At 45.5% G+C, this 62,167-nt stretch overlaps 4 protein-coding genes across 8 annotated transcripts in view; 2 read left to right on the top strand and 2 right to left on the bottom strand.

The window, feature by feature from the left end:
• The first annotated feature begins 204 nt into the window (after positions 1-204).
• nat16 (N-acetyltransferase 16) lies at positions 205-6,756 on the top strand. The gene is made up of 5 exons (XM_070930138.1): positions 205-242; positions 4,839-5,064; positions 5,535-5,759; positions 5,903-6,246; positions 6,528-6,756. Exons 2-5 carry the CDS (start codon positions 4,849-4,851, stop codon positions 6,754-6,756), a joined length of 1,014 nt encoding a protein of 337 aa, XP_070786239.1. The 5' UTR covers positions 205-242; positions 4,839-4,848.
• Positions 6,757-20,020: 13,264 nt separating this feature from the next.
• On the top strand, positions 20,021-29,351 carry acox3 (acyl-CoA oxidase 3, pristanoyl). Of its 4 annotated transcripts, XM_070929687.1 has the most exons (19): positions 20,021-20,098; positions 21,076-21,256; positions 21,385-21,482; positions 21,573-21,708; positions 21,936-22,010; positions 22,141-22,230; positions 22,453-22,596; positions 22,910-22,998; positions 23,784-23,880; positions 24,168-24,350; positions 24,424-24,546; positions 24,811-24,931; positions 25,029-25,151; positions 25,342-25,455; positions 25,744-25,859; positions 26,748-26,922; positions 27,024-27,091; positions 27,199-27,285; positions 28,570-29,351. In XM_070929687.1, exons 2-19 carry the CDS (start codon positions 21,131-21,133, stop codon positions 28,687-28,689), a joined length of 2,085 nt encoding a protein of 694 aa, XP_070785788.1. In that variant the 5' UTR covers positions 20,021-20,098; positions 21,076-21,130; the 3' UTR covers positions 28,690-29,351. The 4 variants fall into 4 exon arrangements, with proteins under 4 accessions (XP_070785788.1, XP_070785785.1, XP_070785786.1 ...); XM_070929684.1 differs by lacking the exon at positions 20,021-20,098 and having other exon boundaries at positions 21,082-21,256; positions 21,573-21,639; XM_070929685.1 differs by lacking the exons at positions 20,021-20,098; positions 27,199-27,285 and having other exon boundaries at positions 21,082-21,256.
• Positions 29,352-32,961: 3,610 nt separating this feature from the next.
• Positions 32,962-45,809, bottom strand: htra3b (HtrA serine peptidase 3b). 2 transcript variants are annotated; one of them, XM_070929541.1, is made up of 10 exons: positions 45,315-45,809; positions 41,134-41,233; positions 40,724-40,856; positions 40,143-40,232; positions 35,470-35,664; positions 35,286-35,318; positions 34,989-35,103; positions 34,851-34,908; positions 33,874-33,969; positions 32,962-33,774 (listed from the first exon to the last, which is right to left on the bottom strand). In XM_070929541.1, exons 1-10 carry the CDS (start codon positions 45,721-45,723, stop codon positions 33,606-33,608), a joined length of 1,398 nt encoding a protein of 465 aa, XP_070785642.1. In that variant the 5' UTR covers positions 45,724-45,809; the 3' UTR covers positions 32,962-33,605. The 2 variants fall into 2 exon arrangements, with proteins under 2 accessions (XP_070785642.1, XP_070785643.1); XM_070929542.1 differs by having other exon boundaries at positions 34,851-34,901; positions 34,985-35,103.
• A 7,541-nt stretch (positions 45,810-53,350) lies between these two features.
• Positions 53,351-62,167, bottom strand: part of LOC139306015 (SH3 domain and tetratricopeptide repeat-containing protein 1) — a 10,737-nt gene continuing 1,920 nt past the window's right edge. Inside the window, exons 3-19 of the mRNA XM_070929976.1 lie at positions 62,122-62,167; positions 61,750-61,855; positions 61,517-61,657; positions 60,888-61,086; positions 60,712-60,788; positions 59,875-60,070; positions 59,588-59,718; positions 59,107-59,145; positions 57,639-59,000; positions 56,657-56,797; positions 56,301-56,522; positions 56,047-56,227; positions 55,726-55,876; positions 55,505-55,627; positions 55,184-55,334; positions 54,112-54,308; positions 53,351-53,998 (exon numbers count right to left, since the gene is read on the bottom strand). Of these exons, the coding sequence (XP_070786077.1) occupies positions 53,744-53,998; positions 54,112-54,308; positions 55,184-55,334; positions 55,505-55,627; positions 55,726-55,876; positions 56,047-56,227; positions 56,301-56,522; positions 56,657-56,797; positions 57,639-59,000; positions 59,107-59,145; positions 59,588-59,718; positions 59,875-60,070; positions 60,712-60,788; positions 60,888-61,086; positions 61,517-61,657; positions 61,750-61,855; positions 62,122-62,167 (3,718 nt within the window). The 3' untranslated portion in view covers positions 53,351-53,743. The remainder of the gene's footprint in view (positions 53,999-54,111; positions 54,309-55,183; positions 55,335-55,504; positions 55,628-55,725; positions 55,877-56,046; positions 56,228-56,300; positions 56,523-56,656; positions 56,798-57,638; positions 59,001-59,106; positions 59,146-59,587; positions 59,719-59,874; positions 60,071-60,711; positions 60,789-60,887; positions 61,087-61,516; positions 61,658-61,749; positions 61,856-62,121) is intronic.

A 62,167-nucleotide genomic window follows, 5' to 3' on the forward strand; every position in this document is an offset into this window, starting at 1 on the left:
GATTTACCAACTAATCATTTTCTGGTGTGTCAATGGTTTGTTTCATGTGTAGGCCGGGCTGCGTGGGAAAAATGACATGGAGCCTGCTATCGCGCGACAGAGTGGTATGCTTATGTGTTTGCGTCAGCATGGAGCCTACTGGCATGAAGCACTGGAGCCAAGGATCTACCCGGGAGACATGAATGATTTTGGTGTCCATTGTTCTCACCACTTGACCAACAGGATAATCTACTGGAGACATGGTGTGTTCCTTTGAGTTTTGTATTATTGAGGTGCCTGAGAGGCCTGTTCTTTTCAGTATGATGCTCCTGTCTGTTCTGTGTGGGAAGTGTGTGTGTGGGGGGGGGGGGGTTGAAGCGTGTAGTTGAAGGGGAGCGTCAGGTTATTACAGAAATATGGGTATGCAACCAACCTCATTCGTAACCTCTGTCACTTCGACTGATGATACTCCCCACTGCTGCCATGTGAGCAAAATGCAGAATGCTTACCTTTTCGTAGTAGCCATGACATTTAAAACAACTCCGTTACGTTGGTTTCAATTCACCAACAAAGTCATGTGGGGGAGCGCCCCCCCCTTTTTTTGTGAGCGCCCTTTCGGTTCCCGAATTTTTCATTCCCGTCGTCCGAAGCTCCCCCACCTGGCGCGGCCATCGCTGAATTACCAGACCCCAATCCGCAGTGAGCATACTGGCATTTGCTTGCAGTGGCGCGTTTGATGGCGGTTCAGCAGTCTTTGCAAATGGGCCAAATTCCATTTTGTTTGGAGTACTCTGCCAGCCAAAGAGAGTAAGGAAGCAGGAGCATGAGAGAGTGAATAGGAGGGGGATGAATCAATGAGTGTGTGTGTGTGTGTGAGAGAGTGGGAGACAGAAACACAAAAACAAACCAGCATCGCTCTCATTGGCAGGAGCAGACGACCCAGCCAAGCCTGACACCTCATCTCAAAGCATCAAAGCATGATGGAAAAATACCAGTGTCCACAGTGTGTACGTGTGTGTGTGTGACCAGACAGTGTTTTCACTACAAATGCCCTTACAGCTCACATGGCCCATTGATAGATTGTTGGAACATGTCTAGCATTTCTGTGTTAGCCTCTACGAACCAACACACTCCCCCACGGGGCAGACCCTCCCCCTGCGATCCCCTCTCTGTTAATGGCGTCAAAAGTCAGCGCTTAAACCGACACAAACCAGACAGGTAACGAAAAAAAAGGGCTTATAATAACCAAGTACAGCCACAACAACAAAGTATAAGAATGGACAATTATGTCCCCGAGGTTGTGTCCACATTCCTTACGAAGGTTTTTAGGTTTTTTTTGGGGAGGGTCTTGGTTTATCAGTGGTGTCAGATTTTGCTAAGTGAAAGGACATGGATATATCAACTTCCATGGAGTCTTTTAGTGTCCCATAGACGCCGTGTTTATCCAGGAACACCAAGTACAGATGAAACACTGGGCATTTCTGTACTTTCGGGCATCCCCGTAAAGAGTTTAGCGAAGGAGTTCGTCAAGACAGTCGCACCCTCACCCCGCCTCCACCAGACACCTCTCAGCCCAAATTTGATGATGTGGTCCTTCCCATGCAAGTCTGACGTAAAGAGATTCCCGCATGACCTGTAGACGTGTCTCGTGTATTCACAAATGGGAGGAAAAAGCTGTGTTTGAAAATGTTAAAGATGCTAGATCTTGAAATAAATGTCACTTTTAAAACCCTTTCTTAATTTCGTCACTTTTTTGGGGTTGCGCGGTCTCCGGGTGCTGGACTCCAGGTGGAATCCGTCCTCCTTGCTTTGTTAGGAGCTTCCGGGTCTTGGTGTTTGGGCCGCCTTGCTATACAGATGGATATGCGGTGTTGACAGCTTGGGTCTCGTTCTTTCTGTTGATGTGGCGCTTCGGTACAGTCCTGCTCTTCCTCTAGGTCTTCCTTGCTTCATGACCATGGGATTGTAAAGTGTGAAGCTGCCCTGTGTGTCTTTGGCCGTCTGTTTGTTCAACTCCTTCAGTCCCCGTAATCCTCTCTCTTTTTGCAACCATCCATCCACAATTGAGCAGATATAATCCATCCAGAGGAGGAGGGTAATAGTAGTCCCATTCTTAAACTACTCCAAAGAACCAACTGGCAAGGTGCAGAAAGCAGCAGGGATAGTGTACCGCCTTGGTATGTGGAACACTTGATGGTCTCTTGAATAAGCGTTGTTTTCCTGGTTGTGTCTTTCCTTGCTGCTTCACAGATAGATAGATGATAGAGTGGATGAGGGTATGACCATGGTCGTGTTCTCTGAGTGAGTGCTGCGCATGTGATCGCTCTGATGTTGAGGTTCAGACAAGGTCACGTCTTGGAACGGCTGTAAGTTGCGTTGAAATTGAAGGCTTTCCCGTTGTCAATCCAGGCAGCGCTTCGACTGGCGTGCTTGGTCTTGCGCAGTCTTCAGCGAGTGCTTTGAGTCCCCTGGTTTTGTTTCATGCCCCCCTCTGAAAAGAAGCAGCTGGAGACCCCATATGCCGTGGCACTAGCTCATGGGGAGCATCCTCCCCGGGCCAACTGCAGAGGTAGCAGTGACCGTGACAGCTGTGCATGGGGGCAATCCAGCATTCAAAGTCCGGTTAAAACAGGGACAATTTGCAAGTATAAACTTTACCATTTACAAAAGTGCTCTCCGGGGGGGGGCAACTTTCAGTTCTTGACAGCTTTGAAACAAAAGTGATTGCGAGACCCATGCCCAGCCCTACCTATATGTTATTGTATGTTATCATATACGTATCCTATTTTGTTGTATCTTATTATATTGTATCGCTTCTCTTTTGTATGGCTTCTTATGTTATGTTGCACATTTTGTTTTTGCACAAGCTTGTTTTTTTTTATTTTTATATTTGATCACACTGTACAGCGTCATATGTCAATGCATTGTATCCCAACTCAATTAAATGAAAAAAAAAAAAAAAAAACCTTCATAAGAGCAACTTCGTGTTTGTGTTTCCTCGCAGCGCTTCTAGAATATTGTGTACCCACTCCAACAGCCCTCACCCCGTCCCACTACCTAACACAAAAAGTAGTATCTTTTGTATCGTGGTGTATCTCATCTGGACGAAGTAATAGTACTGTAGTGGCCTTTTTAGGCCTAACTGTTTGAAGAGACAATTTTGCCCATAGCTCCATTCCATCTTGTCTGTGTAATTCTGTGAATTCTATAGCCAAGTTATGTGCAGAGCCCAGTGTTGGTAATGTGGAGTGGGTATCAGAGGGTATTAGTGTGCGGATTAGGGGGTTTATTTAGGATTTATGGGAAAACACGTAGGTACCAAGATAGGTGCCAGTTTTCAACTCCCTGTGTCTGTTTTGTCCCATCTTTCTGCCTCCCATTCTCTTCAACCTCACCCGTGGTTTGTGCTCTCCGTTTGTCTCCCTCTGTCTTGCTTTTTTTTTTTTAAATGTCCCTCTGGTCCATTCGTGCACCTTCCCCTGCGCGTTTCTCTATACTGCTTTACGCCCGACCTGTTCCTTCATCTAATTCAGCTATCTGGGACTTCTCTCTCAGTCACCAGTGCTTGGTTCCCCCGTTGGTTGGTACTTTCACTGTCTTCCTGTTGGTTTAAAGCGCAGTAGGTGAGTTTATGGTGATGTTTTGTCCCCTGCTGTGTTTTTCTACTCCTGCTGGTTTTTCATCCATGTACCAATCTCATCCCTTTTTCCTTATATAAACGTTGGCTATTACAAAACTTTTAACCAAAAACTGGGGAGGTCTACTTACAATTGGCAATGCTTAATGACTTGATAAAACAGATAAATTATTGCTTAGGCTTCTGTATTAGATGCCCCTAGCCTTGGTCCTGTCTCATTCCTGGCTACTCAGTGTTCTCCTTCTGCCCCCCCCCCCCCCCCCCCCCCATATACAGAGCTGGTTGTGCAGCTCTGTATTAGTGATGAGTGTGTTGCCGATGCCAACGTTGTGGTGTGATGGCACGGTCGCAGCGATGGGTAACACCCTGTAAGTCTGTTATAGTATGTCACGGCATAGGCAGAGCGCTGTGATGTCATCATCATGCTGCTCCATAGTTGCTCAAGACCGATAGGACGCAGGCAGAACCGAGGGCTGTTGTAAAGTGGCCGTCAACTCATATCACAGTTGGCTGTGGTCAGGTCAGGTGTTGTTCGTGTCACCTGACCACGTCGAACTGTGATGCAGTGTCGCATTGGGAAGTCCTTTAAAAGGCGTGGACAGAGCCGACAGCAGCTACTTGATGGCAGCACAAGCAGGGTTGTTAGCCAGGGAAGTTATCCTTTAAGTACCAATATACTACATGGGGATGTGCCTTCCCCAAAAACACAAGTTCTGACTGTGCTTTACCACTGCTATTGCTCCATCATTGTATGTCCTTTCCTTTGTGCCTGTAGCCACTAATTGCTCTTTCCATCGTATCACTTTTTTGTGTCAGAGAAAGTACTGGATGTGTTACAATCGAGCACCAGGATGCTAGTTTTGTGTGGAATGGACGCAGCTGTTTTCTGTTGCCGGAGTAATTACGTCACGAACACAGTCACGAACAAACAGCTGTTATCCAAGCACGCATGCCTTTGGCTTGTTGTTGTTGTTGTTGTTGTTTTGGATCAAAAGATGTACACTCTGCATTTCTGCGCCACCCAGGTGCGGCACCTGTCATGAACTCCCAGGTTACCATGGTCAAAGACATGGTAAACTGCTTTTACTCCTGTGCTTTAAAGTAGGACCAGTTGAGTCATTTTGGACTGGTCATTTTTGACTGGTTGAGAGTGACATCCTGCTCTGAGACACTTGATAAATGCAATCTACAATGATCTCCCCTCCACTTTGTATCTCATCAGTTGTTTCAAGATGAAGATTGATACCAGCCTGACTATGCCCCAGCTTCCAGAGGCCCTGTCCCAGGCAGGCCTTCAGTTTTCTGTGGCCACTGAGGAGGACTTCGATGAGATCATGGCTATGAGCCAGGACATCTATGGAGGCCTTGACTACCTGCCCACTAGATACACCAGCTGGCTGCAGGAGACCAACCGCACAGTCATATTGGCTCGCAAACAGGGAAAAGTGGTAAGTTCGATGAAAATATGAAAATGTTTTAAAACGATGGGGTTAAGAAAAGGCAGAATTCTTGTGTTTTATAAGCAAAGTCACTGTAACATTTTGCTAAGTAATATGTCACTGCCAAACACTGCTGCAGGCACCCAATGTAGTACAAATAAAACCATATGCATGTCCACTGAGCCCTTAGGTCAACTGGCAGTTTCAACAGGAAGCGGATCCGTTATGCGATGCAATTCACTACAACAGCTACAAGGATGTATGGAGACTGTGTTAACGTTTGATCAGACCATATACTGTATAAAAGAAGTGGACGTTGCCATTGTGACGTCACTCATTGGTTTGTGGAATACAGACTCGCTAAAATAGGAATAGGAGATAGGAATTTTCAGGCTTGCTGCTCTGCTCCAGCTACGAGAGTGATGTACAGTTCCAAAAAGGACCATGTTAATGTGAACGTCTCCTGTGATGCCTTGCAGATTGCTCTGGAGTCGGTGTGTGTGATTGATGAGGGGGAGACAATGCTGGTGGAAGGTCTCCGTGTCGCCCCTCAGGAAAGGGGCAAGGGTGTGGCAGGAGTTCTGCTGCGCTTTTGCTCCGAGCTGGTCAAGTCCAAGTACCCAGAGGTCAAAGTAAGCCGCTTGACCCGTGATGATCAGCTTGGACCAAAAGACTTCCAGAAGTATCGCATCATAACCAAGCAGGTACCAGCAACGAAAGCAGACTATAGGTCCTTTCTTTGTTTTGGTCTATACTCACCGTCAATGGCTGTAATTAATGACCGAAATGTTTCACGTTTACTGTTGCAGTTCTTCATGAGCTCACGCGTTGGTTTTCGTCTCTACAGGGTATTCTGCTGGTGCGCTTCAGAGCTGAAGACCTCAAGCTCCGTCTGCAGGAGCTTGGTCTGGGTGGAGACATCCAATCGTCTTTGTCCACCTCCCCCTCCAACCCCCCTCCGGTGCATCTTGACCAAACAACTATCCACCGGCTGTATCTGACCACTGACCTGATGCAGGGGGTCCTTCCTAATGCCACCATTATTCAAGATTGGCAGCCATTCAAGCCTTTGCCGAGTAACATGGCCATCCTACTGAAGAAGGACATTGACTGGATGGTGGATGACGTGTCCAACCCTACTGTGGCCAGCCTCTGTACCTTCCCTTTCAGGGTGCCCATTGGAGACGACTGGTAACTGTCCTTTTTTTATTTATTCATAATGCCAAGCAGATGTTGCAAGTTAAGTCAGGGACAACTGTTGTCCCTAAGAAAGTGTAAAACAATGTGATGTGCACTGCTGTCTACCATAGCATCGTTTGATTGTACCAGTGGGGGGGGTGCCAGAATTGCAAATATATTAGAAACTACATACATACTACATACAAACTATATAGTGGCTTTAAGATACTCATAATATTTAAGTATTTAAGATTATTTTTCCTCAGTCAACTGGTCCACTTTTTTTTAACCAGGTATTACCTGAACATTGATATGTTCGGTAAAGACCTGGACCTGGTTCGGCAGCAGTTCTTGTGCCACCTGCAGCGCCACACCGCCACCCTAAAGGGTCACGTGATGTGCCAGATGTTCCTGGATCCACCTCTCTGGAAGCCCATGGCCGAATTCTGCCACAACACCTTGAGCGTGGAGCTGGTGAAGGAGTATACTGAGCAGTGCGTGGTGGAGTCAGATATCGTCTAGTTACAGAAGGTGGATGGGAAGGAGTAGAAGATGAAGGAGCCAGAAAGGAATGAAGACAAAGGTCTAGACAACAAGGAATGGACACAACACAATTACACGTAACAGAAAAACACAAACCTCTTTACTGAGAAAACAGAAACCAAGCAAACGAAATGTAGTTTCGACAAAACAAAACAACTTTCCTGAATGCAGTAAATTAGATTCAATAATACATAAACAAATACAGGGCGTGGGCATAAAATGATGAACATCATATAATCAGCTACAATAGGTCTGTGACAAATACTACATTTGTAAAGATTCTGATATTCAACTGGTGTCAGAGATGTGTTGATACAACTTTACGGTCGTTTTTAAGTACCATTTTTTAAGGCCATAGTTTTGAGGTGTACTTAATATTTTGTGATCCCAATATACATGCATACCTTTGAGTAGAGGTCTATGGAAACCATGGAAAACATAACCGAACTCAAAGTGTATCGATTTGTTTTGAAGAAAAGAAGAGACCTAATCCGAACGGGGTTTCAGGGGCGGTCAGCACTATGAAGGTGGTTTACAACTGGTCAACGGTGCAAGTGTTCACCAAAGCTGAGCTCGGCTTGAAAGCCACAGCAAATGAATCCAGCCAGGGTCCTGCAATTGCCGATTTTGGTCCAAAACATTGTCGTGTGACCAGAGGCTGCCCAATGCAACAGCGCTACAAACGATGGCCTCAAAAGTGACCATAGAGCTGAATCATCACCTTATTCAAATTGCAATTAAGTTTCATTACAATGGGAACTGGTGTTTTTCAATATTATGTCCACCTCCTGTATGCCGTATGACATGGAAAGGTGTAATAAGAGTGATGAGCTCGGGGAAGCTTTCTCACACCGGTAGCAGTGATGTAACCTAAAACCTAAAAACAGTCAACATGCAAATGCTATATGCTTAAAGTACCCTTAGGGCATCTCAAACCTTTCATCTCTATTTTTTTCTGTAAATATGAACCTTCTAAATATGTACACAAGCTGAGTTGGGTTACTAAATCTGCACAACTCTGAAGGCACTTTATTAAGACTACACGGACACGGTCGTGTCTACGTTAAATTGAAAAGGAGTAGTTCAGGATCAAATAGGGGTAATTTACAGATCCCGTCACCCTAATGTAAATGGGTGCATCTATTCACTAGTATTACCTTACTTAGGAACATCAACAACAAATCTCTGCAGAAACAACAAACAAAGTCTGTTAGTGAAATGAACATGCTCAGTCACAAAATGGCTGACAATTTATCCTTTGTTATGGTCAGGCTTATGTCTTAGCTTTTGTCTTTTTTTTTTTGTTTCAAATATTTGACTGTACATATATGTTACTAATTTAATACTCTCACTTAAATGCTGCAATAAAATTTTAACTGAAACGATTAACTTCTGAAGCTGTAAGTGAAATCTAGGCTTACTTTCGTAGATCGCTAGCATAACGCCAAACAAAATGCTAATGCTTGAAAATGTGTAACAGACTACTGCGCAGTTTACTACTGGCTTCAGCTAACGCAGGAAGAGGGAAAGGAAATAACTGTGTTCAAATTAACAGAAATATACTGTTAGATGCTTTAACCGTCACTAATATTAGCTGGCAAAAACCTTTTGGGAAAAATAGCACTCCCTGTGAGCGTGCGAGACCGGTGTTCAGAGAAGGTTCAGCCATTTTAGAGCAATCTAATCTCTGATTTATCGTCTAGACATGAACAGAACACTGTGGATTATACCATGGCCAGGGACAGTGCTAATATCTGCGTGACTGGCACTTGTCCACTAAAATCAGGACACCTCAAACATAGTTCCAGTCAACAGCTTATTTAGTAAGGTGTTGGTTCTCCGTGAGCCTCTAGAACAGCTTCAGTGCCCCCCCCCCCCCCCCCCCGCAACTGATGACAATTTAGGCTCAATTTTTCGGCCGCGCTAACCGCATGGCTCCGTGGATGGCAATGTCTTGACTATTTGACATTCATGGTTCCCAAGAGGGGACTTTTCATCGTGCCACCAGTAGGTCAAGGTTTTTACTGATCCAGTAAAATATGGACAACATTGAAATACAGAAATTTAGCACACGCATTCACGTTCCCCTCAAGGATCAATTGTAATAACCTGCCTTTTCATGTAGCACCGCCGTCAGGTCAATATCTCGGTTTGTCGAACTCTTCGGGTTTATGACCAAATAACCTGCAAAATTAACGACAATTCCCGTCAGCCTCAGTAACAACTTTTGTTCAACGCTGATTAGCAAATGTTAGCATGCTTAACTGAGATGGGAAACATTATTCCCTAATGCTAAACATCATCACTTTAACTGTTATTGTGAGCATGTTAGCACGCTGACATTAGCATTTAGCTAAAAAAATAAATAAATAAATAAATGGTGTGCCTAAGTACAGCCTAACAAAGCTGCAGACTTTGGTCTGTCCTTTGGTAAGTGGCCATGGCATAAGCACAACACCGGACACCGATGTGTCACCCGTATAGAAAATAATTAACTTGGTGGAGGAAATAACACCCATTCTTTGGCCTCCACCTACGTGTAGTCCGTCTTCTTGTGCTAGGATGCCTGTATTACCACCTCTACTCGAGGCATCACATCAGGCCCAAATTTCTATTTTAATTTCTCTAGTGACTAATTGCCACTGTGGCATTAAAATGACATCATGAGAGCATAGCACCACACACACACACACACACACACACACACACACTCTCTAAATCTCCCTTTAAATGCCCATATAGAGGGTGTGAAAAAGCACCGTTCATCTGAGCCAGATAGGAATATCTTTTTGGAGAAACATCTCAGTTTGTATAGTACAATTTTACCTCCCCGTTGCCTTGACCAGCTTTTATCTTGACTTTGACCACCTTCCTCTTCTGGTATGCAATTTTCTAGGTGTGAGGATGACTGGGCCTATTTTCTGACGAAAGATAAATGATGAGAAAGCATTTATTCCCTGATGGAAAAAAAAAGGAAATAAATCATTAAACAGGACAGACACTTTTTAAAATGATTCATTGAGTGGTCATAATCCTCAACATATTGCAGGGAGCATAACAACATAGGAGGACAACTATCTTTTTACTCTATTGTTTGTAACCAAAGAAAGTCACCACTCATCTAAACTGATGTCCTATTATTTGCTGCCAGGAGTGAAGTGAAGATATGGAAGGTTGGAAAGCCATGGGAGTCATTTTTTTATTTTATTTTATACAATTTGTTTCCTCGTGATCACAGAATATGTTTTGTGATCTATTTATGGAAGTATTTATAAAAAACGTTTTATCGTGATCACCAGGACCCGCCTTATCGTGTCAGTTGATATTGTGCGTTGGTAGCTCACACTCTGGTATACCCAAAAAAAAAGTAGCAATTACTCAGTTTACCACAAACTCGTGTCACACAGTGAATCCAGAGCCCTGGGCCGGTCGACTGCTTTGCCTGGTTGGTAATCCAACTTTAGGTCTACCGCAGCTGCAGTGAAAGGGTTAGAAAATGTGGTCATAGTGTTTCATAGTGTGCCCTTGGCAATGAATAAGCAGACTAGTCTCATTAAAGGTGCAGTAGGCAATATTGTTTAATTATAATTTTGGTTGGAATAACTCATTTTGACCATTGCATTCCGCTAACAATATTTAATTGAAATTCAAAATGTGTGTCTGTGAGCGCCTGCCCCCTTTGTATTTCGCTTTTTTTTTCGGTCTGAATCAAACAACCAATCAGGGTTAGCCGGCACATAACTGGCCAATCACAGCGTCTCTGTGCAAACAAAAGGGTCATCCGGGTTCTACGTGTCCCTCCCTTCCTCTCTGCTGGCTGATTGGCCACGTATGTGCTAGGTAACCCACATGATTGGTGGTTTGATTCAAACTGGGTTCAGTTTTTAAAAACAAAAAACGAAATACAAAGGGGCGAGAGATAGTTTTCCAGTGGTATGAAACAGTTGGTTTACGTCATAGTGACCTTTTGTTAGTTGATCATAGATCGTTCCCATCTACTTCTTTAGCCACATCCTCCAGCTAGTCTGGGGGATCTCAAGACATTCCCGGGTCTGATAGAACATGCATTCCCCGTCAGCATGTTCTTCGTCTTTCCTGTCCTGGAAACCCTCTAAAGTGAGGTGTTCAGGAGCAGTGGTTCTACTCTGAGTTCCTGACCCTGTCTTCAAGGGTGAGACCAGACACCCCGTGAAGACGACTCATTTGAGTCGCTTGTGTCCGCAATCTCATTTTCTTTAGCGATCATTTAGGGTTGGTAAATTAAGAGCTTTGCCTCGCCCCTGACAGTCCGGCACAGGGTCCACGTTACAGAATGATTGGTGCAGCAGTCATTTGCCTGTCGGTCTCGCATTCCGTCATATCCTCACTTGTGAACAATACCCCAAGATGCTTGAATTTCTTCGCCAATCTACCTGTCGACCCCACGTTGCATCTTACCCTCACTTGTAAACAAGACCCCAAGATACTTGAACTCAGGTTTCTTGCTGGCAGCTAATCACTCCCACCTCAGCGTTAGGACTCCACCGTTTTCCAGTAGAGTACCACGGCTTCAGACTTGGAGGTGCTAATCATAGTTTGAATTACCACAGGTGAATTTTGCTCGTCTTCGTCGAATGATCGCGAGAAGTCAGTTTGGGAAGGTTTTGTTGATTTTGTGATCACGAAAAAACAAAGCTTGTTAATTTCAAGACCAATCATCTTAACCCATGTGCTGTACTGCCTTCTGTATGGAGATGACGTCTAGGAAGGGAAAGGTTTTAAAAGCCTTCATCCAGTGATTTAGAAATGTACATAAGCAGCTCCCCCCATCCCACCTCCTAACCCACACCCACTCACTACTAGTTAGTATAGTAAATTCTAACCAGCTGAGCAGTCGTTGAAACATACTCTGCACAAAAAGCTGGATATTTTCCTCACAATCAAATACACCCGCTGTTAAGTTCCGCATAACCCAACCGTAGTGTAACATAGAAAGTAGGGGTATCCTTCAACAGATTCCGTTAGACATGCTCATTAACTTATTTTTTTTTGTTGTCTTGTCATAATAATATGTAATACGTGTAAATACTGTACGCTGTGCTGGAAAGCCACTGGAGCTTGTGTGATGCCCCAGAATGACGACTTAATGTTAACACTTGAATGGCCAAAAAGTTTATGATAGCCTCATTTTGAAGGGGGGTGGGAAAAAAAAAAAAATAGTTGCCAGTCGTGAATTTTTCTCTGAGAACCTGTCAACCCATCACTGATCACTTCGCTTTATAAAAAATAAAATCTCTATTTTCAGTGTTCACTCAATGCGCCCTGCTGCCACTTCCCTTTCCGCACCATTTCAGCATGCTCTTGTTTTTCTTGAGTCCCGACATTATCTGCTTCACGGCAGGTGAAGGTCGCGAGATTGCTGGCCACTTTCTTTGTCGTTTATTAAGGTTGGGAGGGGGCTTTTTTTTTTTTTTTTTTCTCTCCAAGGCTTTCTTTCCCATCTACAAATCAACAATCCATTGTAAAAAATGTGTTGTTTCTTTCATCCATCTAAAGGCCTCAGTATGCTTCAAATCAAGTCGGTTGTACAACATTTTGTCCAACAGTGTCTAAATGGCGGGGGGGGGTAAAAAGCCTGCCATCATAGCATCCTCTTGGAATCATCCCCTTTTCACCTCTTTTCGAGGGTTTCCTTGTTGTGTGTCTTTGTAGTCCGGATGTGATGACACAAGCGCTGTGTTTAAAGCATACTGAGGCCTTAAGGTTCAGTTTTGACCTGTAACCTTCAGAGTTTTTTTGTGCACCAAGGAACGTCTTTCTACCCCTCGAGTTGCTTGGCTCATGGCACCCTCAATAAACTGGCCTGGTCGATTGTAATGAATTGTGGGCTGCCATTTGGAGTTTCTGGCTGCTTCTCTCGGCTACTGTTTTTGCCATCAGTCTAAATGCTGCGGCCTCCAACTCTGTGAACCGAAAAAGTTCAACAAGACAAGCTAAATGAATTCATTCCTATTTTGAATTTTGTAGAAAATAAATAAAATCAAAAATAAATAAAATCTATGAAGCTTACCCAGTCATCATCACATGTGAAAGAAAGCATCTTTTGTCACGGCTTATCACCAGCACTTTGACATTCCAAGCAATTCCTCGTTGGCGGTCAAATGAATCTGGCAGAAGCAAGGTTTTGTTTCCGGGTTTCTTTGCCGTGCCAGTGATCCAAATTGTCCACCCCGCCCACAAGTCCTCAATGTCCACGCTTTCAAATGTCCGTGATTCTCCCCAACTCCGGTGCCAAAGGGCGGACGCCTTCGCAAATTGAAAAGAGCGCTCGGCCAGTGAGTTCTGCAGATTGAGGTCAATCCAACAGACGTGGCTTGATGGATTTTCAGAATTTCAGAAAGCCCGACAGAGTTCTCGGATGAACCCTTTTCAATACCACTTTCGCATAAGGGATGCGTGTTAATAAATCACTTATTAATATAGTTCAGCTATTACAACTAAAAACCATTTTTTAAAAAATCATACTTTACAAATGGTTTATACTCTATTTGTAACTAATCGCTTTGTTAATGTTAATTAAAAACGTTTTATGCCTTATAGGTCAGTAATAAGGACAACATTTGGGTTGCCAGATTGTGAAAAACCAATTTGGCGTGCAACTCTTCCAGCATACTATACTTTTCTGTTTAGAAGTAGCTCTTTAGCTCGCTGACCACCTCCTGGAAAGGAGGACTGCAGCGCATTAAACTCGGAGATGCTTTGAATATGTCGCTGTAGGAATTCGCAAACAGCAAAATTATGTCATTTCTCTCACCGCTTTTAAAAAACAACCCATCGCGGCCATTCCCTGATCTTGTGCCCCTACTGGCAGATTGACATCACTTCAGTCATTTCAGGTTTAGGCAGGGGAAACAACTTGGTTAGTGCGGTAACCCCTAACCCTATTTTTTCAAGGTTAGGCAGCCTGCGTCAAGAGAATTGGGGTTTTAAAAAAAAAACACTAACATTGACTGTAAGGGTTACAGCCTAACCCTAACCCTCACTTGGTCAATGAAAGTCCCTGCCAGGTAAACCTTGCAAGAGAGGACAGTCTCGCTGGAGGTGGACATTCACCAGCCTAACGGATTCTTCACAACCTGATAATCCAAAAGTCCTTTGCTTTAGTAAACATTAATAAGCTGTGCATTAGCTATTAACAAAATCATCAGTAGCAACTTGTAAAACGTGCCACGGCTGTCTAATACATTTCTAAAGGGTTTAAAGGGCATCAGGGAGACGAACACAGGGGATGTATTTGATAACGAGGAAAATACGAATAAAAGGTGAGACAAAAAGGTTCCCGAAACTTTAAAGATCAGGCTGTAGAGCCCGGTAGCTCCCCCGAATCTCATTAATCAGGGAGTCTCAGAATGCGTTTTCCGAGGTTTCTGGAGAGCTGGATGCCCACGCTTGCTTCAGACTTCTATATTATGGCGCGCAAACATACGTTATGTTCAGCAGACACGCTGGACTTTATGCACAGTGTTCCTTCACCGGACGTGTGGGTGCATTGTGTGCTTGAGGAAGACGTGCCAAATTCCATGACTGCGGAGCGTCTGTGTCGGTCAATTGGCTTATGGGGATTTACTAAAAAGCAGCAAATTCCTGGAGTTTTTAATTCCGGTTAAATGTCCGGCCGTTGAAAACGTATCTATGAGTTAAAAAAAAATTCTTCCCCCCCCCTTACACACTAGCCCCATAGCACACAAACAAAAGTCAAAGGTGATACCATCAGCGGTTGAACGCGACACTGAATTGAAGTTTTTTTTGGTTACTTATAGCACTTTGTCTAAAAAAAAAAAAAAAAAGAAGAAATGTGATGATTGTATACTTTGTATACAAGTGAATAAAATGCTAACACATTGTGCTGCAAGCCCTGTAGGTATTATAGGGTTAAGTGTTATATTAATGTATGTTTTATGAATTACTGTACAAGCCATTGAGTTAGAAGCAGCATGCACTTTAGTTGTCTATGGCAATAATAGGTAAGCTCCCATCTCCTGTAAAGTAGCATCCACTTCAGTGAAAAACCAATGTTCTTGTCGCGCATCTTGATGTCCAGAAAACAAATCATACAGTGTCATGTGAGATGAGCCTTTCTCTGTCGGGTCCTGACAATGTTCCTTTCAACGCTGAACCATTTCACAGACGACACGCAGAGCAGTTTTGCGCGTCGGTGTACAGTGGCATTGAAAATAAGACTATATTTTATTCTCAGAGAGAGAGAGAGAGAGAGAGAGAGACGACGACTATAAGAGTAACACAATGAGAGGTTGACATGGCTGTGTTCTGAAGGAGCAATGCAGGTTCGGGTTGGTTAAGCCAGGAGATTAAAAAGTAACCAAGTACATTTAGTATTCTAGTTTTTAAGTACTTTATGTGAGTAATTCCATTTTGTGAGACCTTATCCTTTTTACATTTCAGAAGGAAATATTGTCCTTTTTACTCCACGACATTAACCTTAACAGTTGTAGTAACTAGTTACTTTCAAGACTAACGTTGTTACATGCAAAATATAAATAAGATGCACTGCTAGGGTTTAAACTAGCCAGTGTGATGATAGAAATGTGTAGGTTTCAAAGATAATTTTATTTTAATATGCACTCAGTGATGCAAACCTTTATCTCTGTACATTAAATCTTTCTCTGTGCTTGATTTGTAGTGATTGCTTTATCATGGCTTGATTGGTAATGCCTTGAACCTCCACAAGGGGGTACATGAACAAACCTTCCTCATTTGTTGTACTTTAAGTAAAGACAAGTGACGAGTCTGTGTTTTCTTTCACGTTATTTTCCTCCTTTTTTTCCCCCCACATATTTGGAAATACCCCTATTTGCTTTCTTTCCAAGTGTGTTTCCTGAGAATCTTTATTAGTTTCATGCCTGTGCCTTCAAGAAATAGGTCAAACCTTTTGGAGAAATTGCATTCCCTTATTTGCTTAATTTCAGAGAGTTGCGTGAGGAGATGGCTATCAATGTCATGTCTGTGTGTTTATTACAGAGCTGGAGTCAGGACGTGGTTAGCCTAGCTTAGCATAAAGACTGGGCTCTGTCCAAAGTTAAAATACGCCTACTTACACCTCTAAAGCTCACCAATTTACAGGTTGTAACAAGGTTCATTTATGAGCTTTAGATCTGTATTTTTTTAACTCTGGAAAGCTATTCTCCCCAGCTTCCAGTCTTTATGCTAAGCTAGGCTAACCACATCCTGACTCTGTACTTAACACACAGACGTGAGAGCGATATCAATTTGAACACCTTACTCACAGAAAGAAGGTAAATAACTTTGTTTTCCAACATGCCGAACTATTCTTTTAAGGGTCTGGAGTCAGGACGTTTAGCCTAGCTTAGCATAAAGACCGGGGGTGAAAAAAACGATTCCGTGAATTCCACCAGCAGTATGTGGAGAAATGAGATATTTACAGTTTATCTCATTAGTCCTAATGCAACAGTAATCTAACAATGTGAAAACATGCACGAGTACTTGTACTTCTGATATTTTACTACATTTGACTTTGAATACTACTATACTTTTACTTATATGACCTTCGGATTGCAGTATTATTCCACTGTGGTACTGATAGCTTTACTTAAATAAAGGAGCAAAGTCCTTTTCCCACTACTGTTTAAGTCATTCTGTGCCTACCTATCACAGTTTTTATGATTATATTTTGATATGAAAGTATTTTGGTAGTGCTTGGATGGTTGTACAGTGGAATCCGTAGTAATAGAAAAATATTCTCAGAGGCATATCAATACATTTGGAGTTGTTTATTGCTGCTACAACTGTTGCAATATATTGAAATAAAAAAAGAGGAGATTTCAAGCACAACTGATCACGCTCGATGCTACAGGACATGTTTCCTCTGAAAGAGAAAAGATTAGAAATCGAATTAACTGTGGAAAAGTGAAGTGAAAGCATACTGTACCATCGCTGTGAAAGTCAGGGCTGGCACATTGTGGTGAACTACCTGCAGAAGATTTCCTGTTCATTCTTGGGTTTGGGTTTGTTTTGGCCACCACCTTGTACTTACTTCAGTTCTTTCTTTTCTAGGACTGTGGTTTTGCTGTAATCTGTGGATTTTTTTTTTTTTTTTTTGCGTTGGAACTTCTTTGAATGTCTTAAAGCCTTCATTATCAGAAGGAAGGCGTGGGAGAGGAGCTCTGTGTCGTGACTGGACCTGTTGTGTGCACTCCGCACTACAGATGAGTTCACGAGGACCTCCTGTCAGAGGACGCGAGCTGCCGTGGGAAAGAGGGAAAAATAGCAAAAGAAAGCAAAAAAATTTTTTTAAAAATACGGCTATTCGAGATCATGAGTTGCCAGAACAAACCAAGAAATCACGAAGGCAGCAATGTCACCAATCCCAATGGCAATCCCAATTGAAATCCCAATTGAAATCCCAATGGCTAGCCCAATGGCAATTTCAATGGCAATTTCAATGGCTATCTCAACGGCAACCCCAGTTGTTTTGGTCCCTGTTCTGTCAGTATCTCGCAAGAGGGCGCCATTGCACGATCCACTGATTTGATGCCAGTTGGTGACAGTTATGTGCCAAGAAATGTAGCAACGCACCAACAAAGCCAGTGAAGAAGAAAACCTGCTGGCGAGCAAACATGGATAGAAACAATGCAGATTTGATATTCTCCCCCCAAAAAAAAAAAATCAATGTTGCAAATGTTTTGTGATGCATGTTTATTAGACCTCAAGACCAAAAAAAAAACTCCACGGGGCATCTGGCTTATGCTTTGGTTACATATTACACATTTTACTTATTAGCAACTTAGCATCATTTTCAACCTGGGGTCCCTACGTTTACAAAGCTAATCCCTGATCCCTCTGTGTAAAGCTCTTATATAAATACACCCTTTATCTCTATGCTTTGTAAGTTTACATTCTTGGTTTTTCATTCCCCCAAAGAAACATGGGGGTGGGCTCCTGCTTAGGGTGGGATCTCTTATATCAATTTAATGCACTTTAATGTCCAACAGCAGGCAACAAAGTTTATTTCCAGGTAAGTGGTAACCGTCATGACACGGAGTACTGTTGTCTCTCTCTGTGGGGCCACTGCCCTGCCTGAGGAGGAGATCTTTGCCGTCCATCGGTGGGACATTTTGGACTTGGTGAGTATACAGCCCATGCAACTCTTGTTTTTTTTTTTTTCTAGAATATATTCCGATCATCTGAACCTGTCATCTAATCATTTACGATTCATCACCGATCATGTCTCATCTCGAGCTTCACTGGCGCGGCAGATCAGATCAGAGGATCTATATTGCCAAAGCAGTGCAGAAAATTGATTAGTCGCCTTTGCAGGATCCCCTCACTTCTGTGGTTCGTTGTTGTTCAGGGGATTGACAGGTGCCGGGCAGCCTTTTGTCTGGGTGAGTATAAAATCTATACAACTCTATACCAGCTTTTACTATGAATACTGTATTATGTCTAACATCTGTCTGTCTGTCTGCCTGTCTCTCTCTCTCTCTCTCTCGCTCCTACAGGCTACTTCGTCTACTGCACTTATGAAGCATCTGTGTTTCATTTTATGTCTTTTATGTACGACTTTTACTCTTTGCATTTTGATACATACAGTGAATTTAAGATGATATACTTAGGTTTTATTGCATCATTTTATACGTCGACTTCCAGCAGAGCTTTTTCTTTGACAGCTACTTGTACTTCTCCTTGAGTATGGGTACCGAGTACCCCACAGCCACCTCTGATCACCAGGGAGTCAGTCAAGAGCGACTGAGCACACTCGTCCTCTTGCACCTATGAGTGTGAGCATGCAGGAACAGCGCTTTGACCGTGGAGGAAACTACCTGAGGTGAGGGAAGAAGTAAATGAGAAGCAAATGCCAACCGGCTGTCACACCGAAGAGACATGAAGGGCCAAGGGTCATGCATCATACAGGCTGAAAATGGAACAGGGGGCGCATGCTGAAAACAAAGGTCACCGCAACTGACGGAGAACCGACAGTAGCCCGCGGCGACGGGACCGGAGCACGAAGGCGGCAACCGAGACACTTACACCAGCAGCTGTAACACCTGAATCAACAGTGAGAAATGAGTTTGTGAACAGCGTAGTAAGAGTTCCCATCAGATACTGGGAATAATGGCAGACTGTTTCAGGAAGTGTTGTGTTAAGTTCCTATTTCACCAGCAGGTGGTGGTGCTGCTGCAGCAGCACGGCCTGTGCAGTTTTGTGTGCTCTGCAGTTGCACAAGTGCTCTCACACACTGAGGCACATAATGTAACCGACCAGTCCCAAATGTTGCAGTATCAGGCACCAAACCAGATAACAAGGCCGCACACACACACACACACACACACACACACACACACACACACACACACACACACACACACACAACTCTTCTCCAAAACATGTCCGATCCATAAAGAAATCACAACAATAAATAGTGATGTCTTGCACAAAAATAATGTTCACACTTGATATGGTTATCAATTGAACGTGTGTTTGTTTTCATGCTTCTTCCTTTTGGGTGGATTCACAGAAGGTTTTTGAAAACAACACCGTACTAACAGAGATTGACGTGTCACTCACTTCACATAATTAACTCGACTAATATCTTAGCAAATTATTACATCCACAAAACCCTCCTTTTATGTGTTTTAAAACATATTTGACGATCAATTGAAATCTTAAAACTCAAAACTTAGAAATTGGCAAAAATGATTCGGTTATTTGCACATTTCGAATGTATAAAAGGTTTTTGTTCTTGTTGTTCTTCTTTCCTTTTCCTGCATTTTATCATTTGTTGTAAAATTGCATTTATATTTATATTTCTTTATACTGTGAAGTAGAACAAGTAACCCTGTATGCATTGAATATTTTCAATAAAGTTGAAGAAAAAAAAAAGAAAAAGAAAAGAAGCGTTTTTCACCTCAGACCTTCAGAATAAAAGCAAACACATATTGAAATGCTTTTAATGTACGGCGCGGCGATGCACAATTTAATCTTTATACCTACTGAATGGCAGCACATATTAATTAGATTAAAACAATGGATTAAAATAAAAAAAAATCACGCATCACTTGTTACTGTAGAGTCTAATCAGCTGGTGAAGTTTTCTTTTTTCATTCAATTGACATACGCGGAGAGGGCGCTCTTATCCTGAAGGGCACGGACAGGAAGTGTCAGCGTAGTTCCTGCTGGCGGAGTAAAACCTGGTGGCACCTCTCCGGCGCACCAGCCTGCGCGTATCCAACGGTGCGACGGCCCCCTCTCGACGACAGCCAACAACACCAACAGTTGACAGGAAAGTTGACCCTGGAGCTATAAAGTAAGACAAAACTACACAACACATTAACGACGCAACTACGCGGTTCACAAAGTCACTTCTTCTTCTGTCCTGGTGACGGTTTGACTACCTAGCTAGCTAGTAGCCACTTAACGTCTCCCTTTTTTTTTTCTCCACGTTAGCCGCCGAACAACACGGGCTGCGACGCTGGGGGGGCATGGCTGGGGGGCATGGCAGGGGGGCATGGCAGGGTTTAATAGCAGCCGCTTCATCCGAAGGGACGCATGATAACGGCAGGTGTAAACTACGTGGACCGCACAGTCACGCAAGAGGCGGGTGAAATGAGCCTTGAACTCTGCTCTGTACTGATAATGTAGCAAGCTGGAAATGTCGCTCATTCCAGTCCAGTGTCTCCTACCTTGTTGTTATGAAAGCAAGTTCAACAGGAGAGTCATTTGCACTAGCTACCTCTCTGAAGTGTGTGCGTGGGTCGTGAGCTAGACTACTAATACTGCATTGCTACAGATGGAACTTTTTGGCCCGTGAATAGCAGTTCCACCAGAGAGACTTTTTTTTTGGATACACTGAGGCTTCAAAAGAGGTCAAATTATCCAATAAGATTTCAGTATTTCAGTGTAGCAGAACCATCTCTGTTGTTCCTCTTCATATCCCATTAATCATGTTATGATGCCTCAGATTTATTTTGTGACCCCCCCCCCCCCCCCCCCAGATTGAGAGCCACTGGGCTGCACTACCCGACCGCATAGAAAGTCGTTAAAAGTGGCCCCACCCCAAACAGCTACAAGAGTAAAATGCTACTTAACCATTGTTGCACCAGTATTAAAAAAATCACTGCAATTCCTGCCGAAGGAGTACTTTTACTTTTGATACTTTAAGTACAATTTGCTGATAATACCTCCTGTGGGATCTTGAATTAAAGACCTTTTTTTTTTTTTTTAAATGTGAGTGTTTTTACATTGTTGGTCTGAACGGTTCTTCCCCTTTTTGTTTCTTCCCAGAGAGAGCAAAGCGCCTCGTGTCCCCCGCAGGAACCCCCTTCAGTCTGAACGCAAGATGATGGCTGACCATGACGTGGCTGACCTTCCCAGCGGCCCGCTGGACATCTACAGGAAAAAAGCCTCTTTCGACTGGAAGGAAATGCTCCTCTTCCTGGACGGAGAGGAAGTGCTGGCATTCAAGGTAGCTCTCTGTGGTTCGGACATATAGAATCAATGTATTTGTGATGTTCTAATCAGAGTATTTGCCCTGTGTCACGTTAACGTTCCTCTACATATCCCGTAAGTTTTCTCCTCTTTTCTGTGCTGCAGCGACATGTGTTCAAGACACTGGAGAACGATCCTCTGTTCGCCCGTCGGCCCGGTCAAGACATCCCCGTCGAGAAGATGAGAGAGCTGACCTTCCTCAGGTTGGTGACACGCGCAGAGAGTTTCAGCTTTCAGCTCGGTTGAGTCGCTTTGCCGCCAGCTATCGCTTCATGCGTCGTGTCCTTCCGCAGGGTGAAGCAGCTCTTCCGCTACGACTTCCTGACGAAAGACGAGTCGATGTCCAACCCCTGGAAGACTGTGGTCCTCAACGATTGTCTCGGCATGTATGACTGGGCCGTCGGGGCCAAGTACTTTCTCCACAGAGGGGTGAGTGTGGTCGGTTCTTTAAGCTCAGAGCGCCACTTAAAGGGCGACGTCTCAGAGCTGCTAGCATGGCTGCCGACTCTATGTGCCAACCTATGACCTGTTAAGTTGTCACTCTTTCACCCACCCCACACTTTTTATTTGTCGGTGTGTAATGACCGTCGCAGCGTCACATTTTAGCCGTTGTCCCGTTCCGGTGAAAAAGAGGCTGAAAACGTCTTCTCTTTCAGATGTTTGCAGCGACTGTTGCCAACTCGGGGTCGGGGAGACACAGCAGATATGTTGAAGACGCGGAAGACATGACGGTGAGAGTTCAACGCAGGCGGCCTCAACAATGCAATGCAATGATTTCTTTTTTATTTGATGACCATGATGCAGGTGTGATGTTGGCACTCTCCTGACCAAGGGTTTGCGACTGCATGTGTCTATTTGTAGACCTATGGGTGCTTTGCACTGACTGAGCTGAGCCACGGCAGCAACACCAGAGCCATGAGGACCACAGCGACATATGACCCCTCTTCCCAGGTCAGCACCATTTTCCAGTGGTTCTCAACTTATGTCTCCTTGAAACAAAGTTATGTCGTCTTGCAACCCCTCATCACAGGCGGAGGCCTGTTTTAAAACTTTTAGGGGGCTAAAGATTCACAAGGGGAAAGCACAAATTCGGAAAAACATCGTCCGTCTTTATGTACAGTCTGTGTCTTCACCGGATAAATCGAGTGAAAACAGTGACTTTGTTCTCTGCAGGAGTTTGTAATAAACTCTCCGGACTTTGAGGCCGCCAAGTTCTGGGTGGGGAACCTGGGTAAGACTGCGACCCACGCTGTGGTGTTCGCGCAGCTCCACACACCTGACCAGGTGTGCCACGGCCTGCACTCCTTCATCGTCCCGGTAAGACTTTTGACCTTCGACACCTGACCAAGTTCCAGCTGGTTACGTTGGCGGGTGCCGTTATCTGTCACGTCTGGAGTGCAGTGTGACAATGAACTCGTTCAAAACTGAAAAGGTAACATTTTCTGGAGCAGTCTTTGGAGCGTTTGAAACGTTTACAAGATAATCACTTTAAAAAGAACACTTTTTTTTTGCTCGTGAAATGTTCCCTAATAGTTGCAGTTGCAGTTCAAGTGTGAGGTATGAAAGCAGCTGAAATGTAATCACTGAAAGCAGGTGAACATCCAGCAAATCTGTAACCGCTGTGCTGCAGGTGAGAGATCCCAGAACCCTGCTGGCTCTGCCTGGTGTGCTGGTTGGAGACATGGGCAAGAAGCTGGGCCAGAATGGACTGGATAACGGGTAGGTGGCAGCAGAGGACGGCTCTGTACGCGTCAACATGCATGTTGCATTTAGAAATGTATACCGCAAGAAAACACAAGCCAATGCAGAAAAGGCGTTGCATGCTCGTGAGACAGTGGAAGTGAAATCCGGAGGGGGGGGGGGTGGGGGTCTTGCCATGGATCTTTAAGTGAATTAACAGTACATTGGAGGATCAAACTTGCATACTTATGTTTCTAGTTCAGGATAGCTCAAGATTTAACCATGTTAAAATTTGACGTGTTGTGGTTTCAACCGTCCTACATACACAACACAACAGAGGTTCTGGGGGTCCCGACCCTCATCGGGGGTCGCCAAAGCTCCACTGAGTGGATCGTGAATCTCTTTTCCTTGTGTGTGTGTGTATATACTCTGTAAAAAAAGGGGTCCCTTTTAAGGAAAAGGTTGGGAACCACTACGATACACCATACTCTGGTCATGGAAATGACCTTCAGTGCCTCAGTTGAGCCACTAGATGGAGCCAAATAGTCATATTCCTGACTCTAATGACCTGTGTAGAAACTGTATTGCAATTCAAGATTCAACATAATGGCTTCTAATGTTCTGACGATAGAGATGATGTGTCGTCTCTGGCACGCATGTAGGACTTTATTCATATATTTTAATAAAGTATCAGTGGACAAAGTGGGCGATGAATGTTTGATCCACTTATGAGATAGTGTGTGCAGTTGTTAACAGTATCAACAACACCCAGTGTCTTTGTAACCAAACATCTGACTGCTTACATGCCCCTTCCCCCCCGTCAGGTTTGCTTTGTTCCATAATGTGAGGATCCCTCGGGAGAATCTGCTGAATAAGACTGGAGATGTTACTCCTGACGGCCGCTACGTTACCCCATTCAAGGTCAGTAAGATTCACCACTGGTGGCCAAAGAAAACACAACACAGAGGCATTTAATGCACCACTTCCCGTTAAATTAAAGCTTAAACAGATTTAAAATGGGCTCTCAGGGGCCAGAGAGAGAGAGAGAGATGCTAATGACAACCAGGCCTGGAAAATTCCTCTGATACCCCATGAGAGGTGTAAATTGCAAGGACAGTCCAAAGTGTACCACAAAGCCGGCAGTTAGATTGCCATGGCAACCTGTGCTGCTCTTTAATTGGGTTTCTCACATCTCTCCTCTCCTCTAGGACCCCAATAAGCGCTTCGGGGCGTCTCTGGGCGCCCTGTCAGGCGGCAGGGTGTCCATCACCAGGATGGCTGTCGTCAACCTGAAGCTGGCTCTGACTGTGGCCGTCCGCTTCTCGGCCACCAGGAGACAGTTTGGACCCAAAGACACGGAGGAGATTCCTGTTTTGGAGTACCAGCTACAGGTCAGGGTGGATTTTGAAAGCAAAAGGCACCTCCTCAAAGTTGCAGGGCCACATCGTTTTTATGTCGTTTCAGCAATGGCGCCTGATCCCGTACCTGGCTGCAGCGTATGCCCTCGAACACTTCACCAAATCCATCTTCATGAACTTTGTCGAGTTCCAGATCGGTCAGATCATGAGGGACAAGAGTGACAGACAAGTGAGTAAAGACGGGGGTGCGTTTTATACATAAATATCAGAGAGACGAACCCTTGAACAAACGTCAGCGTGATACGAGCGACCTGAAATGGCCGAAACCAGCTTTTGGGGAAAAACTGTATTTTATGTGCACTTATGTGTAGTTTGGCCCATCCACTAACATGGAGGGGGCGGGGTCTATGACCACCTTCATAAACAGTCTATGGTCTACGCCCAGAGTCCTCGTACCGCAGGCAGTAGTCTTATATGTCCGTTGCTTGTCCAGGCAGAGATGGGCAGGGAGATCCATGCCATAGGCTGCGCCAGTAAACCACTGGGCTCGTGGACCGCTCAGAGGGGAATCCAGGAGTGCAGGGAGGCCTGTGGTGGACATGGATACCTGGCCAGTCAGTCTCAAACATACAGATACTCATATAAACACACACACACACACACACAATCAGAGACCTAACTGCCTCAGTTTTCTCTCTCTCTCTCTCGCAGTGAACCGGCTGGGTAATCTGCGCGATGACAACGATCCAAACTGCACATACGAAGGGGACAACAACGTCTTGCTGCAACAGACCAGCAACTACCTGCTCAGCTGGCTCCACGCCAAACAATGCGGTCAGTCCCCTGTGCGCTGGGGGATGGTCACGAGGTTTTGTCGTCGTCACTCACGGGGGGGAGTGAGGGCGAACTGAACTAGCAGAATACGCAGGATTCAGAAACACGACGGCGAATAGCATCGAGGGGTGAGCGCGGGAACCCGGGTTGATCTCCTGAAGTTTCAGCTGCTGGTGTGGTCTGGTTTCAGATGGCGCGCGGATCGAGTCTCCCCTTCACACCGTGGACTTCCTGGACGATTTCCACAAGATCCTGCAAAGCAAGTTCACAGCGGCGACGGCGGACGAGTGCGCGGACCCTGCAGGTATCCCCAAAGCTTCCCCAGGATAAAACTAGGATTCCCTGGAAAGAGCCAGTGATTTCACAGTCCGTTGAAATACAAACACCCTGTCCCAGATCAGTAGATTTTCTACTTTCTACCAATTGATTGGCAATTATACAGTATTCATTTTCAATTCAATTTATATAGCCCCAAATCATACCAAAAGCCCCCCCCCCCCCCCCCCCCCCCCCCATTGCCATTGTCCTGTATTGTGTAAGTGTGCTCTCTCAGTTCACCCTAGTGAGTGTCCTCCTTGTTTACCGTAATCAGTGCCGCTGGCAGCCTACAAGTGGCTGGTGTGTTTCCTGCTGCAAGAGAGCCAGAAGAGGCTGGACCAGCAGAGGGCCTTGGTAAAGGACGACTTTGAGGCTCGTAACAACAGCCAGGTAAGATGCACACACACACACACACACACACACACACACACACAGACACTGTGGCCTTTTGGGACCCTTTTTGTTCTCGTTTCGCAAACTGGCATTCAGGAGATGACAATTCGATGATAACACACCGCCACCAAGCAGCTGCTGTGCCCGATTCTGTCCCCCCCGAGGACCTGAACAAGCTTTTCAGAGGAACGGCTGAACGGTCTCCAATCCCGTGGTTTGTCACGGACGGTTTCACATAAGATTCACGTGGCCAGATGGAAAGCTGCGTTCAGTTTTTACATATTTCCGTGGATTATTTTGACCGGAAGCTGTAAATGATGGCCTGTTTCTGAGCACCGCCGCGTCTTCTCCCCCCCCCCCCCCCCCCCGCGTTGATGTGTCTGAGGCCGCTGAGAATCTCACTAAGCTTATAATTACGAGCGTGTTCTTGCACCCTCCCTTAGGGGTTTTGGCCAATAACCTCCACTTCTTCAGGTGCAAATCAGGGTCACGCCCAAGCAGCGTGAGTGTATCTCATCAGAACTGCTGAACAAAAGAGAGACGCCAGAGTCCTTGGCTGCCGTCATCTGGCTTGTGTTATTTATGTCGCTGACGCGGGCTGGAGGTTACAGTGTCAAGACGTGTGTGTGTGTGTGTGTTGTGGTTCCGGGAAATGCGTGTGTCACTGGCTTTGGTAATTGAAATTGGCTTGTTTTTGTGAGCATAAATATGACGCGCGCCTGCTAAATGATGCTCGTTGGAGCAGCTCAGCGGCCTCCAGAGAATTAGGCGCTCAGTGTGTCGTATCGCTTTTACAGTTACACACAAAGACCTTGGGCGTGTGTGTGTGTGTGTGTGTGTGTGTGTGTGTGTGTGTGTGTGTGTGTGTGTGTGTGTGTGTTTTAGGTGTACTACTGCCGTTCCCTGGCCATGGCCTACATCGAACACGACTGCCTCCAGAGGTTTCATGACCTGGCGACTGATCCGGACACTCCGGCTGGTCTCAGACCTCTCTTAAGCAAGCTGTGTGCCCTGTATGGGCTGTGGAGCCTCAGCAGCCACATGGCCACACTGTACCAGGGTATGTGCTGTACTCTTTATGTGCTGCGTGCATAAACCGAGATAAACACATTGCACCTTTTGTGTCGATATCTGCTGCAACCTCGTTTTGCTCCCGCACAGGTAACTACTGGAGCGGCGGGAAGCCCGCGGAGCTGGTCCAGATGACCATTCTCGCCCTCTGCACCCAGGTACAGAGAGCGTCTCCGTGTCTTTCTGTCGGTCTCGCTCCTCGAATGTCCACCCCCCCCCCCCCGCGCCCTGATCTGCTCTGTCTCTTTGTGTGTCTCTCCTCCAGCTGAAGGATGACGCGGTCGCCCTGGTGGACGTCCTCGCACCCACCGATTTCATTCTCAACTCGCCCATCGGCAGTGCTGATGGACAGGTAAAGACATGCCGACACTTAACTAGCCTCATTATACCTCGCAAGTGGCGGCTGTCATGTCATGCTGTTGACAGGCGACGGGGGGGGGGGGGGGGGCTCTTAGACATTATCATATGCGTATGTACATTTATTCTAATGGCTTTTGTAGGCTCAATAAGTAGATGAAGTATGGCATTAATTAGTCTACATATAAAAAGAAATAGACGAAATGTACAATAAATGACTGTATTCTAGGGAAGTTGGGGGGGGGGGATCTCTAGTTTTAGATAAATAAAATATTCTAATTAAATGATGAATTATTCTCAACGTTTAATGCCAAATGAGCTGATAATGAGTGTCAATTGTAAATAAGTTGTTGTTTGTCTGCACACAAACCAAACACTCATCACAGTGACTCAGTAATAAACCATATAGCCCCCCCCCCCCGCCCTCCGAGGCAGATTTTAGTCAGTCAGGTTAAGTCTCATTACTGGAACAGAAGAGCCTTGGCTGCCGTCTCCCCCTCTTCCAGGAAAAAAATCACACACACACACAGCGTTGTGTTAAGGGGAGGGGGGGGGGGGGTCATAAATTGTGTTTGGCAGTTGTTGATGATGACCCTCTCTGCGCTGTCTGAGAACTTCCCGTCTTTCATAAGAAAGCTAACAAACTAATGTGTGTCATGCCTGAGAAATGAAGACGTCGCGCAGACTGACTCTGTGTCAGCTTCAAGGGGCTGCTCTGTTTTATGCAGTATATTAAAGAAAGCTGCGAATACCGCCGACTTCCATTCTGTCTCGCCGTCGCTGCGTCCTGAACTCGGGCGCCGCCCTTGACGACCGCGATTGCTTTAAAGAAATACAAACAAGCCAAAGCGCTGTGAGCCCCTCTCCAGAATCTCCCATCAACCCAGGTGACCTGAAACACAACCACGTAAAACTAAGTTCCTACCAAAGTGAGGTTCGGAGCCACAGTTCACCAGATCTGTTTGGGTTGTTTGTCCGGAGTCGTTCGGCCACGAGTCTCTCTCTGCCTCCTCTCGCGGTTTGACGCAGACCCAGCATGTTTGATTTGATCGCAGGTTTTTGATGTTTGGTTGGACAGGAAGTGATGACGACGACGGTTTAGATCATTCGGGGTAGGAAACGCCTTCGTGTCGAAACATGGCACGAAGATGTCCGCCCCACTCCATAACCAGAGGGTCACAGGTTCAGTCAACGGGGGTGCGGGAGTAGAATGGGTTACAAGAAACAGAAGACTGGAAATGAACACCGACGACTCTCTCCTTGTTTCTCCTTCGTGCAGATTTACAAGAACCTGTGGTCAACGGTGATGCAGGGCAGCCGGGTGCTGGAGCGGCCGTCCTGGTGGAAAGACTTCTGCTCAGACAAGCCCGCGGTCGGGTCCCTCCGTCCAAAACTCTAGAGCCCAGACAAACGCTCAGCCACAACCCTGGACATGTTCCTGGAGTGTCCAAATTCTAGGTGTAAAAAATGTGTGTGCCTTAAAAAAAAAAAAGAAATCCTACTTACTTGCCAAATAACCCCATACAAACACTGCACCACAATTATTCTAAGGGTCCAAAGTCTTATATACAAGTGGTTAATATATAGGGACTAGTAAAGGAGTGATTCTGGGCTAAATCAAAAGCCCTGGAATCCCTTAGAACCCTCCAAATCCTGCACGCTTAGGAAGTCTGGATGAACTCAAGAACCCTTGAACCTCAGCGCAGTTAGACTGATGGACGCTGCCTCGTGCACAGTGAACACACCTAGAAACCTTGGACCTGCAAGATGCGATCGCAGACAAACCCGTCCAACTGAACTTAAATTGCAGGGATTCTGGCACAGCATGCCCTTGATAGAAGGGCCGCAAATTTCAAATAGTGAATAGACTATCTTAAGATTTTTAGATTTTTAGATTTCTTGTATTTCATCACTGACTGCTGTGAAATGTGCAATATGTGGGATGTAATGTTTTAAATGACGCTGAAAATGGTGTTGTACTGTAGATAATGTACAGTACCGTATAAACCCTGTAAAGATAATGACGTAATCACAGTGCCTTGATATATATATATATATATATACACGTACAAATTAAATATATTTACTAATATAACTCATCTTGTGCTGTATTTTGTTGTACTCCGGTGTAGGAGTAGTCTCCACATATGTAACTGTCTATTCACACCCTTTACAGCCCCCTCGAAGAAACTCGCTGAACACAAATACATTAAGCGGGAATGTAAATAAAGCGGATTCAGCCCGTTGTCAGGACGGGATTCAGAGACCCTGAGCCTTCACCATTTATAGTATCGGCCGTCTTCCCCCCCAAACCACCAAAACGCTGAATTACAGGTCGGCTTGTTACAGATGACAAGGTGAAGATGTTGCTTGGATTAAGAGAGGAGGAGGAGGGGGGGGGGGTGAGGGGGCACTCAGAAATAGACATAGATTATTGAAGACCGTTTTTGTGTCCGTTGCTTTCGAGACGCACACATTTTGAGCCCAGATTTTTGGCTGCAACAAGTAGTGCAACGTTCTTTCACCGACGAGGATTAGTCGACTTTAAAATGCAGGCCAGCTCAACACCGGAGTGATGAAGAGACGTGATTCATCTGGAGGTTATTTAGTGTCTTGTCTGGCAAAAAATGTGTAAACACGGCCGTTATTCCCAACCCCCCCCCCCCCACACACACACACACACTTTCATCGGAGATGTTTTTGCAGGCCCCGGAAAACACAGTTTCCATCAATGAGGCGTTTTGTGGGGTCAACATGGTGATATGGGGTGTTTTTACAGCGTATATTTAACTGTTTTAGGGCAACTGACAAAACGCACGCGCACACACGCACACACACACACACAGAGTGCTTTTCTCCATGTTTTTTTATTTTTGTGTGGACATTTGAGTTTGGTAGACTGAGATACCTTCGTTGTTATCGGGGATGTATTTTACATTTTGTGGCTGTGATTGCAGCATATCGGCAGGTGGAGCTCTACGGAAGGACAGCTCTCCATTAATACAATGTACGTCAGTCTACCCCGAAGAAAACAAACAGACAAGTATGTATGTACAATATTACTAAGTATGTATGTGTGTGTGCTATATTACTATTTGTTTATATGTGCGGTAATACTATGTATGTTTGTATATACTACATTACTAACTGTGTATGCATGTATGTTTGTATGTATGTATATACTGTATTACTATTTGTGTTTATATGTGCTACATTACTATGTATGTATGTAAGTTTGTATGTCCTAAATCACTAACTGTGTATGTATGTACGCATGTTTGTATGTATGTATTTATGTCTGTTTTTATGTGCTATAATACTATGTATGTTTGTATGTACTATTTTACTGTGTATTTATGTACTGTATTACTATGTAAGATTGTATGTACTACATTACTAACTGTGTATGTATGTATGTATGTTTATATGTATGTACTATACTACTAAGTAAGTATGTATGTATGTATGTATGTTACTATGTATGTTTGTATGTATGCATGTTCTTAAAAGTCAGTCTACCCTAACTACAAAACAAACCGTTAAGTACGAATGTATGTATGTTCTACTTGAGTATGGTTATGTGTTTGTATGTATGTATTTTTTATATATGATATAATACTATGCATGTATGCTCTACATGAATATGGCACATATGTATGTATGTTTTTATAATAAAAGTCGGTCTACCGTGAACAAAACAAAACAGAAAAATGTGTATGTGTGTGTATGTATGCATGCACACCGAGTTAGCGACGTGTCTTTCACCAGCTTTTTCACGAAAGCAGCATGTTGTTCACAATCCCCGCAACGCTCTTCTGACAGAAAACAAATTGGCTTATTCTGACGGCGCCTCCTCTAAGTAAAACTTCATCGTCTCAATTTTGAATAATTGGTATCGATCCACAAATATTATTTCAGATCACTTGCAAACCCAGCTGTGCTTGAAACCCGAAGGCCTGAAGTTGGGCGGACGGGAAACCACGCCAAGAGCAACCGGCAGCCGTCGTGAAAAAGCCTGTTATCATGGTCTCGTTCATTTTACCGGCCTGTTACATTTATAGCAGCCCCACGTAATGAACCTACCGCAGGACGACTCAGCACAACCGTGTCTGCTTTCCCCACACTGAGGTTCTTGTCAGTGTTTGAAACTGCGCTTTTAGGCCCAAATGAATAATGTGGTCTTTAATTAAAGGACGTTTGCCCACGGAAACGAGGGACGCTCTTTTACCGCTAGGGAGACAGAAACAGAAATAGATTTCCCCTCGCTCATCCATCCATTTACTGCCACAAGCTAAAAGCGAGGTAGCCCAGATGTCCCTTTCCCCAGTCCGATTCCTCCGGCTCGTCCTGGGGGGATATACTAAGGCGTCCAGGAGGCATCCTGGGTCAGGATTTTGAGGTGCTGACCCTCGCCCTAACTGCTTTCAGATCTGGCTCCTACCTCTCCAAAAGTGCACGTTGGTGATCACAGTTTATGGAACCCTTAGCATCTCATCTAGCCCTCAGGCCTCAGACATGCTGCTGTCCGTGCCTCCTGGCTTCGTGCCGGTTTTCCACAGCGCCAAGTCTGTCCAGAATACAGGTCAGTGTTTTACTCCGCTATAAGAAATCACATTGCGGATTTATCCCAGCTGCGGGGTCCTCTGCAGGACACGCTTCAGGAAATGGAGAAAAAAAAAAAAAAAAGTTCTGTACATTAGCTGGTGTTCAAATGGTTTATTTTGGTGCACTGTTTTCTGTCCAATAAAGACACTCTGGGGGGCCTTGACTAGTGATTACACGCTAGTACTTGTTAATTGCATGCTAACTTGCCTACCTTGCTGAAATACCACATGAAAACTTACTGGCGATGGTGCAAAAGTACAGAATGATCACAGGTTTGAATAATAATAATAATAATAATAATAATAATAATAATAATGCACTACAAACTGTCTGGCATTCTGGATGAACCCTTCATGCGGCTCAGCTAACTCGTTCAGGTCCCCGAAAGCCTCAGTAAGTAATGATATTGGGGTTTTTAGCAACCTGGGTTTTACATCCTGCAAATACAAACCTGCACGTGCAAAAAAAAGTTGGAACACCTGCACTACAAGCCAACGATTACCAATACCGGGGATGCTGCAGACCAGAACCAGAACCAGAACCAGAACCAGAACCAGAACCGTAACCACAATGTTGGACCTGTGCGAGGCTGCCCCCTTATGACCTGTCAAGAGCTGGGAAGGAAAGAGTGATTATGTCTGAGGAAGGATCACCGTCTGTCTGCCGTGACCTTATCACTGAACCCCCCCCCCCCCCAAAAAAAAGAGTTTCCTTTATGGGTTTTTTTTTTTTCCCTCCCTCAACATTCCAGCTCGGGGAGACTTGTTTCCGCTCAGGAATGTTTATGAGCGGCCGCGAGGAGAGCGCAGCCCTGTTTCCACACAGTCAGGTATTGTACGGCTGCGTTAAATAGCTCCGAAATGTTCCCCATGAGTCACTGCCTGATGACCTAGATTTGAAGGTGAGGAAATGTGCACAGAATGGTGAGGAATCTGGATTTCACACACACACACACACACACACACACACTGGAAGTTCACTGTGAAAACATTTGACACAAAGCGTCAGATTTGGAAGTCGCCCTCGAATGAACGGCACATTTTACAGTAAGAATTCAACCTGCTAAACGTTTCCCCTCCTTTGTGTTTATTTGCCTACCGTGCTGCTCAGGCACTGTCCTGCATCAAGCCATATACACACACACCAAGCCCGTCCACTACAAGGGGGGGGGCCCCCAAGCTACTGCTCAACTAAAATTGTTGTCCTGGTGGAACAAGCCCCCCCCCACTGACATCAGGACACGTGTGTGACAAATGTGGCAGCAAAATGCTCAAGAGAAAATCGTTTTTTACAAAAATGCAATTGCAAATGTATCAATTCGACTGTATATTCATCAGCTTTATCTCATAGGTTTTGTGCACGGTCATCTTTGCCTCATTAAGATCATATTTTTGAGGTACTTGTACAGCAAATGTGTCCACGGGATGAAACTGTATAATTCAAGTGAAACAAATCAAGTATTTAACACACATTAAAGGGGTCTGGGTTCCAATGTGGACTTCGTCTGAGCAGCTGTAAATCCTTGATGCCACGTCGTCCGCGGGCTGCTTTTGCTCTGGTCCACTTAAAAGCCAGTTGCCAAAGTATCGGTCGATGTGCGCGCTTGACAAAAACTTCCACCGCGCTGGCATTCCGACTTGTTCTCTCACAAAAAAAATGGGGCCTCAGAAGTTGGTCTAACTCTTGGCACGAGAGCCGAGCCCCCGATGTCTACTGCATGATGACGTCGGGTTCGATGTTGAAGAGCAGGTCGTCGTTGTCCCTCCTGACCTCCAGCAGCAGGGCTGTCTCCTCCTGCAGGGCCCCCTGCAGGTCGGCCGTGGTCATCAGCGCTCGGCCATTCAGTTTCACGATGATGTCGCCGTCTTTGATGCCACCTCTGGGGACAAAGAGACACCGTTGTAGGTGAAGCAGTCTTTTCACTTCAGAAACGGGCAACAACCCTTTTTTGAGGAATGAACGGTTAAACGAAACGTACTTCTGTGCAGGTGAGTGAGGGACGACCTCATGGACGTAAATCCCACTGGCAACGTCAGGGAAGTCTGGGTTCTGCTGTTTTAGCTCTTCAATCAGCCTGGAACAAAACAAAGAAAGTCCGTTATCTAACCAACCACCAACCATCCCCAATATTTGCGAGATTTAACTATTTCAATTTCGCATCCAAGAGGTGTGTACATACTATATATTTTTATTTAACCTTTATGTAACCTTTATGTCCTGTCAAAGATAGGCCCCAAAATGTCAAAGATTTTAAATTTGGGGTTTACGATATATTGTACGATACATAGAATCAAAAGCATGTAAGCACTGACGAGATGCATGCATGTGCGGATACATCCTCATGGTCAAAGCAAAGGCTTAAAAGTGGTGGTAACAAGCTTCTATTGAGCGTAAAACATGGAGCTTAAATGAAAGAGAGTCATCTTGAACAAATCCTAAATATCTACAGGAAGAAGCGGGCTGAATAGTTTTGTCGTGGCCGTGTTACGATGGCGGGGGACGGAACACCAGCAAGCAGACCATCTTGGAATGGGATCACACCATCAACGCGGTGACGTTCCAACCCATGAGTACTCATTAGTCATTACTACATTATTACTCAGCGCTATGGGCCCCTTCCCTACTCGGACCACACCCATCTTGGAACTCCAACCACACATCTGTCGCCAGGACCGACATTTTGCCATGATGACACACACGGGATATTTTTTTTTACAGCAATGTGAATAGAAGAGGACCCAAACTAGATCCTTGTGGGACACCTTTGCTACTTTCAAGAGCTTCTGGTCAGGGTGTTGCAGCTGCTACTGCTTGTTACACGGTTATAGCATGTAACATGCTTTGAAAAAGACCCAACAGTTGAGTATTTGGACAATAGTGAAAATGGATTAGTATCAAATTAACAACATAAAATAGCATATTTCCCATCAACACAATAATTATCACAAGACTTACGCTGGTGTGATGGTCAGCATCCGGATTCCAATGAAACGCTTCTTTATTGACCTCACATCTGAAAGAGACTCCAGTTCAGTTTCTGCATATTGAGCAGGATGTTTAACCCCAGCCTGGTGGAGTCGCTGTCAGACTCACCTTTGCTGTGCTTGTCGAGCGAATCGTTGAGGAAGCGAGTGATCCTGTCCGAGGGAATGGCGAACGAGATTCCTGCTGCAACCTTCAGGGTGTTGATGCCGATCACCTCCCCGTCCTCAAACACGGAGACATAGCAGGGCAACATCAAAAAAAGGACTTGTTTACATTTTGAGATTATCAGGGAGTACTACAGTACAAACCTGTTTCTTAGGTTGCCATTAAGAAATAAGGGTTGCCCTATGTTGTTGCCAGAGCAAAGCCTCATGAAAGCTTTGAGGTAGGAAACCAAAAGCTTACCAAATTGACAAGAGGTCCTCCTGAATTCCCGTACTGTGAAGGAAAACACAAAAAACAGTACTGTGATGCACCTTACAATATGTCATTTTCACAACCTGACAAACTGAAATAGAGCCACACTCCAGACTGACTCTACCGCCCTGCTTAGCAATAATCTCGACTCCGAGCCTCGATATATTCTCACGTTGATAATAGCGTCCGTCTGGACGTAGTCCATGTCGGAGTCCCTGAGGCCCAGCTCCTTGCCGTCTCTCTGAGCGGTGCTGACGATGCCGGTGGTGACGGTGTTCTGGAGGGCGAAGGGGCTGCCGATTGCGACCACGAACTCCCCAGGCCTCAGGTCTGCACTGTGGCCCAGAAACAACAAGGGCAGCTCCATCTGGGAGGGGGAAATAGACAAAGGGCGAGGTAACGCTATGGTCGGATGTAGGATATTTGGGGGAACCATTCACACTCACATTCACACCTACAAACTATTTCCAGTGTCCAGTTCTCCTGACATGCTTTGGACTGCGGAAGGAAACTGAACGCTGAGGCTTCAACTAAAAATCTACATCTATCTATGAATAAAATATACATCTTTCCCTTTTGGGTTATTGATTTCCTTTCTCACGGGCTGTGATTCAGAGAGCAGCTTAAAACAGCGTTCAATTTCATTTCAGCTGGCATGCAAAACTTTAAAACTCGCCAGGAGCATCCGGCAGCAAATAAACCGGCCGCGTGCACCTTGTCGAACCTACAGCGCGGGTTCCGCTGCAATGTAAAAGACAGCAAGGTGATAACTTTTAATATTCACCTCCATGTGCTTTTTGATATCTGGGCTTCTGTTGGACTGTTTCCGGAGGAGCACAACAAACATTGGTGAATATTAAAATGTGTTAAAACTATTGGCATACAGAGCAAAAGTACAAAAAAAATATGAACCTGGCTGTAAAAAGTTGAACTCTCTGTGAATCTGTACCGAATTCTTCCTACTCCACCTTCTCTCACAGCTGTGCAGCTGCTGCTCCTCCGCTCATGAATCTACCACAGGCCCCATATTACCTTGCGCCTGAAGCTCGTACATTTGCGCTTTGAACACTTTGGTTCGGGAAAACGAGGCCGAATGTGTGTAAAAAAAAAATGAAAAATGAAGCCCGCAAGAAACGCCAGTGTTGACGACCTCAGTTTGTGACGCACGAATGTGCAGGTATTGCAGATACAGGGGATCAAAAACCTTGTGCAACCAACAATCAACGTACATGTATAGATATATACCTAATGTACGTTGTAAAGAGACACGTGGGAAAATGTCCACAAAGACGAAGGGAGGGAAGGGTGAAGGGAAAGGGAGGAAAGGAAAAGAATGGAGCTGAGTACAAACATGTGCTCGGCAGACAGATGGAGAAGGAATGAGCTAAAACTGCTCTGTTTAGGATTTCTTTGAGGTGGAGTGTTTTGGACCACGTTTCTCTCTCTCTCTCTCTCTCTCTCTCTCTCTCTCGCACTCCTCCCTGTTCTGGTCCCGATCCAGCTCTCCCAGTTCTACCGATGTCATCCTTCGGTCACGCCGGGACCCGAGGTGAAACCTGATATTGTTTTTTTTCGGGTTTTTTTTTTTTAAAGCTGATGCTGATAATTTTTTTGCACTGAGCGACCCACCCACTGGTGTCTTCATCTCTACAAACTCACGCAGTGTGGCCGAGCACTGAAAAACCCAGCAACAAAACCCACAGCAATGTATCCTCTTTCTAGTGAAAACCCCAGAGTTTCCAAAGACACCAAATCAGGCTCTCCAGCTGAGTTCTTGGGAAATATGTATAAAATTATGCACAAGGCATCTAGAATATTTCCATTTGACGGAATGTAAAAATATGCCTTGGGTCTGTACATAGTTTCAGTGAACTGTTGGAACAAACTGAAAATTAAAGTACTCAGTTTTCAGTTCATCTTTGTCTGACTCTTCAAATGGTGGAGAACCTTAAACCCTTAAAAGCCTACCAATGCGAGCCCGAATGTTTGTGTGGATGTACGTGGCGGCACAATCTCTTTCCCGGAAGTCTTTCAAGCGAAGGTCATCTTTAAGCTCCTGGGAAGGATTGTCAAATATCTGCCCCCATACAAATCCAACCATATGATCAAGGTAGGCCAGGACTCTGTGGACTGGGGCCTAGCTAAATTGTGGGCGGAACAGTCTACAGGGTGTTTGAAGGGGAATTGAAATGACACGGTGGTTAGAGTCTACAGATCTCTGTGTGTAAACTCTAGTCATCCAGGAAGATGGTCTTTGAGAAGCTTTCTTGAACTTACATGTGAATCAAATTTACCAAACAGCCCCCAACGCAGACTGAGGTATTCCATTGTCAAAGGCGTTGAAGGGATTAGCCTAATGGGCCCCCAGCACATTGAATCAGATTGTATTGTTAAATAGCCTGTCTGGGATTTCCTTAGTTCTACTCACCTTTTTGTTGTTGACTAGCCCAGCCCACCACCTATTGTTTTAGTCTACCCTTTAGCTCTGAATGTCTCTCTCCAGAAAGGATTTCATGACTGCTGTGAACTCTCTCTTCAATGCGCAGTGAATAAAAACCAGCCACACAATTAGACCTGAAAGAATATTTCTTCTTCCACAACTCAATATCCATCGGTTTGGGGTGGGTATGGGGGGGGGGGTCATTGTTCAATCCACCTCCTGGATTCCCAAATCTGTGTACATTGACCACGTATGGCCCGCCAGGTCTTCAGGCCCAACCTGGGCCGCGGGACCTGGACAGTTGGGTCTTTGGGTAAGAATTGACGGGTTTCATGGACTGCTTCTTTGCCCAGCCTATAGTGGTACAAGGCTCAAATTGGGGCAAGTTAAATAGTGGGTGGCAGCACACATCTATTTGACATCATGTTAATATATTAAACCAAAACCTTTACTTTTCTGTAGCCTTAACCAAAGTATCTGTAGAGCCTAAAACTAACCATACGTGGGATGCAGGATGCAAACCTTGGTCTCTGGTGATAAGATGTTAAATGAAGACTTAAATAGTTAACATGGTCAAAACATGCCTGGTTTATCGACTGTGGCCAATATCAGCCCAGTAAATCAGCTACAACTTCAGCTGGGGATTTCTGTAAGAGCTGCACACTCAGAAAATCCCCCTACAATCCCTGAGGTGGTATGAGCTGTGGGCGTGCTGTACACCCAAGCTGGAAGTATTTGGTGTCACCGCAGGAAAGGTTTGGATTCTGACTACGGTCCATTACCCCACCCTATTAACACCGCTGGGAACCCGGTCACATGACACATGCTGTAAACACACTTATTTAGTCTGCTGACCTTGAAGAAATGCCCATCCAAAGACTCATTACCCTGCTGGAGTTTTACTGGAAGAAGGAGAGCTAATGGAGGCCATGGGTCGGGTGTATCAAAGATACACCCTGTGGAGTCATCATTGTAAACCATGTTTTGTTTACAGCCAAAGTTTCCCACCAAATTGTATTATGAGTATCCTTAAGGCTTCACAGACATGTTGAATGCATCTCCTCACCGTAAAGAACATTTGCTTCTTCTACTCCTCTTTTATTGATGCCTGTTCCTGTAATGTTACCACCCCCAAGCGCCCCCACCTTCTGCAGAAATATGTATCATGTGCCCAGTGGTCTTGGTGTGCGTGTAGGTCCTTGCAACCATAGGCTACTTGTAGAACATTTGATACTAGCTGAGCTGCTAATCAAAACACTGCTCAACAGCACCCCTAGTGGACATGAACAAACCCACATTATCTTCTAGAAGAGATCCCAAAGTGTCCGAAGATACCGATTGTGTTTTAGGGAAATGTCTACAAAAAGATGTGCAAGACGTCTACAAAACGATGCAATGGAGCGATGCAGCAAGCGAGAGCTACGTCTGCGTTGCTACGAGTGGCATGGGCATTAGGCAAGACGCGGAGACTGTCAAGGAGTATCAATCGAGGAGGTGGTTACAGATGATTCGATTAAGAAATTTTATATTATCAGAGAGTAGAGGCCCTTGCATCGGATGTCTTCCGAGACCCTTTGACGAACCGAGGAAGGCGTTTGTGACGGCAACAGCGATGGAGCACAGCCTCCATGTTAGGTTCTCTGATAACGAATGCTTTCGGGAGGATCTACTTGGACTCGTTCCTTTGGAGGGACACGTTGACCGGTGAGACAAGACTGGGAGCCTTTGCCACCTGCACCACTGTGTACGTTTCTCTCATTAGATGGCAAATGTTGGCTAAGTGCATCTGTTTGGCGACAGGTACGTGAATCACATTAGTAATAAGGATCACGTTTTGAACAGGTTGCATTTTGCATCACTAGGTCTTCATATTCACTTAATAATGGTGTATTATGCACTTCATGTAGTTATGGATGTGGTAAGGTAGAAATGTTTTGGGCCTATGTGTCTTGATAAGGTGCTACGCACTGATGTTGTCTGATGTTATGCATTTACAAAACTCAATATATGCACTCATATGTTGTTGTATTTCACTGTATCTGTAGCTGTTAATGTGATTACTCATATTTCGGTCATATTCCACGCTTGGAATACTTTTCCCGAACTGGCCCCCATTCCAAACTAACTGAATATCCCAGATCTAGCTTATTCTCACGTGACTACAACGGTCTGGCTCAAACTGTCTTACTGGCATCCACATGTATCGATATTCACATTTCAAGGTATGTCTTGGGGCGAACAGGGTGTAGGGTACGCACATCCAAAAAACAAAACAAAACATACATACAACAAGCAACATAGAGATGCAAACTGAAGGCAAGACTCAGACAAAAGACTGTACTAATGGAAAAGCATGCAAACTCCTTCTTGCTTGTTGAGAAAATCCCATAGAGCTGTGGACTCACCTGTGGATTGATTTTGATAGTAGCGATGTCTGACTTTTTGTCCATGTCTTTGATGCTGGCTTCATACACATCGCCATTATGCATCTGGACCTTCAGGAGGAGAACGGAAGAAAGAGATTTCAAGACATTTAACATTTCAAATGCTAGCCAAATTCATAGCATATTGGTTTGATCCATATCAGGTACAGTGTATCCAGTACTTATTCATTTTCTGCGGCTAGGGTTAGTGCCTTATGTATCTTCCGTCTTCAATGCTAATTGAATGCTAATCAGAATCAGAATCAGAATCAGAATCAGAAACTGTTTATTGCCAAGTAACATACATTACAAGGAATTTGTGAGCTTTAGTGGTGTCGGTGGGCTAGGCTAACCTCGTCCTGACTCCGGCTCTGAGACTGATGTCTTCCCATCTCACTCGGGGAAAGAAAACTGTTGAACTATTCCTTCGAATTTACACTTTATAGTGGCATCATTTCTCACCCAAGGCTACTAGTGGCGAACCAATGTCATTTGGAGGAGAAAGCTGGGAGTATTTAAAGGGAAACATGAATGATCACTGCGGAGGACCGGTGTTCCTGTACCTTGAGCTGCTGCTGACCAGACACTGGCGTGGTGGTGGAAACTACGTGGGCGTTGGTCACAATCAGTCCGTTCTCCGACATCACAAACCCAGATCCACTAGACAGAGGGATGTTCCGACCAAAGAGAGGATGCCTGGGGTGGGAATGAAAGCATTAGTAAATTCAGCTGGACTGCAGACTTACAGAGGGCAGCTGTGATTGCTGTGACTCAAGTTTAAGGCCCTGGGATAACAAATGGAGCTCATGTTTAGAGTTTAAACTGATCGGGACTAAATGTTGCACTAATGTGGATTATCATGGTCTATCCAAGTATCTCTACTCAGGGTTGAAGAGCAGTTAAAGGACCCTGGCACATGTTCCAAACTGACATGATAACATAACCCCTACAATCCCACACACACAGTCAGTACCTGAGGAAGAGTTCGATGTGGACCACAGCGGGAGCGATCTTCTCCACCACGTCGGCGATGAAGTTGAACTTGTAGCGCGGACTGGCAGCGCGTGACGGACCTATACTGGCGAGAAGAATTGTGCATTTCAATAATCGGTCGACACTTGGATTCAGGGATAATCCAGTGGCATTGAGACTGACGTCAGCAAGCCAGAGGAAAAAGCGCGTGTGACAAATCTAACCCGGAGAGCTAATGAGGCGTGGGCGAGTCAAATTCTTGCACACAGGCATTACGTGGCTAGATAGTACGAGTAGAAAGGTAAGAAGCTCTGTTTACAGGGTGTGTTGGCACCTAAATCCAGGTGCGCAGTGAGTGAATCTGCGCGTCCGTTCCGCTACATCAACGGGTTGAGCAAGCCGTGAAGCTCGCCACTGGCATGTCGCCGCCTCCTAAAGTTGCACTGGTGAATGCGTTGGTCACGGAGCAGCGCGCACCCCCCCCCCCCCAAAACATCTGGCTGGATCTCAATTGAGAGGCCACACTGACGCATTAAGAAAGAGAGAGGAAACGCTGCTCGGTGTACAAGGACCCCCCCCCCCCCAGAGAGACACACTGACCAGATGGACGGCGTTTAAAACTGCACATGTGAAACCATGACCTGCACCTGGAGTGTAAATCACTTACATCAGTGAAGCGACTCGACAGTAAAACTGACATGTACTCTGTATATGGTCACATTTGAGGCTGGACTTACTTTCCTCCTTGGAATTGTAAACGGACGTGACGGATGATTTGCTGCAACCGATTTGGGAGCTCGCAGGTCAGTCGCCCATATATTTTTGAGTAGTTGACCACGCCCGTAAGGATGTAATGCTCCAGTGGCATAATGTGTGTGTGTGTGTGTGTGTGTGTGTGCCAAAATACCCTTTAAACTCAGGCAAAATAAAGGGTTTGGGATCAAAGGGAAATGTAAATAGAATCTGCCACAAGTCTGGGCTGCAGGGACTTCCTGTTTCGTCCGTTGAGATCTCTCATTGGGATATGTGTGTGTGTGAGTTTTCAGATGACTGTAACCTTGATTGTGGAGCCGCAATCTGTTTCATTCATCAGCCCCGAACGGATGGTCTGCCTGCCTGCCTGCCTGTCCAATACTGTGTTCCAGAGCAACAGAGCTCAACAGTGCGGATGCTGGACATTCATGGTTGCGAGTGTTTTCTTGGTGAGCCCTATGTCCAAAAAAAAACAAACCAAAACAGAGCTGTAAACCTCAGTCGCCGTCACGGTCACCGTCTTTATTGACGGTGTCGTTTCACTTTACTGCAGCTGGGTATTTACTTAGCACGGCCCGAGCAGAGTTCGGTGCCCTGCTGCTAATTAACGCCTGACGCTGGGCTGGTTCAGGCGGTTTCACATGACCGGAAAGCAACGGGGCACAAAGGAAAGCGATGGCTCTCTGCTACTGAGCCTCAACTATTGGTTGAAGAAAGCAATAAACTACTTCAGAGCTGCGATCTCACGCAGTCTTCTTCCTGAGAGACGGGCAGGCAAGGCGGCAGCAAGAATCTCTCTCTGGACGCCGACCAGAGATATCCTGAGTCCTCCTCTCGAGGAAATAAATCCTGCTGAATGAGTGTACGGCCATGCTAGCAGCTCGAAGACGATGTAATGCTCTACTGGAGAAGAAAACAGAATTGTAAGACTGATGAAAGTCGAGGCTCAAAGTTTGGGGATGATCATCGGCAGGCACGTAAACGTCGTGGTTAGCAGTCGCTCACAGTACTACAGCTGAGGCTGATGGGATTCTCATTCATCTTGCAGGTGTTTGGTCATAAACATTTTGACCTGATGATGGACGAAGATGGAAAGATGGATTCAGATTCAGACGATCGGCAAAGTCAACAGGGTTCTTCCCTCTGGGAACCATGAGCGTCTGGACGAAATGTCGTGCCAATCCACGTCGTGGATGTTGAGATATTGCACCGGAGAAGTGAAAACTTTGACCGGCAGATGGCGCTAAATGAAAAAGTCGGGACGCCGTCAAAGTCTTTCGGGTTCATCGTCTGGGGGAGAATGAATGTAGGCACGAAGGCAATCCCTCCGATAGTTGCCAAGAGTACCCCTGATGCACACTCCATAGCAGGTGGCAGTCTCCTTCCGTGTTTTGGTACAGCAGTTTTCACACCTGTGGGAACCGTACCCGAGTACGCGTGAATCGCACTCGAGACCACCTTTTCAAGTGCTGACCCGGGTGCGGTACACAGTGTTCACGAACTGGACTTTGGGGTCAAGTGTACTCTAAGTTAGAAACCTCTAAAGTGTTTTCACATTCCCCTCTGATGAACCAAAACCGATAAACCATTATGAAAGAGTCTTTCGACTCCAAGTCATCCTCTCCCCGCACCAGACACACCGCCACTCGTCTCATATCAGTCTGAAAGAAGTGTTTTATTTATGGAGGAGGCCCCCCCCCCCCCCCCCCCTCCCTTTACAAGAGAGAAATCCAACTGCCTTGACCGCACACCAGCGCTGAGATAGGATCTCCTCACTGTTTAAAGGAACATCCATCAGAAAGGTTTGTGTTTACAGAGCAAGGCCTGCAGCGTCCAGCACGTGAACTCTGTGTTCGGGCTGGGGGGCTTTCTATAGGCCGGCCTGCAGCACAGAACACCAGCCTTCTTTTTGTGCCGGAGGCGTCGTTAACCGGCTCTGGCACCTGCTCTCTAACCAGTGTTTGTTGCTCTGGTGAGCATGCCCTATAAACTACATGTTGAACTGTGACTTCTTCAGTTATTGCACACTAACGCCTGACTATCAGCCTCATACTGGATTTTGGAGGCTGACACCGGCACCAGTACTTGACAACTGAAGAGCTCGTTTGCGCTCAGGCTGCAATCGGATTTGGGTCTGAATGCAGCCTTTCGTCACTTTGCGCGTCCGGGTCTGGATCCGTGCCTTTGGATGTTCTAATGCATATGTGTCAAACTCAAGGCCCGCGGGCCAAATGTGGCCCGCCACGTCATTTTATGTGGCCCGCGAGAGCTTAAAAGGTCTGAGTGTCTAAAAATAAATAGGTCAAAAGAGTGCTTTGACCAAAAACTACATTTCCCACAATGCCTGTCGACTATGATACTTAAATATTTATTGTGTTATTTTTCTGAGTTTTTTCAGAGTTATTTATGATGTTATTTTTCTTCATTCACTTGGATAGTTTGATCCATGATTGATGGAGTTATGTGGGTTTCATAAGCTGACAAATTAAAAGGATTTATGTTATAACAGAGCAACAAACAAACATATTTTTTCTATGCAACTGCAATGTTTGTGACTTGAATAAGTAATAAATTCAGAGTTATTTAACATTAAGGAGTAGTTACATTTATTTTACATTACATTCGATTACATTTAGTTACATTTGTAAGTTACATCTGGCCCTTTGAGGACAGTCATTACGCTGATGTGGCCCTCGGTGAAAATGAGTTCGACACCCCTGTTCCTTTTTTTTTTTTTTTTAACCTCATTAATTAATTTGTCTTAAGCAAAAGTAGAGCAGCTAATTACATGAGGGAGGTTCATCTTACATATTGTATTACAGAACTATAATAACTACAAAAGATTATTAAATATAAAGGATGAAGAAACTTGTGGAGCGGGAAACAGGGCCGAAAACGCAAGATAAGACATGTTTGATGAGGATCGTCGGTGCTCCCTGGTGGACAGTCTATGTAATGCAGACACCGTTTCTCTGTGGCACACGTACCCACATATTTTTTTATACATTTGATTGATTAAAAAACAAAAACACATTGTAAAAATGAATTAATAAGATAATAGAAACAAATGACTGTAGTTTAGAAATAATAACATTTTTGAAATCATCTTATCTCAGATTTTAATGCTGATCGTGTAAATGTGTCTCGGGGTAGATATGCTGTTAATACTTAATACTTTCAGAATTTATAATCCATTAATACTTAGCTAATATAATAATGAAACATATATATATATGTATATATATATATCAGTGCTCCTGGCGTGGCCTTTAAGCACTGCTTAAAGTAATGTACAATAAAAAGTGTGGCAGGGTGGGTAGTTTTGAAAAGGGGCCCCTCTTAGGATCCTACAAATACCTGGTCCGGCCCTGGCAAGTGCTCCCTACAGGCTGTCTGGTTAAGAAGCCAATGCGCAAATCGTACCTATGCCGGTCTCGCACGGTCCTTTCTGGGTCTGGGTGATGCCCGGCAGCCCCTGCTGCAGAGCCTTCCTGCTGGTCGCCTTCAGCTGGCACACGTTGCCGTACGTCGTCCCGTCGCTGCCGCACACTTCCTGGCTGAACCTGCACCGGCAGAAGCCCTTGGAGAGCCGCTTGCCCGCCGGGTGCTTGCACTCCAGTCCGTCCCCGCACGGCAGGTCGTCCTTGCGCCCGCACGGCTCCCCCTCTCCCTGGGCGCACACCAGGCAGCAGTTGCAGCGGTCCGGCACGTAGCCGCTGGGGCAGCCGGGGCTCGGACAGGTACTCACGTCGCACCGCGTCGGACACTTGGCCTTCGGCTCGGTGCCGGCAGACTCCTTCAGGTAAAGGAACACTGCGGCGTAGAGGAGGACCTGCATTTTCTCGGAAATGGTTTTGGAACTAAGAGAGGCGGAGAGATGTTTACGCGGAACTCATGTCCCCGGGCTCCGCGCTGCTCATCACTTCCTGGAGGCTTTGCAGATGGAAATCAACACGGACGAGGGACCCGGCGACAGACAGCTGCTTGACACCGCAAAGCGCATCAAAAGCGCGTAATTGTGCGTCCGGAGGGCGACGGCGAGCCGGCGGGCCGAAGTGAGGGGATCCAGTGGAGCGAGAGCGGCTTTGGTGCGCTCCGTCGTCCCTTCCATCCACTCAGCTGGCAGGGCGAGCGCCTCTATACCAGCGTAGTCCGCCGGGGAGAGGGAGGGGATGTGGGGCGCAGCTCCTGGAGGCGTGGCGCCCGGGAACCAGACTCAGATGTTGGCGTGTGTGACCTCATAATCAGGCTTTTTTTTTTTTACAGGTTGTTTCAAATGGAAAACACATATCACCCCCCCCCCCCCCATCAAGAAATAGGTCCAACAAACGTATGCATTAAACAAACAAACAAACAAGGCAGAACATGTTAATCAGGGAGCTTTAGGGGTGTTGCCAGGTGTATTTTTGAACTTTGGACGGAGCCCCTGCTTCCAGTCTTTATGCTAAGCTAGGCTAACTCCAGCTCAGTGCTTGACACGAAAGCCATGAGATTGATGACGTGTCGCTCTCGGAAAGAAATCAAACGGGAGAGAAGGGACGGGAGCGTCCAGCGGTGATCGAAGGCCTGACTGACGGCTGACGGCTGGTGTGCAGGTGTCCTGCACCTGCCTGAGAGGACGCGCCTGAGTCCACCGCTGTCGGTCGGATTCAACGGCGATGTCACACTTTGCCCAGTGACACGTGCACATTTTATTTGATTTCCCATTCCTTTTGATGGATCTCCTGTTTAGCTGCTCGCCCCCCCCCCAGCTTTTTTTTTTTTTTTTTTAATCTTTTTTCTCTCCTTTCTTTCCAAAACATGAAGTCATTCATTCTTTGCTTCAGACTGGGGATATGAGGACATGCTTTCATTACTGTCCCCTTGTAAGGGCAATTTAAGACGACCAGACCGTGCAGTCTCACACACACACACACACACACACACACACACACACACATGCTCTAATACACTAATATTGCCAGGACCATCACCAGCTACCCCAACAAGTTTTTGGTACAATGACCTGATGGTTAGTTAATGGTTCTCTTGAATCTGGCGTGGTGGTGAACTTTCCTGTCAATTTGTCTTGGGGGTTAATCGCAGCACTATGATCAAAAAAATCCCCCCCCACAGACCTCCATTTTAAAAGGGACGAAACTGCTGACAGGACACCACCAACTGCTAACGGGGAAAGTTATTCCTATTTGAACGTGTAGCCTAATATTTGCAAAATCATGTTCAGAACATAGAAAAGCTATTCTCGTCATCTGCAAAGTCTACGGGACATGCTGGCGGGTTCGGTGAAAGAGACGTGTGCAAATATTTTGGTGTATGAGCTGGATTAGTCATTTCCATTAGAATAAATGGGCACCTTTCCTTGAGTCCAGTATCCAGTTCTCGACAAACATCCATGGACGGGACCACAGGAAACAACAAACATGTCTCCTGGTACTGTGCCGTAAATTCTCATATAAAAGCCAGCATACAAATAATGACCAAGCCTCAAATGATAGCCAGGGGCGTGGACAGCAGGAACAAATACAGGCTGGTCTCCAATAAAGGCCTGGTAAAAAAAATAATGATGTGGGCATATCATACTAACCTTTTTAAACAAAAATACTGCTTTCTATCACTAAGCAAGACGTGTGTGTGTGTGTGTATAAGGCCACATTCAGCAGCTAGTTAGCGTAGCTTAGCATAAACACTGAAAACAGAGGGAAAACAGCTAGCCTGGCTCTGTTTGAAGGTAAAATAAGTTAGCACTTTGTGTATTCACGGAGGGCTGTGAGGCCAGGAGCAGTAACCTCCTGGAGTCTCAGCTGGTTGGCCGGCCACTGCTGTACGCTAAGCTAAGCTAAGCTAAGCTAAGCTAAGCAGCTGCTGGCTGTTAGCCTTATATTTAACGGACGGATGTGACGGTGGTACCGACCTTCTCATCTAACCCTCTTCCAGAGAACAAACAAGCGTTTTCCCCAACATGTCGCGCTATTTCTTTAAAGTGAGAACGCGCTCTCAGCAGAGTGACTGTACTGATGGAGTGATCAGTGAGGCTGTAGCAAAAAAATGCCTGAGCACATTGAATTTAGCCCAACGTTTCCTTTGTGAGGGGATGTTTTTGTTATTCCTCCTTCTCAACTTTACGATGGTTTGGATAATACGGCTGAACAGTTCTTTTTTAATCACTTGCGTTGCTGCCACGTGCACTGCCCGATGGAGTCATTGTGTCCCCAGATAAACGAAGCGCCGCCGTTAGCAGGAACGATGGTCAAAACTACAGAAACAAACACTCGGGCTGTAAAGAAAAAAAAAAAAAAAGTGGAATTTTCCTTGGTCCACAATGACCTCACTTCGCAAAAATGTTGTTTCTCTCAGGGTCTTTTAAGCTGCTTGTCACATGGACGGGAGCGCTGCGAGACGAACCCTCCCGTGCAACAGATGCGAGGCTGCAGACGCGCTCGTGTCCACGGATCGGTGACCGTCCAGGTTTGTTTGGACGGACAAAGAGGGGTGTCGAGAGACATGTGCGTCTCACCCAGCCGTGGGTGTGTTTATTTGAAATAGTCTGTCGCTTGAGGAAACACAGGGCTCCTTGTTCAGCAGGAGTACACGCTGTTTCTGAAGGGAATGGAGGGATTCAGACGGCACTTGACTGTTTTTTTCTTTTTCTTCTTCTCCTGTGTGTCTACTGGATGTTTTTGACGCATTATGACTAAATATACGCTCCTCATGCCTGAGGCCTAAACCCAAACCACGTCTGTGCATATGTTATGTTATTCTGCAACAACAAATACACATCGAGTCTCAGAGAACCAAAACTTTGCATAACTAGAAGTGTAAAAAGTTAAGTGGTGCTAAAAGGAAATCCACTACGTATGCAGAAGGATCAGTCCTTACTTCTGCCACCCGGCGATCGTAATGAGGATCACAGCGTAGCAGACGAGCAGTGCTGCCAATACCCCAAAATGTGCCGAACAAGGGTTCAGAGTCAGACCTCACCCGGTCCGGGGTAATTCAAGATCTTACAGAGGTTGCTGAGGTCGGCAGACAGCAGTGTTTCCATCTGCTGGCAGAGTGGCCGAGCTCCAGAGGACTCCCTGACTGACGGCCGTGGTCATTATTCAACATGCCCAGCAGCCGCAACTTATCATGACGGATAAGTGCAAACGGGCTTGGTCATTTCTCAGTCTCGGGCCACAAATCCCAAATATAACCCAAATATGTCCGTCCTCTTTCAAGAGAGTATAGACCCCCCCGTCTGCTCGTTTTAAATCATTGTTTACAACCTGGAGCAGAAGCCCGTTTGTTCAGACGGTTCACGGCACGTGGGACAGAAACGGGACTCCTATAGGCAGCAGGTGGAATGCTCTGTCTTGTTATTCGAAGGCCGCAGCAAGTCTACGTTTTCAAATCTTGTAGGGTTTTTTTTTTTTTTTTGACGAAGCATTCCTGGTCAAATTGGAGCAGGCTGCGTTGCTTTAAGTCCCCTCTTCTACTTCGGAGTTCACATGGAAGGGGAGGTGGAGAGTTGAATCAGCAGCACATGTTGCTGTCTGCCTTTGTTTATTCTCCCACAAGATCGTGCCAAAGTGGCTTTAAGGACAAGCGAAAGCGAGCACTTAGGACACCTCCCCTCCGAGTCCAGCAGTTCAGCAGGTTCCTCCAAACTAAACCATAAAAGAGGTCGTTTGTAATCGTCAAAGCACCCATAGTAGCGTTTTTCTGATGATGCACCCCAGCTGTCTGTAAGGCTGGAAAAAGCCTCGCCAAGACTTTTCTGCTCAAACTTGTCCCAGTTATTAGTTGTCAGTGATATGTAATACCAATTCTACATGTGCAGGGTTTCACACGACGTCTCAAAAGTTTGGAGTATGTTAGGGATATGTTTGAATTTGAACATAAAATGCCTGATTTTCAACGTCACCTGGTGTTTCATCGACACAATCGTGACGCGCCAACCAAAGGTCGTTGAAATGAAGCGACCCCGGCGTCTCAGCGAGCATGAAGTTTCTGCGAAGGGTTCCAGAGTTCTGCAAACTTAAACTCATGGTACATTTTTTGGTTTCGGCACCTTGAAAGTGCTTGAAAAGGGCTTGGAGTTCGCTGTTAAAAAGCCGCGCGAACTCTGTGAAATATAAAATGTGCTACTTTTAAATCTGTATGAAAAGCAAGTAGATGCATGCGACATCTCGTGAAACTTGGTATGGATCTTAACGGGATCCAGAGAATGACTCCTGGTTATTTTGGTGATTGACTGTTTGTGTAACCCAGGTTATTTTTAGTAGCCAAATGTACGTGCATCCCCTGAATGCACCGTTAGTAAAGTAGCGCCGCGTGTAAATTCGGTTTACCCCGGCGCGCATGCGCACACACACACACACACACACACACACACACACACACAGTCAGTCACCGCGGGAGCACGTAGCTCAGGCAGGTGTAGGAAGCTCGGCTAGGGCCAGCCAGGAAGACTCGCAGACGGGGAGAAAGATTGCGAAGCGAGACACTTGGCGTGGGACCGGACAGGTGAAGCTGGCAGTGTTTACCGGGGGAGACCCTTGTTGTGCTGCGGTGTGGCTGTGTGCGGAAGAGCGGTTGTCGGGGTGAATTAAAAAAAAACCCTCCGTCGTCATTACTCATTATCCCGGTGAGTTAGCTACACAAGCTAATGAATTAGCATTTTCGGTTCTGTAAGGGTGTGAATTTTTATTTATTTATTTATTAAATTTATTTTTATTTTATTTTACTTTGCTAGTGACATTTTACTCAAAGAATTAAGCTAAACCAAAACAGTGTGTTGCTGTGCTATTTAGCCGCTCGCACATGTTGCCTAATGGCGGCCTGGCGGCTAAAGGGAGTGCAACGTGCGCTGCTAGTCAAGCACATGTAGGCAATACGTGTGTATTTGAAACGTGTTTAAAGTTAACGTGTGTGTTATTTTGTACCTTCAAAGGAGGAAAAAAGAGAGTTGTTACTGAAGTGTTAGTTATTGTTAATGCTCTCTATGTCAAAGTAAGAAGTATTAAAGGTACTGAAACTGTGAAAATTGACTTTTTTTTGAGGGACTATTTTCTGTCGACCATTGGAGCTGACCTTGTTGCTGGTTGGACCGTGGTTGCTGCTTGGGGGAGAGCCTTGGAGACGCTTGGGTGCCGCGCCTTCCTGAGGGGTGGTAGGAGCCTAGTCAAGGCAATCTTGTTCAGAAGGATCACATTTTTTCTGTCTTTTTTTTTTTTCTGAGATCTGAGTTTATCTATTTTTTTTTTTTTTTGTTGGGCCCAACCATCAGTTTTTATTGAAGGGACACTGAAAGAGACTAAAATGAGGTTTATTGAGAACTGAGGTTCTTGTACATGTTTTGTTTAAGGTACATTTTGGGAGTGCAAATGAATAACCTTCTATAAATACTTTTTCTACTCCTTTAAGATTATTGTGTGTGTGTGTGTTTCTGTGTGGCGGAGGTCTTATTTCTCTCTTCGAAGGGTTGCTACTGCCAATCTCCTTTATAGAACCTGGGAACATTTTGAAGAAACTAAACATTGGATAACCAAGTCAGAACTGTGGATTTGGACTGCTAATATTTAGATATTGATGACCTAGATATTCCGAGCCGAATCAGCATATAATGTTCCTCACACTTAACAAGGTTATCAGTGAAGAGAGGGTTATATTTGCAAAAGGGGGGTGAGCTTGCACAAAAACCAAGCAAAAGCCTGCAGTGGAGACCCCCAGAGGAGCAGACGGTGAGGGAAAATTGAAGAAGTGTAAGTACAAGACCAGATGTGATATCTGTCGTTTCACCATTAGCGTTACTTCACACTGGGTTACATTCCAGGGGTAAAAAAGAAATCTTGCATAGGCATGAGCAACAGAACTGCACATCAAGGCCTTTCGTAAACACAGATGTTGTGTTTAAAATCTTAGGTTTGATCAGAGGGAAACAAACAGTGCGCTTTCTCATCAGGCTCATGGTTTCATCGAATACTTGACCCGTGACACCAAACAGAACCGTGGAGACGGTGGGAAATGTTTGTGTAAAAATAAAAGATACTCAAGAGGTGCTCTGTTTCAACAAACACTTCAGTCCGAGGGGAAATCTGAGCTCCTGAGAACGCAGAGTCCTTTCTGTTCAGTCATCTGGAGATTTGCGGATCAACGTAACGCAACTAAGACCTTTGGCACTGTCCTGTGTTGACGGTCCCTTCTGATGAACATGACCTCCCACTTTAATCTGCTAAATTGGTTATTCGAAATGTATTCAGAGAAAGAGCTCGGCAGCTATCATTAAAATTAAAGTCAGTGAAGTATGACTTATTGTAGGTGTGCAAAATGATGGTTTAGTCTGGCTGTACCTTAGGAGCAAGTGTTGCATGATAGGGTCAGCGCAGCAAAAAAACCCCCAAAACACTCCCATCTCTCTGACTGCTGTTCATGAAGTGGTGTTAAGAGCACAGGCAATAAAGTTGCACAGTTGTGTGGACCTTTCTGCTATTTTGAAACACGTTTCAACCAAGATGGAGTGTACAGTATGCCGTACGTAGCAGATTACTTGCCTGAGACATTGGTTTATAGGGTGCATCCATACACTATGTGCAGTGTTTATAGTCAACTATACATAGTTTCTGAGGCTGGATGCTGCCATAGCTGGCTATTCACTGAAGCCAAGAGCAACAGAAACGGAACCTGAAAGCCTGTCATCATAGCTTCATAGACCTCCTCCTTCTTTAGTTGTTTCCTCCCCCAACATGAACTCCCGCTGTGACTACTGACAACATAATCAGAAAATGAAAAGTTTGTGGCATGTAGATACTATCTCCTCTTATGTTTGTGCTCTCTATGCTTGCTGACAGATGCATATTATACAGACCAATGGACAGTATATAGCAGTGTGTTGCTCTGACTAATCTGCTCCTCATAGGTTGCAAATTCTATGTCCAACAGATTTCAAACAACTGTTTGAAGGTCTCTTTTGTACACTATAGTCATTGAACTCAACACTACAAGAGGGGCACTGCCAAAAATCATGTAGCATTTGACCGTATAGAGTGGGAATTATTATTTAGAACACTGCATGAATTTTCTTTTGGCAATATTTGTGTTGATTGAGTCAAATTGCATCTCCGCAAGCTGTTGTATTGGCTAGCGGAGTGTCATCTTGGGTATTTCCAGAAGGTAGAAGGACAAAGCAGAGTTGTCTCCTTTTACTTTTTGCTTTGGTCATAGAGCCACTAGCTGAAAATGTAAGAGCAAATTACCAGTGGTACTAAACCAAGTACCAGAACACATAGAATTTAATTATATGCAGATGACATCTTTGTGTTTACGAGTGATCAATAAAAATCTTCATTCCTCCCCCTAATTCTTTTAGGGGGAGTCTTTTCACAGTAGGATCCTTCTTGTTTTTTTCACAGTAGTTGGGTGTGATGATGGGTATGCAACAGGTTGTTTTTTTATGTGTTATATATGTGGAAATACTGGGATACATGTTAAGGACAAGCTCGATTTTTTTATTTCAAAAAAAGAAAATAAATCAAAGGACATTACAAACCCTTCAATTTCTTTTCAGAGGCAATAACATACAAAAAGCTTTCACTTTTTTTCTGCTAGGTTTATGATAGTTATCTATTTATTTATCTCCTGTGAATTTGCAGAGGCACAGTTTTACAGTGCAATAGATTCGATTAGACATCCATGGCACCCTGACATTCATTATCTCTTCCAAGTAAGTTCCTTTGGAATCTGTGCTGTAGTCACAATGCAAGGCTTCTCATGAAATATGATTTTTGTACCAAAAAGAACATTCATCCAGCCATCTGCTGAAGTTTAGTTTAGAGGCTTAACAAAGGTTTTCTTTTTCTTGTCTTCCCAAAGTGTCTTTCCTATTGCCCAGTGGTCTTGTACTGTGAGGTGCTGCTGTACTGCTGATCCGGTGAGATATTAATCCTCCTCACGTTCAGCTCCGCAGCGAACCCTCTTGCCTTCTGGTAAAAGAAGAGAGAGAGCTCCCTGTCTATTAGGAAGTTGTGGTAGATGGTGGCGAGGCGGGTGCATAGCTGCAGCTGAGACCTCTTGTTGCCCAGATCCATGGCTGCAGCTAGAGCCAGGTGGTAGTAGCCTGCAGCGTCAAATGGGTCCTGTATAACAGGAAAACGTATCATTTTGTTGTGAGTCTGTGTGTGGGTGGTTAAACTCCAGATTCACATGATATCAGTGGTGTGAAATATAGAAAGACCAGTCCACCCCTTACCTTCAGGTCATAGAATATGATGTCCCCCAGTGTCTGGTACACCCTGACATAGTACAGTGTTTCCTCATCAAACAGCAGAGGTGTCGGGCAGAGGGTCAGGGTCTTCAGGTAATAGTGTTCAGCCAGTTCATACTGGTCCAGACAGTGGTACAGAGAGGCCAGACGGTGGTAAGCCACTCGCTCATTCAGAAGCTCACCTGTACGCACAACCAAACACAAAGGCAGACACCGTGATTCAGTTATAGCACATGACTTCGAACTGTCAGGATATCTGTAGGTTCTGTATATTCTTACATTATTTTAATGCCAAATGTCTAATAAATGAAATGCAACCTAATGGGCACGACATTTTCTGAGCACATTCATGGTCCCCTGAGGATGAACCATCCGTGAACTTCCCTCTTGCGCAAGATCTCTCATAATCTATTTTATGGATTGCCATTCAATCTGTTGAGCACATTCATGCTCCCAGGGAGTTGATCCCTTTGGATTTTTTTTTTTTAAGTGGTGATTTAGTGGACAGTTTAGAGGTCCTCCCCTCATTACTAAACATAAGATGCAAGTTGAAAGCGGCCCTTTTAAACCCCCCTTCCCCCTCACCAAGGGGAATCGGAGAATCAGAGCTCACAGGTGCTACTGCTGTGGTGCGAATGAGCTCCTGGAACTCACAATTCAGTCACACTCAAGTGGCTCGTAATTTGTTTTACGGGAAGAAAGGTTCAAAATATTAACACACAGGATGGTACGCAATCTTCGTAGCGACAAATAAAGTGGGGAAAAAATGGTGGAAAGTAACAAAATGGTGGAAAGTAGCTCTGTATTGACTTCCGTTAAAGTCAATACAGAGCATTTCCGTCTCGACCATCTACTGGAATGCCCTCTTGCATGGTTTATTTTGACTTTAGCTCATGTTTTAACTCCGTGTTGCTTTGCACCCGCAAAGTCTGCATCTTCAACGTTCTTTCTGCAAATCATTTAACGAGCCGCTCAGTGACTGAAATGCATTTTTTGAGGACCTTCATTCTACGTATCAAAGTTAAACTACACTAGCCCCCCCCCCCCCCCCTCGTACCTAGAGTGATACTGATGTCCAGTGCGGTCTGAGCAAACTCCACAGCTTCCCCGTACATCTTGAGACTGAGCATCAGTTCAGTCAGCTTATTACACAACCGCAGCCTGGAACGAACACTGCTGCACCTCACTGCGATGGGCAGGGCACGGTCCTACGTGGTGGAACACACAGTGACATTAGTGTAGGTTTACAGGTTCCTAAACATTCCTAACAGTAATAGTAACACTGTTATAGCACACAAATGAAGTAGTAGTAGTGAAATAGTAAATATTAGGGTGCCCCCTGTTATATTTTGCATGGACACTTTTGTTCAGACCGTACCCTGTAGAAGGTGATAGCCTTGTCCCGGTCCTGGCAGCTGTTGAAGAAAATGTCTCCTGCAGCTTCCAGAAGCTTCAGGGTGAAGCCGGTGTCTCCTGTGCTCAGGGCGACATCCTGAGATACCTGGCGACGACATTACAGGCGTTCCGTTTAAGGCAGCACAAAACTGAAGCCGACCGACGTGAAATAGTTGCGATATCGACACAGCTGCCGTCTCAGACCTGAACGTAAAGGTCCACCAGTTCAGTCTGGCCCAGCAGGTGGTAGATCTTCCCAGCCTGCAGCCAGCCGTACGCCTCCTTCTCCCTGCAGCTCAGGTCGATGAAAATACCCAAACTGCTCTTGGTGTAGTCGAGAGCCGCCCTGTACGCCCTGCAAACATTCAGCGGCTTCAATTAGCCCCATTGCTCAAACCTCTAAACTCAAACTTCAACTCATCATCGACAGCTGACGTGATTTTGTTTTCAGATGTCTTTCTTTTTTTTTTTTTTACAGGTTTATAAGTGAATGTTATCTCGGACATTTTCCAGCTCCACACGCACCTTTCTGTGCCCAGAGTGAGGTAGAGCTGGCTGATGGCTTCCAGTGCGTCACCCTCCTCTTCTCTGTCCCCCGTGCGTCTCAGCAGCTGGATCTGGTGCTGGCTGTAGATGATACACTGGCCCTGGTCGGGACTCTCGCACCCATACAGACGGCACAGGTGTCTGGTTGCTGTGAGCTGGCCTGGCAACGAGTCGCAATCCAGTTCAGTTCGTTGAGAAGACCGGTAAGATGAGTATGTGACTTAGATACTCACAGTCTAACAGGTTGGCACTGATAGCCCGCAGCAGAGCCCATTCGTAGCATCCTTTCCCGTAGTCCAGCTGGTGCTGCTTCACATAGTGCTGTCCTAACTTCAGCAGCACGGTGATGAAGTTCACCTCGTGGCCCTTCTCGTCCAGCTCAGAGAAAAGCTGCACAGCTTCAGTCAGGTGTCTCTGTGCTAGACCTTTAGCTCCAGCCTTCAGATATAACAGTCCTTCATGAGGACGAAGAAGCACAGAGACATCTCACAGAACTGAGGTTCATTAGAAGAATCATCTGTTAAGAAGCATATACCTTACCTATATCTATATCTATATATCTATATATATATATATATATATATCTTACCTTGGTTAGCCTGAGCTACAGCCCAGTTTGGCATGTCCTCATATTCTTGGCAGATGTCAATAGCAGCCTGGTAGCTCTCTGCTGCCCTCCGGAGGTCACCCATGCATCGAAGTGCCACGCCACGCATGTTGAGGACCACACCTTTGCGTTGCATTAAACACATTCACATTAACAGTTATTAAATAGCCTCACACTGCATGCTATTTTCAATCAATATCTTTACATCTTCAAAACGTTGGCCAGTTCCCTCAGTTCAAACATAAAGTGCCACTGTTGTCCTCGTTACTAAAAAGCAGCACAAAGCAACATGCACACCCTAACCCAAATATCATAAAATATTCCCAGAGGCCCAAATAATTATACTTTGGTTAAACGTTGAGCCAGAAAGTAGGTAAGTTAACATCTACAGACTACAGTTGGCTATGTGAGGTATAGAGGTGCTAAGCAACTTCCAGCTGGTAGATCAAGACCCCAGAGTGGAAGCCCCGTTCGGTATCAGACTGGCCTATATTTACGTTTCTAGAGCGGATTTCCGTGGCGGACACGCACCACTTACGCACTGCACTGACGCCTGGAAGCGTAGAGTTGCAGCGGCGGCTCCGCTCTGCACATTTCCACCGCTGGAACCTTTTCAGGCGCTCAGGAACCTTACCTGAGGAACCACGGTGTAAATGTCATAAGTCCCTGTTCCAGGGGCAGTACTCAAATATTGGGGCACTCATTCATAGAAGGCACCGGTTGCCACTAGTATCAATCTTAGGACTAGTTTAGTTTGCTGGTGTACGTATTTTAGCATGTAAAATACAGTTGTGCTGAAGCAGAAATTAGTTTCCAGTGCCTTTTTCCAAAGAACAGCACTGAACCCTAAATTGCACCTTGCGTGGTAGCTCCGTTGCCATGTGTGTGTTGAATGAGACCTAATCTGAAAAGCGCTCTGTAACCCTTATTCTTTGAACGCGTTAAGTCATAGAAACCCACAAACCTTCCTGAGGGGTAGTGCAGTGTTCTGGCATGGAAGCTAGCACCAAGTCCAGGACATCCAAAGCGACATCTGGCTGATTGTTGTCAATGTGAAGCCATGCCAGCCAGATTAGGGCGCTGTTTCTTTCCGGGACAGACATGGGGAGTCGCTTCGAAGGTGCATTGCTGTTGATGAGAGTATGCATATGGCAGATAGCGTGTCCAACCATTCGGTGCTTGCAAAAGAGTTGGCAGAGGCAAAGAGTAAGCTGATGGCTCAAAACATGGTATTGGTCACTTCCTCCTTCTTGGACTTTGGTAGAAGAGAGGGCTTGGTGTAAATATGGAGCCACTTGAGGTGGGACAGAGGTTTCCTGTTCCGTGATCCCATGCAGTTTGCTGATATTGTCCAAAGCTAGAACCATGCTGCTAAGGCAGTCAGTCAGTGTAACAGAGGGCTGCAGAGAAGCTCTCCTGGCTGAACTGACACTGAGGTGGGGAAGTTGGAGTGTGCTGTAGAGCCTTCCCAGGATCAGGTACCCATGACTGGGAGAGACTCTCCATGTTATTTCAGCCTCAGCGCACAGAACAAGTAGTCTCTCAAGATAAGGAACGACTCGAACCCCCTCGGCACGAGTCCAGTGGTGCTTCGCCATTAGATGACAAGCCTTGGCCTCTGCCATTTTGTTGTGAGAGAGAACAGCTTTCTTGAGGATGTACTTAAGAGCAGAATTGTCCTCTAAGCTTTCCAGGCAGTCTGGGATTCCCAATAGCAAGGCAGCAAGTCGCTCTGTCACAGCAAAGAAGCTTTCAGTATTTTTTTGCAAAAGATATATGGCAGCCAGGTTGGAATAAATTCTGGCCAACAGCCTGAGGTCCATGAAGCCTTCTCGTGGCACACTGAGGGCTTCCTCAAAGTAAACCCGGGCCTGGCTGAACTTTGACCTCCCAGCACACAGCTTTCCCAGCAGAAAGCACAAACGAGTCTGTGACCAAAAGAGTCGCTTCTTCCTGGCTGTCTCCCTAGCAACACCCAGGAAGGCAATCAGCTCATCCTCGTTAGAGTGACCGGCGAAGGTGGAGGAGGCAAGGAGCTCAGAACTCAGTCCGTACAGGCCGCCAAACTCTACTTTGTAGTCTTGTCCCTCCAGAAAAGAGAAGAGGGGAATGAAGTTGTCAGTGTTGTTGTTTTGCTCCACCACTTTGTGAACAGTGAAACAGGGAGGACTTGGGGTTTTTGCCTCTGTATCCAGGACAGAGTCCTCTAGAATCCCATTCGTGGTCACAACCGATTTTGGCGACGAGTCTTTCCCTTGATCAAGAATCCTCTGGATATTTCTCTTCAGGTCAGTCAGCGGAGCGTCAACTTTGCTTAAAGAGCTGACTACGAAGAGAATAACGGGAGGGAAAAACATGACAATGTTGAAATAAAGAGGAAACAAGATACTCCGACAAAATAAAAAAAAAAACATTTGGGTGGCGATGCTTACTCGAGTGTTTTTTTCCTTCGTCTTGGTAACTGATCATATCTGAGATTGAACAAACAAAAAGCGCAAGAAAGTGAGTGAGAAAACACCCTAAAACCTCGACAGCTGGTAATTAAAGCTTGTGAATTATTCAAGTGGTACACACATGTACCCTAACCCCTAACCCCCCCCCCCCCCCCCCCCCCCCACATGATGAATTGTTTTAATGTTGACTTTTCATGTTGCACCATTATCGCTTTGGTTTACGACCAAAATATCATACCCATCAGCCTCGGCTGTACTTTGAGTGTAGCGCTAATTAGCGAATGTTAGCCTGCTAACACGCTAGCTAAGGTGATGAACATGGTAAACATTGTACCGGCTTGGCATCACTGTGAGCATGTTAGCATTTTGACATTAGCCTTTAGTACAGCCTCACAAAGCCACTAGCTTGACCGCAGACTCAGTGTGACATGTGAGTCCTTCTTAAGACTTCCTGTCTCACCCAGTTTGTAGTTGTGACCAGTATCGTTTTGAGATTTCTTCTTCAATAACACAGCTGTTTCCTCGAGTACTTTGTCTTCTTGCTGATTGAAGAACGTCCCTTCCTCTCCATCCAAGAGAATATCTGCTGAGCTGCGAGGGTGACAGAGAATAGAACAAGATATTTTTTATATTTTTTTATATATATTTTTTTTTATTATTTATATTTTTCCATATACTCTATTGTAAAAGGATGTAATGCGCGTTTTGTTAAAATGGCTAACGCGGCAATACTGGCGATGCGCTCACTCGTAAGCGTCGGTGGACGGCTTCACCAGGCTGGTCTTGACCAGGCCCACTTCTCCTGTCGCCTCCTTCCTCCCTGTGAACCAATCAAAACAAGACACAAGAAGCCCCGCAATGACGATGCGATCGCCGGGTGCCACGCTCATCTCATCTGGGCCCTCGGCATCATACTCCGCAGTGGCCAGACAGGTCCCTCTGGCTGGACAAAGGAGAGGGGGGTCCCACAACTTTCAGTAAGGTTTTTGATGCTCTTTAGTACACATTGACCATAAAACATCATTGGGGACTTTAAAACCCTTACAACCCCTACTTTCACTTTCATTATGGTGTCCTGTTCCATTGTCAACAGACATCTGTCGTTTCAATATCACATTTCCTTGTATAGCAGAGACCTGAACTGTAAAGCGCTTTGGGAGCCGGTTAAGGTTGAAAAGCGCTACACAAGTTACCATTTCGTCAAAAGCGAAGATCTGTGACCTGAAAGGGTTTGAAGTGTCAATTGAAGTGTGCGCATTAAAAGGAGTTGAGATGTATGTAAGTTGGATCGCAATCACTGAAAGCAGAGAAACTCGCAGTTGAATGACAAGAAATGAAAGCAGTGAAACGGTCAATTGACATGTAAATGCTGAGTTGTCATTAAAAGAGTAAGGGATTGAAAGCAGTTGAAATGTCATTTGGCATCTAACCACTCAAAGCAGTATAATTGTCAGTTGTAGAGTAGTAAAGTAGTGTGTTCGCTGCTGAAAATGTGCAGTTGAAACCATATTTTCTCTAATTTATATACGTTTTTTGAAAGTGTTTTTGGGTGAAACTCTCCTTAATAGATTATACTGCACTTACCAAACTGCAGAGGGAAGTTACAGGCAGGTTTCCCATCACCAACTAAAAAGCTCTCTGCACCAGTTTTGAGAAACCACCTGTGGACACACGGGAGCATGCATAACATCTCAACATCTTCTACTGCGTGGGCCACAGAACAGTGGGACCGGACTCAAGTCGCGGATCGCGTGGCTTACTGATGAAAAGGGATGACCGGCTCGAGAGCGGGCTCGGGCGCTGTGCCTCGGGCTCCGTCGGCCAGGCAGAGGACGGTCCACCCCGAGCCCAGGAAGGGAGGCTCAAACTGGGCTACGTCTCCCTGCTCCAGGTACAGGTCACCTCCAGAGGTGGAGCTGTCAAACATCTGGTTGGTACTGCAGCTGGCAAACAATGAACCTGATGACACACGGAGAGAGTGAGAGTGCGTGAAGTTAAATTGGTAAAAAACGCAACGCGGCTGTAAAGGTGGACTCGTGAGTCCGCGACAACCACTGCAGTCTCATTTAGCCGCTTGTTAGCAACCGCCTTTTTTAAGACACGTAAAAGCGTCAAAATTCACGAGTGGGGGGGTATCTACTGACGGATTTTATGTCGTAGAATATAAACAGACAAAAATAGTCTCGCCATGTGAGGGAGTCCCACTGGGACGATCATCTGTTCTCATGTGACGGACGTTCCATACTTAGGTCCAATGATGAAAGCTGAGGCTGCGAGATGCCGCTGAAAGCTCTAGAAAAAGCTAGAGAGTGGGCCGCCGAGTTAAGACGAATTAGGAGGTCGTTTTGCATTTGCAGAGCAACTCAAAAGACGGACTGCCGCCACCTACCTTCCTGCATGAGGATGCCTTTGTAGATGAGGTTCAGAGTGTCCTCCTGAATGGAAACCTCAATGGCGATGTTCTCCCCCAAAGAACGGAGCCAAAACCTCTGGTCTAACAACAGACTCTCCATACACCGACCCAGGAAACCTGGAGGAGACAACAGCAGCAGCATCACACAGAGCTTTAAAACATATGCCTCCCTGCTAGGCTGAATCTCACTCTTCCTTTTCCAAACCTACCTATTGCGTAATATGTGGTGAACTTCCACACTTCCTCGCACGTTTTGAATGTCACAAAAAGAACATTTTCTTCACTGTCGACGGAGACGAGATGAGCGGACAACTCCTGTAGGCGGAGAACAGGAAGAGGTTTCACAAACGATACGTCCATGTTGGTTTTCACTCGCGCCAGAGGAATATTTATTTACGTTGAATGTAGTCTGGCTGTAGTGCCGCCGTGTAGTGCGATGAAGCAGTAATGACTCCCACATCCATGCCACTCCCTCGTGCCCGACAGTCATTCAGTCATTCCCATCACCCTTTATGTTTTATGCCAGGAGGAGTGTGTGTGTGTGTGTGTGTGTGTGTGTGTGTGTCAGTCAGGAGTTGTACCATGAATAGGGCGTTGACCTCGGCGCTGTCAGCTTGCAGAACGCGC

This window comes from Enoplosus armatus, chromosome 23, assembly GCF_043641665.1.
Source record: "Enoplosus armatus isolate fEnoArm2 chromosome 23, fEnoArm2.hap1, whole genome shotgun sequence".
Taxonomy (NCBI): Eukaryota; Metazoa; Chordata; class Actinopteri; order Centrarchiformes; family Enoplosidae; genus Enoplosus; species Enoplosus armatus.

Coding starts and splice junctions, on each gene's coding strand:
- nat16 (XM_070930138.1), top strand. CDS start 4,849: ATGAAGATTGATACCAGCCTGACTATGCCCCAGCTTCCAGAGGCCCTG. Junction 5,065..5,534: donor CTCGCAAACAGGGAAAAGTG/GTAAGTTCGATG, acceptor GATGCCTTGCAG/ATTGCTCTGGAGTCGGTGTG. Junction 5,760..5,902: donor ATCGCATCATAACCAAGCAG/GTACCAGCAACG, acceptor TCGTCTCTACAG/GGTATTCTGCTGGTGCGCTT.
- acox3 (XM_070929687.1), top strand. CDS start 21,131: ATGATGGCTGACCATGACGTGGCTGACCTTCCCAGCGGCCCGCTGGAC. Junction 22,999..23,783: donor CAGAATGGACTGGATAACGG/GTAGGTGGCAGC, acceptor CCCCCCCGTCAG/GTTTGCTTTGTTCCATAATG. Junction 27,092..27,198: donor TTCTCGCCCTCTGCACCCAG/GTACAGAGAGCG, acceptor TCTCTCCTCCAG/CTGAAGGATGACGCGGTCGC.
- htra3b (XM_070929541.1), bottom strand. CDS start 45,723: ATGCAGGTCCTCCTCTACGCCGCAGTGTTCCTTTACCTGAAGGAGTCT. Junction 35,104..35,285: donor GAGGACCTCTTGTCAATTTG/GTAAGCTTTTGG, acceptor TCCGTGTTTGAG/GACGGGGAGGTGATCGGCAT. Junction 34,909..34,988: donor GCTCGACAAGCACAGCAAAG/GTGAGTCTGACA, acceptor AGTCTCTTTCAG/ATGTGAGGTCAATAAAGAAG.